This window comes from Heterocephalus glaber, unplaced genomic scaffold (genome assembly GCF_053883595.1).
Source record: "Heterocephalus glaber isolate CG9 unplaced genomic scaffold, H.glaber_assembly_v1.0 deba00001594, whole genome shotgun sequence".
NCBI classification, from domain to species: domain Eukaryota; kingdom Metazoa; phylum Chordata; class Mammalia; order Rodentia; family Bathyergidae; genus Heterocephalus; species Heterocephalus glaber.
Window position 1 is genome coordinate 16,382,398 of NW_028258369.1, and position 60,948 is coordinate 16,443,345.

The 60,948-nt window shown below is 45.9% G+C and overlaps 6 long non-coding RNA genes across 6 annotated transcripts; 3 read left to right on the top strand and 3 right to left on the bottom strand.

The window, feature by feature from the left end:
• Nucleotides 1-25,586: 25,586 nt before the first annotated feature.
• Nucleotides 25,587-26,455, bottom strand: LOC147823290 (uncharacterized). Its single transcript, XR_015444159.1, has 2 exons — nucleotides 26,208-26,455; nucleotides 25,587-26,047 (listed from the first exon to the last, which is right to left on the bottom strand). It is a non-coding gene; the product is annotated as an uncharacterized LOC147823290 (long non-coding RNA).
• Nucleotides 26,456-32,303: 5,848 nt separating this feature from the next.
• Nucleotides 32,304-34,949, top strand: LOC147823291 (uncharacterized). The gene is made up of 2 exons (XR_015444126.1): nucleotides 32,304-34,328; nucleotides 34,489-34,949. It is a non-coding gene; the product is annotated as an uncharacterized LOC147823291 (long non-coding RNA).
• Nucleotides 34,950-35,837: 888 nt separating this feature from the next.
• On the bottom strand, nucleotides 35,838-37,212 carry LOC147823292 (uncharacterized). Its single transcript, XR_015444127.1, has 2 exons — nucleotides 36,459-37,212; nucleotides 35,838-36,298 (listed from the first exon to the last, which is right to left on the bottom strand). It is a non-coding gene; the product is annotated as an uncharacterized LOC147823292 (long non-coding RNA).
• A 5,342-nt stretch (nucleotides 37,213-42,554) lies between these two features.
• LOC147823293 (uncharacterized) lies at nucleotides 42,555-45,200 on the top strand. Its single transcript, XR_015444128.1, has 2 exons — nucleotides 42,555-44,579; nucleotides 44,740-45,200. It is a non-coding gene; the product is annotated as an uncharacterized LOC147823293 (long non-coding RNA).
• An 891-nt stretch (nucleotides 45,201-46,091) lies between these two features.
• Nucleotides 46,092-48,151, bottom strand: LOC147823294 (uncharacterized). The gene is made up of 2 exons (XR_015444129.1): nucleotides 46,713-48,151; nucleotides 46,092-46,552 (listed from the first exon to the last, which is right to left on the bottom strand). It is a non-coding gene; the product is annotated as an uncharacterized LOC147823294 (long non-coding RNA).
• A 5,927-nt stretch (nucleotides 48,152-54,078) lies between these two features.
• On the top strand, nucleotides 54,079-55,453 carry LOC147823295 (uncharacterized). Its single transcript, XR_015444130.1, has 2 exons — nucleotides 54,079-54,832; nucleotides 54,993-55,453. It is a non-coding gene; the product is annotated as an uncharacterized LOC147823295 (long non-coding RNA).
• The last annotated feature ends 5,495 nt before the right edge of the window (nucleotides 55,454-60,948 follow it).

The following is a 60,948-nucleotide window of genomic DNA, read 5'->3' on the forward strand; positions in this document are numbered from 1 at the left end:
AAATCAGGCTTGGCAGTTGAAAACTTGGTGTTTATGTTGAGACTGAACTCAGAAGTATCACGATTGCTGCCTGGTATGTAGTTGAAGGCAATAGTCTACGTTAGAAAGAATAGGTGATGGTCAATGGGTTAATTTTCCTAGAAAATCATGTAAGAACTCTAGGAAAGCTGCCACAAAATAGATTTTCAGTGAATCAGTAATAAATACTGTTTTTGAAGGACAGAACTTAAAAAAATATGTGCTGTGCTCTCTGATATGCCTAAGAAAAATAATTGATAGCATGTAATTGATACTGTACATCTGAAGTTTCCCCCAGCAGGACTGTGGGGAAGTACTGGTATTCTGAACCAAGGAATTCAAGCCAATTGTGCTTAAATGATGCACTTGAGGCTTCCCTTTGAAAAGCTGAGTGCCATGATAGGTCATTCTCTGGCTGAATGGGCAAGTTGCCCCAAGGCATCTCCCAGACACTTTCTCCATTACTATTTTGAAGTTTAAAGGCAAGAGCTCTTTCTAACACATTGTATCAAGGATGCTGGACAAACACGGAAAAGAGAGGACAACAAAAAGGCTGTATTTATCTAGTTCTATCCCTAAAAGTGTCCCAGCCAATATTGATGGCGAAAGAATTTTAATAACTGGCTTAATTATACCAGCTCCTGGCTCCAGCAAAGCCTCCACCTCTCCAAATAGTAATAATAATGAAAAAATGAGCTAATAGCCATCGAAAGTTTAATATCCATGGGACATTATTCTAGGTAATTTGTGTATATTAACTCATAGTAATCATGGGATGTCAGTTACCAGTATAAATATCAGATGGGAAAATGAGGGCAGACAGGTGAAATAACTTGAACAAGATCATACAACTGGTAAATGACAGAGCTAGAAGTTGGACGCAGGCAGTATGGTTCTGGTGATATTTACACTGCCCTACATGGCCTTGCCACAGCACTTTGTTGCCTACCAGGAAATGATCCCAAATACATGCTTATCAAACTCCACTTCCTCCCACTTCTTTCTCCCTTTGTAGCAAACAAATGATTTTCTGGGAAGCTTTCTTGTAGGTTTTTAAAAAATAATTATATTTGTAAGTCAGTCACATCAATTAAAAACATGAGGTTGGCCACATTTTTCTCCTTGGGATGTCATGTACTTATCTTCCCATGCTAGACTTAAAAACTTTTGTCCTGGACTTACATAAATCTTATTGCTAGGCACTGCACTGGGCACTTAAGGAGAGAGAGTTAAAAACAAAGATGCATACAGTCTCTGCAAAGAGCCGACATTCTAATCACAGTATTTCTCAATGCTTCCTGCACATTAAAATCATGTGGAATACCTAGGCATAAACATTAGTGCCCCTTCTCCACCCTAGACCATTTGAATCAGAATCTTGGGTGGGAAGCCAAGACAGAGGGATTCTTTCCAGAGCTCCACAGGTGATTCTATGAAGCAGACCAAGTTCATCACTGCAGAGAGGCATACATGTAAACAACTAATTAGAAGACCCTGCAGTTATCATAATAGCAGAAGGATATAAATAACACGAAGACAGAGCCACAGCTTCTGCCCAGGGACCCTGCAGAGGCCTTTGCGAGGAGGAGACACTGAGTTGGTCAAATTGTAGGAACAAATGTTAGAGAGAAGGGAAAGGGATCTTGGATTGTTGGCGAAGCCCAACTGACCTCCAAGGCTGCTTGACAAAGTTCCAGCTTGGGGAAAAGAAGGGTGGAACACATTGTACCCTCATGTTTTATTTTTTTCATGCCATAATGTTTAAAATTGTTACTCTGGTCACAGGAGTCATTGTGTTTGTGACTAACAACAAACTCTCCATAAGGCAAATTGGCAATGATGTATTGAAATCCGATCTGGCTCAAAAGTCCCAAAATTCCAGTTTCTCTTAGTTCTATTGCCACATCCACTTCTAAAGAAACCTCTCCTGAAACTCCCTCTGTTTCCCCCACTACTATAACTCCCCCTCTTATTGCTGACCTTCTTATTACTAAAGGGGTCTTATGAAGAGGTTGAAAGGACAGAGTTTAGATGTAAGAAATAGTGGGAAATAAGAAATAGAGAGAAAGTTGGGACAGGTAAATGCATTAAGGAGGCGAGTTATTCAATATTTCTCACAGTGCTGAAAATATCTCCTGCTCATGAACTATGAACCCAAATGACAGTTAGTTAAGATAAATAGAGGTATAGAGAGGTAGAGAGCTAATAGCAAACTATATTAACTGTTGTGCAGTTTCTCAAGGGCTAGCTGGTGACCACAAGTTTGACATTTAATTAGTTAAATCTTGCTTGTACCCCCGCTGCTATAGAGATTTTAATTAAATTACCCTCTGGAGATTTTGATTAAGTTACATTTTGTTCTACTTAGGTTTGGGAAAATAAGGGGACAATTGTGATTTTTAAGAAATGTATTCATGATGTTCAATGAATTGAATCAGTTTAGAAAAATATATTGTTTAGTAAAAATAACCTTACCTCACTAGATGTTGCTAAGGCAACCTAAAATGCAAACATATTCTGCCCAATGCCTCTTAGCTATTGCTTAAAGATATAAAAATAAATCAGACCCTGAGACTTCTCAGAGGGAACCTGAACATTGCTTGTGAAGGTTCTTTTCTCACTCGCCAGCCCGGGACCTCTCCCCTTCCTACCCTGCATCGACTGCAGCTGGTCTGCTGCAGATTGTCCAGGCAGATTGAAGTGCAAGTGCAAAGACAGAAATAGAAAAAGGAAGATGAATTTTGAAAAGATATCCTTCCCCAGGGCTAAACAGTAGGTGGGTTTTGGAAGGGCTGAACCCTGATCATTAATGGCCTTGGGTGCCATGCTGGATGCTGTGCTCTAATCCTCCAAGTGAGGATCCTGGCTGCTATAGTCCAGGTGTAAATCAATACCTTTCTTCCCTTAGGTCATCTAAAAGCGAACTCAATATTTTTCCTATAGGAATTTTACTATAGAAACAAGGGAGCAAAAATAGAACTAAAGCCAGAGAAAATCAAAGATGTAGAAACTAAGTAATTTTTCTATACAATTAATGTACAAAAATTATTATTTATCATTCCCAAAGAACTCTGAGACAGGAGCCCTTACCAAGCCACAATCATCTTCCCATCTTTCCCATGAGCATCTGTTATTTAACTCCTATTAACCTCCGGAAGAAAGCTAAAGAAAATGTGTTCATCTGATTTAAAATCTCCTGCCTTCTAATGCTAATGGTAGAAGTCTCATATTTTTGGAACATGGGATGCTTCTAAATTTCATTTTATTTATCAAGGCCAGAAGATGATCAAAACCTTCTGCATGGATTGTGAGTGTCCTATTTTTCTTAGTTCCCCAAGTGCTTTAATAAATGTCCCCCCTGGAAGATATGGTCTTGCAAAGCCCTAATTCTTAGAGTAAAACAATATGATTATTTTGCACAAACAGTAGTAAAAAGAAACTGTATTAAAAATATTAATTGACTAGGTGCATGACTAAGTCAAAGACTTACTTCTTAGACTGTATTTCTCAATTACTAAATGAGAGGGTATGCTCAATTCATATCAGCTGAGATCTAGTGACTTCTACTAGTGCTTAATTTTTCCAGTCCTAAAGATTCGTGATCAAAATCCCTGCTGATGTTAATTCATAATGATTCCTCTGACAGTCCATAAAAGCTGGTTTACACCTTGACACCCCACTCCACACAAAAATCAACTTAAAATGTGTGTCTTTGACAAAAGTGTGGGCTTACTACTTAAAAATGCTGTCAGGTTGCATGCAGTTTGATGGAGCTGCTTAAGAAATCTGTCAACATCCTGGGTTAAATAATTGAGCATGCAAACTGATCCTGTACTAATGTAGGGGAATATTTTCTGACAGCATGCAATAGCTTCTTTAGCTCTTTATGTTCTGTCAACTACTAGAGATAACTTCTTAAAGAAGGGTAAGTCTTGGTGCATTAAGAATGTCAAATATGTTTCAGTCACTTGCACTTCAAGGGCATTCTATGCAAGGATACCTTAGGACTGTTGTAATGCCCAGAAAAGTTTTATTATGCTATCTTCCAAAGAAAAGTATTTGCAATAGTAAAGCTTAATTGTTAACTTGTTGACTTGGAAGACATCTCAGAGATTGGTGAAGCACATTCCTGGGTGTGTCTGGGTGGGCCATGGAAGTACAACCTGGGGATCTATGTCTAGTCTCTGCTCCCCCCCCCCCGACTCTTTTTCCTTGCTCTGCTTCCTTGGCCACAATGAACTGAAACATCATTGTTCCACCACACCCTTCCACTATGATGTTTCTGCCTTAGAACCAGTTAATCCTGTTTCCCTTGAAACCTAAACCAAATTAAACCTCTACTCCTTTAAGTTGTGGGAATCTAGTATTGTGGCCCAGCAACAGGAAAGCTGACTAATACAGAAAAGTCATACCAGAGAAGTGGAGTCAGTGTTGTGAATGTACCTGATAATGTGATTTAAGTTATTGGAGCTGGTTTGCATGAGTTTGAAAAGGTTTGGAAATGCAGTCTAGAGAAGCCCTAGAATGCTGTAAGCAGAGCTTGATGGGACACTCTGGTGGGAACTTAGAAGATCAGAATGCTGATAGGAATGCAGATAGTAAAGACCAGGCTCATGAGGATTCAGGTGGGAATGAAGACTCTGTTGGGAAATGGCATAAAGACCATGTGTGGTACATTCTGGCAAAAAAAAAATTTCTATCTTATGTCTATGTCTTAAGACTTTTCAAGAGGCTGAGATTAAGGGTTATTGATTAAGTGACCTGGCAGAGGAAATTTCAAGGCAGCCCAACATTCAAACTGTGGCATGGGCACTGCTGGCTTTTAATCAAAGGCAAAAACCAAAGCAAAATATTCAAACACTTAAACTTTTCTCCCAAGATGAATGATGTGCAAAGTTGATGGTCAAAGGAGATTTGGTTGTTGAAGAAACTAGTGTTATTAAGAGGAAACCAAGAATCTGAACAGGGACAAGCAGAAAGATAACTTGAAGACATCTCAGGAATCTCCAAGACCCCACCCACTGCAGGCTGACAGGTGGAAAAGTGCAAACCTTTCATTTGAGAAGAGAGCTCCTTCTTCCCCTGCTCTTCATTTCACCATGCTAAGTCATTGCAGCACTCAGAGGCCACTGGAACCATCGTCTAAGGGGGTCTGACTGCTGCTTGAGCTGGCAGCATAATTTAGTATTGTCTGTAAGATGCTGGTTGTTCAGGAATAGAGAATGCAAGAGTTGTGGGGTCATGGAAGCTTCCACCCAGATTTTAAAGAAAGGCTTGGGAAACCAAACAATATGCTCCTGAGAGGCAACCACATGAAGCTATGGAAAAGAAGGAAAAAGTGCAATGGAGACCCCAGGAAGTCAGAGAGGTCAGAAACATGGAACATCTGCCAAGGAAAACCATAGGTCAAGAGAGGAGACACCTCAAGAGAGATGCTATGTGGTCTACAACAGAAAGGCCATAGAAGTGGGGCCACCCAAACCTTTTGGAACTCACATCTCACCACCAGATGCCTTGAGTGCCAGACATTGAGCTACAGAACTTAATTTTTGCCTTGCTGGGTTTTGGTCTTACTTTGATCAGATTCTTTCTGCCCTTTATTCCTGCTTTTGGAATGGGGATATTTACACCATGCCATTCTATCTTGGAACAATAAAATTTTGTTTGTGATTATTAAAAGGGCTCACAGCAAATAGTTTGCCTTGAGTACCACAAGAAATTTTGGACATGAACTTTTGAGCAGTGCTGGAACTGTTGACACTTTGGGGGAGGAATTACTGCATTTTTAGTTGTATGCAAAATAGTTGTACCATATGGAATTATTAGCTTGTTATTGTGTTTATTTGAAGATTAAGCATGGTTTAAGAAAATGCATTTGGGCATCAAGTTGAGAAGGGATGAAATGTAACAGTAAAGCTTAATTGACAACTTGATTGGCTTTGAAGCCATGTACAGAATTAGTAATGTGCGATTCTGGGTTTGTCTGGGTGGGACATGGAGACACTTGGGATCTATATCTGGTCCCTGGCCCCTTCCTTTCTGGTGACATTCCTATGTTCTGCTTCTTGGCCACCATGAACTAAGCAGCTTTGCACGGCCACTCATTTCACCATGATGTTTCTGCCTTGGAGGCAGTGAATCATAGACTGAATCTCCTGAAACCATGAACCAAATTAAACCTGTCATCCTTTAAATTGTGGTCATCAGGTATTGTCTCTCAATGATAGGAAAGCTAACTACTACAATTTATATTGTGTTTTAGTCACTTTCCTCATCACTGAGATACAATAACTGCCACCGACAACTTAACAGAAGAGAGGTTTATTTTTACTCACATTTTCAAAAGTCTCAGTCCTTGCATGGTTGTCTAGTTCCAGAAAGAAACATCATGATGAAAGAGTCTGGGGAAAGAAAGCTGTTCACATGGTGGCCTGAAAAAAGAGAGGAAAAAGAGGAGCCAGGGAGGGAGACACACTCTTGCAGGCCACACACCCAGCCACCTGCCTTCTCTGACCAGGCCCCATCTCTTAAGAGTAAGTCATCTATAGCACCTCCCTTGGTCCAAACCTCTTCCCAAACTTTACCTATGAGTGTATGAGGCTTTTAGGAAACATCTGAACATAAACCACAATATACTGAATGTATCAGTGTATTTGGGAAGGACAAGAAATGTAACAGTATTCAGTCCTCTGAGTAATAAATAAGGTTTACATCTCAATTTATAAATAAGGTTTACATCTCCATTTATTTCATTTTCATTAATACACCTGTCCAATGATTTATAGTTTTCAATGTACAAATTTTATACCTATATTATCAGCTTTATCCATTTAAACCACATTTTATAATTCTATTTTAAGTTGTAGAGTTTTGTTTCAATTTCTCACTGCAGTATAACAAGATAACAATTTTTTGAGGTATCTTCTTGCTGATTTCCACAGTGGTTGCACCAGTCTACACTCCCACCAGCAGTGGAGCAGGGTTCTTCATTTCCCACAGCCCCACCAGCATTTGTTATTGATTGATTTCATCAGAGCAGCCATTCTTTCTGGGGTGAGGTGGAATGTCAGTGTTTGTTGTTTACATTTGCAATGACCAGTGCCGTTGAACATTTTTTCACATGTTTATTTACTATTTCTACTTCTTTATCTGAGAAATGTCTGTTCATTTCAGATGCCCATTTTTGGATTGGATCTTTAAATTTGGGAGGTCTGATTTTTTTTTTTTTTTTTTTTTTTTTTTTGGTACCAGGGATCGAACTCGGGACCTTGGGCTTGTGAGGCAGGCGGCGGAACCACTGAGCTAAATCTCCGGCCTGAGGTCTGATTTTTTAAAGTACTTTATAGATTCTAGATAGGAGACCTTTTTCTAACAGCTGGTAAAAAATTTTTCCCCCATTGTGGGTTGTCTCTTCACTCTGTTGGTGGTTTCTCTTGCTGTGGAGAAGCTGTTTAATAAGAAGAGATCTCACTTGTTGACCAGACTTCCAGATCACGTAAGGCAACCCCAAAGGCAATGATATGGAACAATCTGATACTTGACCACCTGGACTCCCTGAACTGGCAACAAAAGAGGATCTGGAAAAAATGAAATCAGAAATAATTTCTCAGATAAAAACAGATATTGTGTCCATAGTGAAAAACATGATTAAAAAATCTAGAGCAGACACAGATTTAAAAAAATAGAGGAGCTAAGGAACATGATGGAATACCAACATAGGAAACTAGACAAAAAATAAACAATAAAATACTAGAACTCAATCAAACTCTTGAACAAATGAACATAACAGATGTTTACAGAGTGTTCCAAGTCACAAAATCAGAATACACATTCTTTTCAGCTGCACACAGGTCATTCTCCATAATAGACCACATACATACTCATAGAACATATTTAAGTAAGTGCAAGGGAACTGAAGTTATCCCCTGTATATTAGCAGACCATAGTGCAGTGGAATTGGAGATGAATAGCAAAAGAAACTGGAAGAATTTCCTAAACATGTGGAAATTGAACAACACACATCTGAATGGATCACAGAGGAAATTAAAGAAGAAATTAGACAATTTCTACAATTAAATGACAATGCCAATACAACATATTGGAATCTATGAGACACAATGAAAGCAGTCTTATGAGGGAAATTCATAGCAGTGAATACTCATTTAGGAAAACAGAGCAAGTTCAGTTAAACAACCTGAAGCTGAACCATAAGCTTCTAGAAAAAGAAGAGCAGGACAAACCCAAACCTCATACAAGGGAGGAAATTATAAAGATTGGAGCAGAAATCAATGCACTGGAGACTAAGAGAATGATACAAAAAATCAATGAAGCCAAGCACTGGTTCTTCCAAAGAATAAACAAAATTGACAAACCCTTAGCCAACTTTATCAGAAAAAGAAAAGAAAAGGCCTAAATCCATGCAAATAAGAATGAAAAGTGTGAAATTACAATGAACCCAGCAGAAATTCAGAGGAACATCAATACCTATATTAAGAGAATATATATGCCAATAAGATGGAAAACACAGAAGAAATGGACAGATTCATAGATACCTATGAATTACCAAAGTTGAATGAAGATGACCTAAAAATTCTAAACAACACAATAAAAATCAATGAAATTGAAAATATAATAAAAAACTCACCAACTAAGAAAACCCAAGGCCCTGATGGCTTCACTGCTGAAGTCTACAAGACATTTAGAGAGGAACTATTGCCACTACTGTTTAAACTCTTCAATGAAATTGATAGGGAAGCAATACTCCCAAATTCATTCCTGAAAGCAAGCATCAACTTCAGCCCAAAAGCAAAGACCCAACCGAAAAAGAGAATCAATGTCACTAATGAAGAGAGATGCAAAAATCCTTAATAAGATTCTGGCAAATAGAATGCAGAAGATCAAGAAGATCATACACCCTGACCAAGTGAGATTCATCCTACAGAAGCAGGGATGGTTCCATATACACTAATCAATAAATGTAATACACTATATCAATAGAGCCAAGGACAAACACCATATCATCTCAATATATGTAGAAAAAGCATTTGACAAAATCCAACACACATTCATGATAAAAGCCCTATAGAAATTGGAATAAATGGTCTTTATATCATTTTGATAAAAAGCCATGTATGAAAACCAACAGACAATATCATACTAGTCAAAAACTGAAATCATTCACACTAAAATCAGGAACAAGACAAGGATGTCCACTATCACCACTCCTGTTCAATAGAGTTTTGGAAACATTAGCTATAGCAGGCCGCCGTACCACCACTCCCAGCACACAGGCAGGGGCTTCTGGGCCACCTTACCACCGTCCCAGTGCAGAGGAAGTGAGCTGTGCAGGTGCCAACAGCACACAAACACACTGCCCCCCCCACCCCGTCGAAAAGAGAAGACACATAAACAAGTCTCAAAACCAGACTTCCAGATCACCTACAGACCTACAGCAACTCCAAAGGGAAATGAGATGGAACACTCTGATATGCAGCCACTTGGACTCCCTGAACTGGCAACAAAAGAGGATCTAGAAAAAATGAAATCAGAAATAATTTCTCAGATAACAGCAGAGATTGCTCTCATAGTGCAAGACATGATTGATAAATCCAGAGCAGAGCTGAGGAACATGATGGAATCCCAACATAGGAAACAAATGGAATCCATAAAACAGATGCAAATAGATTTCCAGGAGATTTAAAACTCCACTGAAAGTCTATGCAGCAGAATGAGCCAATATGAAGACAGAATTTCAGATATAGAAGATAAGATTGCAATTAGTGACCAGGAAAAGAAAAATTGCTTCAAAATTGTAAGGGACCATGAGAAATCAATTCGGCAGCTGCTGGACAATGCAAAGAAGAATAACATAAGACTGATTGGAGTCAATGAAGAAAGAGGAGAGAGTGCAGATGACATAAAAAAACTGTTCACAGAAGTGATGGCAGAAAACTTCCCAAGCAGGGGAAAAGAACTTGACATATAGGTAAGTGAGGCATACAGGACTCCAAATAGCCTTGATCAAAAAAAAAAATCTACACATAGGAATATAACTTTTAAGATTCCACAAACCCAACAGAAGAAAAAGTTCTACAAGGAGTAAGAGAAAAGAAACGAATCACATACAAAGGAAAGCCCATCAGAATCACAGCAGACTTCTCAATGCAAACCCTCAAGGCAAGAAGAGCTTGGAGTGATGTATTTCAAGCCCTAAAGGAAAACAGCCTCCAACCCAGATTGATGTACCCTGCAAAACTATCTTTCAAAATTGATGGAGAAATAAGATACTTACATGACAAAGAGCACCTTAGGAATTTCATGAATACCAAACCAGCACTCCAAAAAATTTTAGACAATACCGTGGAAAGGACAATGAGGATCACAACCCCAGGAAGCACAGCAGAATGAATCCATCGGGCATGACAAGAAATTAAATGTGAAGGGGGAAAATACAAAAACAAAAGTCATGACAATGATGAGACAATAGTATCAGTTATAACCATCAATGTTAATGGTCTCAATTCACCAATCAAAAGAAATAGACTGCCAGAATGGGCCAAGAAGCAAGATCCAAAAATATGCTGTATATAAGACAAACACTTAAACAAAAACTCATAGACTGATAGCATGGTGAGGTCCCTGGAGCAGCTTGGAGCCCTGCCTTCATCCAGTGCTCCTCTCGGAGGGTCAGCCAAGCAGCAGAAGGCTCCTTGGCTGTGTTCAGTTCCTGTCCACAGTGCAGTGAGGTCCAGGGGGCAGCTTGGAGCCCCGCCTTCATCTGGTGCTCCGCTTAGCTGCACGGGCACCTGCAAGGCTCAATTCCATCCCCTACCCTCCACCTTCCAGCTATTCTTCTACCTGGTCCCACACTACAGAGGCACAGGGGATTATACTTCACATAGTTAAAAGTCATAGAATAATAACTACCACAAATTGTCATTTTCTAAGATGCGCTTGATGCTATGGTATTGCTGATTGTGACATTTGGCCTAACGTGTGATTGGTCTAATCAGTTTTCCTTCCTGGTATAAGGAAAATAAAACAGCCTCAGAGTCATTAGAGCCTCAAAACCTAAACACAAGCCATATCTGGAAGACACGTCTGAAAAGCAATCATTCCACAAGGGTTTTAAACACAAGCAACAAAGATACCTGCATTTAGCAATTTTGAAATAACAACCCAGGAATTAAACCAAGGACAGTACCAAAAACAATAATGAGAAGACATTTAAGCAAGGCACAAAAGCAGGCTTCCACACCACAAAAAGGAAATTCTGGGGGAAATGAGGTGGAAAAGTTGGATAATCAACCAACCTGGACACCCTGAACTGATAGCACAGGAAGTAACAAAGCAGATACATGAGGCTCTAGAAAAATTCAAAGCAGAAATAATCTCCCAGATAAATACAGAGATGGTGAGTAGAGTGAAAGACATGATGAGAGGCTCTAGAGCAGAAATAGATAAGAAAATAGATGAAATCAGAAATATGCTGGAAGCCATGAATGCCCAGCATAAGAAATGGACACCATGATCGCCCAACATAAGAAAGAAATGGAATCCATGAAACAAATTCAAACAGATATTCAGGAGATTAAAAAGTCCATTGAAAGCATGCAGAGCAGACTTAGAGAATCTGAAGACAGAATATCAGATATAGAAGACAGGATCGAAGTTAAGGACCATTAAAACAGAGATTTCTTAAAGATGGTAAGGGACTATGAGAAATCAATCCAACAACTGCTAGATGATGCAAAGAAGAATAACATGACTGATAGGATTCCATGAAAAAACAGGAGAAAGTACAATTGACATGAAAAAACTGTTCACAGAAGTAAGAGTAGAAAACATCCCAGACAGAGGTGGAGAATTGGACATACAGATAAGTGAGGCATATAGAACTCCACCCAGCCACGATCAAAAAAAATCTACAGCTAGACATATAATAGTCAAGATCCCAGAAACCCAACAGAAGAACAAAATTCTACAGGCAGTTAGAGAAAAGAAACAAATCAACTACAAAGGAAAGGCCATCAGAATCACGGCAGATTTCTCAACACAAACCCTCAAATCCAGGAGAGCCTGGAGTGAAGTATATCAAGCCCTAAAAGAAAATAACTTCCAACCTAAACTGTTGTATCCAGCAAAATTACCTTTCAAAATGGATGGGGAAATTAGATACTTCCATGACAAAGAACACCTGAAAAATTTCATGAACACCAAACCAGCACTCCAAACAATTTTATGCAATATCCTAGAAAAAGACAATGAAAGTCACAACTCCATGAGGGCCAACAGAGAGAAGACAGCATGCAAGGTAAGGCACTAAAGGGAAAGGGGGAAAATAAGAAATAAAACAGCCAACAACAATAAAACATCAGGGCAAGAATGAGTCAATATCTCTCAATTATAACTATCAATGTAAATGACCTCAATTCACCAATCAAAAGAAACAGACTGACAGAATGGATTAAGAAACAAAACCCAGCAATATGTTGTACACAAGAAACACACCTAACTCAGAAGAAAATTCATAGACTGAAAGTAAAAGGATGGAAAGCAGTTCTCCACGCCACAGAAACCCAGAAAAATGCAAGGTAGCAATCTTATTTGCAGACAAAGTAGATTTCAAACCAAAACTAATTAAGAGAGACAAAGATGGTCACTATATCCTTGTGAAGAGAACAATCCAAGAGGAAGAGATGACAATCCTAAATATGTATGCACCAAATATGAATGCCCCCAACTATACGAAACAAATATTAATGGACATGAAAAACCAAATAAACAATAACATAATTGTAGTGGGGGACCTCAACACCCCTCTGTCACAAATAGACAGATCATCCAGGAAAAAAATTAACAATGAAATTCTAGAACTGAACCAAGCTATTGAACAAATGGATTTAATAGATGTTTATACAGTGTTCCACCCCACAAAATCAGAATGCACATTCCTTTCAGCTGCACATGGATCATTCTCCAAAATAGATCACATGCTAGCTCATAGGGCAAATCTATGTAAATGTAAAAGAATTCAAGCTATCTCCTGTATATTATCAGACCATAGTGCAATAAAATTGGAGATCAATAACATAAGAAACTGCAAAACACCCACAAAAACATGGAAATTGAATAACACTGTCCTGAACAACCAATGGGTCACAGAGGAAATTAAAGAAGAAATTAGACAGTTTCTACAAGTAAATGATAGTTCCAGTACAACATACAGGAATCTGTGGGACACAATGAAAGCAGTTCTACATGGGAAATTTGTAGCAGAGAATGCCCATATTAGGACAACAGAGAGAACTCAGTTAAATAACATAATGCAGAACCTCAAGCTCCTAGAAAAAGAAGAGCATAACAAACCCAAAGCTCATACAAGAAAGGAAATTATAAAGATCCGAGCAGAAATCAATGCAATGGACACTAAGAGAATGATACAAAAAAAAAAAATCAATGAATCGAAGAGCTGGTTTTTTGAAAGAATAAATAAAATCAATAAACCTTTAGCCAACCTTATCAAAAAAAGGAAAGAAAAGGCTCAAATCCATGCAATTAAGAATGAAAAAGATGAAGCCACAACAGATCCAGCAGAAATTCAGAGGATCATCAATACCTAGTTTGAGAACCTGTACTCTAATAAAATGGAAAACACAGAAGAAATGAACAGATTCCTAGATACATACAAATTGCCAAAGTTAAATGAAGAAGATATAGAAATTCTAAACACCCCAATTACAATGAGTGAAATTGAAAATGTAATAAAAAATTTACCAACAAAGAAAAGCCCAGGTCCTGATGGGATCATTGTTGAATTCTACAAGACATTTAAAGAAGAACTATCACCATTACTCTTTAAACTCATCAAGGAAATTGCAAGGGAAGCAAGGCTTCCAAATTCTTTCCTGGAAGCAAGTGTTACTTTGATTCCAAAACCAGTGAAAGATCCAACCCAAAAAGAGAACTACAGACCAATCTCCCTAATTAACATAGATGCAAAAATCCTCAACAAGATACTGGCAAACAGAATACAGAGTGTCATCAAGAAGATCATACACCCTGACCAAGTCGGATTTATCCCAGGGATGCAAGGACAGTTCAACATCCATAAATCAATAAATTTAATACACTATATTAACAGAGTCAAGGACAAAATCATATGATCATCTCAATAGATGCAGAAAAGGCATTTGACAAAATCCAGCACCCATTCATGATAAAAAGGCTACAGAAAATTGGAATAGAAGGTCTTTTCTCAACCTGATTAAGGCTTTCTATGAAAAACCAACAGCCAACATCATACTAAATGGTCAAAAACTGAAAACTTTCACGCTAAAATCAGGAACAAGACAAGGTTGCCCACTATCACCACTCCTGTTCAATATTGTTCTGGAAACATTAGCCATAGCAATTAGACAAGAGAAAGAAATAAAGGGAATAAAGACAGGAACGGAAGAAGTGAAACTGTCATTATTTGCTGATGATATGATACTTTACATAGAAGACCCAAAAAACTAGGTCAAAAGTCTTCTGGACCTAATTGACAGATTCAGTAGAGTAGCTGGATATAAGGTCAACACTCAAAAAACAATAGCCTTCTTATACGCAAATACCAGACCCATTGAGAGAGAAATTTGGTAAATAATTTCTTTTACAATAGCATCTAAAAAAATAAAATATCTAGGAATCAACCTAACAAAGGAAGCAGATGACCTCTACACTGAAAAATACAGCACTCTGAAGAAGGAGATTGAAGAGGATATAAGAAAATGGAAAGATATCCCTTGTTCCTGGTTAGGAAGAATCAATATAGTGAAAATGGCCATACTTCAAAAACTACTATATAGATTTAATGCAATACTGATTGAAATTGCAACAATATACTTCACAGAACTAGAGAAAACAATCCAAACATTCATTTGGAAGTAGAAGAGACCTAGAATAGCAAAAGCAATTCTAGGCAATGGAGACAAGACTGAGGGTATCACAATCCCCAACTTGAAACTATCCTACAAAGCTACTGTGATTAAAACAGCATGGTACTGGCAAAGAAACAGACCCAAAGATCAGTGGAATAGATTAGAAGATGCAGAAATAACTCCAGACATACTCAGCCACCTCATCTTTGACAAAGGAGCCAATCACCCTCACTGGAGAAAAGATAGCCTGTTCAATAAATGGTGTTGAAAAACTGGATTTCAACCTGCCAAAGATTAAATCTAGACCCATACCTATCACCATGCACTAAACTAAGATTGAAGTGGATTAAAGAGCTAAATATCAAGACAGAAACAGTAAACTTCCTGAAAGATAAGTAAGGTAGCACTCTTGAAGACATTGGCATAGGAAAAGACTTTATGAACAAAACTTCAGTAGCATGGGAGCTAACACAAAGAATCAACAACTGGGATCTCATCTTATTAAAAAACTTCTGCACTGCAAGAGAAACTACCAACAGAGCTAAGAGACAACCTACAATATGGGAAGAAATTTTTAGCAGCTGTACCTCAGAAAAAAGTCTACTATCTAGAATATATAAAGAATTGAAAAAAATCAGACCCCCAAATTCAAAGACCCAATTCAAAAATGGGCATCTGAAATGAACAGACATTTCTCAGACAAAGAAGTGAAAACAGCAAATAAATACATGAAAAAATGTTCAACATCACTGGTTATTCGAGAGATGCAGATGAAAACAGCACTGAGATTCCACCTCACCCCAGAAAGAATGGCTATTATAAAGAAATCATCCAATAACAAATGCTGGTGGGGGTGTGGGGCAAAAGGAACCCTTCTCCATTGTTGGTAGGAGTGCAGACTGGTGCAAACACTGTGGAAATCAGTATAGAGATACCTCAAAGAACTTAGAGGTCCCATTCGACCCAGCTATTCCCCCTGCTGGGTATTTTCCCAAAAGAATTAAAATAATCATACCACAGCAACATATGTGCACCCATGTTTATAGCAACACAGTTTGTAATAGCTAAAGCTTGGAAACAACCCAAGTGCCTATCAACTGGAGACTGGATAAAGAACATGTGGGTTTTTTATAAAATGGAGTACTACTCAGCCATAAAGAATGAGGAACTAGAGTTATTTATAGCTAAATGGATGCATATTGAGGCCATACTCTTAAGTGAAATAAATAGGACACACATGTGTAAATACCAAATAGTTTCTCTGGTGTGAAAAACTAAAAGTGTAAATAAGGATGAAAATGATTAAAACGAATACTTGATAATTTGAAACAGGAAAAGTTCCAAAGTGGTAGGGGTGGCGGGAGGGGAAGGGGAAAGGGAAGAAGGGAAAGGAAAAATTATGAGAAAGGAAAAAATAATGGAAACAAAGTCTATGTAAATAGGGAAGGGTGGAGGGGGTCAAGGGTGCATAGGTAATGGGGGAAAAATAAGAACTAAGATATATCATGTTCAGGTACAAGCACCCAATGATAAATGTAAATGTACTGTATACCTAAAATGTACCGATTAATATATAAATTTAAAAAATAAAATAAAATAAAAGGCAGAGCTGGGTTCACTGTGAAGTGGGGGTGAGAAGAGGGATGAGGGCCCCCAGTCTGCTTCCAGATGGGGTGGAAAAGCCTGCCAGAGGGAGCAGAGGCGCCCTCTGCATCTGCCTGCTAACTTGAATCATGGGTTAGATTTGCTCGTGGGGGGACAGTGAATGATATCCTGAATTTGTTAAGCTCTTAGCCTAGTAAATTTCTTCTGATCCAATTTGAAGTTTTATTTTTAAAAAATCAAATTATTGCTCATTTGCAATAGTGTTTCAGCAAAGCTTATATCTATCTTGTAGTTTTAACATACATAGACTCTGACAGGTATTGTGCTGATTGATTGAGAGAATCTGACTCCTGCCTCAGCCTCCTGAGTACAGGGCTTATAGGCATGTGCCACCATGCCCAGCTGTACTTTCTATTTTTAGCTTACTATTATTGTACTTTTGATGTACTACCTTAGCTTTGGTTATTTATTTTTGATCCAGTTTGCTAAATAAAATTTTAAAAAATTTAAAATAAAAACAAAAAACTCATAGACTGAAAGTTAAAGGGTGGAAAACAATACTCCATGCAACAGGAACCCAAAGAAAAGCAGGAGTAGCTATCCTCTTTGCAGATCAAGTAGATTTCAAACCAACACTGATTAAAGAAGGACACTACATCCTTGTAAAGGAAAAAATTCAACAGGAAGAGATGACAATCATTAAGTATCTATTCACCAAACACTAGTACACCCAACTATATAAAACAAACACTGACATGAAAAGTCATATATGCACTAATACAATTGTAGTGGGGGACCTCAATACCCCACTGTTACAGTTAGATCAACTAGACAAAAAATAAGTAATGAAATACTACAACTCAATTGAACTCTTGAACAAATTAACTCAAAAGATGCTTAGAGAGTGTTCCACCCCACAAAATTGGAATGCACATTCGTTTCAGCTGCACATGGGTCATTCTCCAAAATAGACCACATACTCGCTCATAGAACATATTTAGGTAAGTACAAAGGAATTGAAGTTATCCCCTGTATATTATCAGACAATAGTGCAATGAAATTGGAGATCCATAGCAAAAGAAAACACAAAAATTTCATAGACACATGGAAACTGAACAACACACTTCTGAATACCAAGGGGTCACAGAAAAAATTAAAGAAGAAATCAGATAGTTCCTTCAATTAAATGACAAAAACAATACATGTCAGAATCTATGGGACACAATGAAAGTAGTCTTATGAGGGAAATTCATAGCACTGAATACTCATTTTAGGGAAACAGAGTGAGCCCAATTAAACAACCTGATGCTGAACCTCAAGCTTCTAGAATAAGAAGAGCAGGACAAATCCAAAGCTCATATAAGGGAGGAAATTATAAAGATCAGAGCAGAAATCAATTCAATGGAGATGAAGAGAATGATACAAAAAATTAATGAAGCCAAGAGTTGGTTCTTCGAAAGAATAAACAAAATTGACAAACCTTTAGCCAAACTTATCAGAAAAAGGAAAGGCCCAAATCCATCCAATTAGGATTGAAAAGGATGAAATTACAATGGACCCAGCAGAAATCCATAGGATTATCAATACCTACTTCGAGAACCTGGACACCAATAGCATGGAAAACACAAAAGAAATGGACAGATTCCTAGATACATATGAATTACCAAAGTTGAACGAAGAAGGCCTAAAAATGCTAAACAACCCAATATCAACCAATGAAATTGAAAATATAATTAAAACTTTACCAACTAAGAAAGCCCATGTCCTGATGGATTCACTGCTGAATTGTACAAGACATTTAGAGAGGAACTACTGCCACTACTCTTTAAACTCTTTAATGAAATTGAAAGGGAAGCAATACGCTCAAATTCATTCCTGGAAGCAAGCATCACCTTGATCCCCAAAGCAGAGAAAGACCCAACTGAAAAGTAGACCTATAGGCCAATCTCACTAATGAACATAGATGCAAAAATCCTTAATAAGATACAGACAAACAGAATGCAGAAGATCATGAAGAAGATCATACACCCTGACCGAGTGTGATTCATCCCAGGCATGCAGGGATGGTTTAACATATGCAAATCAATCAATGTAATGCATTATATCAATAGAGCCAAGGACAAAAACCATATGATTATCTCCATAGACACAGAAAAAGCATTTGACAAAACCCAACATGCATTTATGATAAAAACCCTACAAAAAAAATGGAATACATAGTCTCTACCTCAATCTGATCAAAGCCATCTATGAAAAACCAACAGCCAATATCATGCTAAATTGTGAAAAATGAAATCCCTCACACTAAAATCAGGAACAAGACAAGGATGTCCACTATCACTACTCTTGTTAAATATAGTTTTGGAAATATTAGCCACGGCAATTAGACAAGAGAAAGAAATAAAAGAAATAAAGATAGGAAATAAAGAAGTCAAATAGTCATTATTTGCCAATGACATGATACTCTATATAGAAGACCCCAAGAACTCCACCAAAAGTCTTCTAGACTTAATAACTAAATTCAGTAGAGCAGCTGGATAAAAGGTCAACACACAAAAATCAATAGCTTTCCTCTATATGAATAATAGACTCACTGAAACAGAAATAGGGGAAACAATTTCTTTCACAATAGCATTCAAAAAACGGAAATACCTAGGAATCAACCTAATGAAAGAAATCAAAGACCTCTTCTCTGTAAACTATAGCGTTCTGAAAAGAGAGATTGAAGATGATATCAGAAAATGGAAAGACATCCCATGCTCCTGGGTAGGAAGGATCAATATAGTGAAAATGGCCATACATCCAAACCTGCTATATAGATTCAATGCAATCCCAATTGAAGTCCCAGCAGCATACTTCATGGACCTAGAGAAAATAATCCAAAAATTCATTTGGAACAAGAAGAGACCCATAATAGCAAAAGCAATTCTAGGTAACAGAGACATGGCAGGCGGTATCACAATCCCCAACTTGAAACTATACTACAAAACTATTGTGATAAAAACAGCATGGTACTGGCAAAGAAACAGACCTGAGGACCAGTGGAACAGATTAGAAGATGCAGAAACAACGCCAGACACACTCAGCCATCTCATCTTCAATAAAGGAGCCAAACACCCTCACTGGAGGAAAGATAGCCTCTTTAATAAATGGTGCTGGAGAAATTGGGCTTCAATTTGCCAAAGATTAAAACTAGACCTATATCTCTCACCATGCACTAAAATAAAATTGAAATGGATTAAGGATCTAAATATTAAAACAGAAATGCTGAATTGGCTGGAAGACAGGTTAGGTAGCACTCTTAATGACATTGGTGTAGAGAACGATTTTATGAACAAAACCTCAGTTGCCCATGAACTAGCACAAACAACAAGTGAGATCTCTTCTGCTTCTGCACAGCAAGATAAACCACCAACAGTGTGAAGAGACAACCCACAATGTGGGAAAAAATTTTCACCAGCTGTCCCTCAGACAAAAGTCTACTATTTAAAATCTATAAAGAATTTTAAAAAATCAGACCTCTCAAATTTAAAGACCCAATCCAAAAATGGGCATATGAAATGAACAGACATTTCTCAGACAAAGAAGTAGAAATAGCAAACAAACATGAAAATATCTTTGACATCACTGGTCATTGGAGAGATGCAAATGAAAACAACAAGCACTGAGATTTCACCTCACCCCAGAAAGAATGACTGCTATCATGAAATCAACCAATAACAAATGCTGGCAGACCTGTGAGGAAAAAGGAACCCTGCTCCACTGCTGGTGGGAGTGTGGACTGGTGCAACCACTGTGGAAATCGGTATGAAGATCCCTCAAAGAAGTAGGTTTGTAAGTCCCATGTGACCTAGCTCTCCCCCTGCTGGGCATCTTCTCAAAGAATTAAAAGAATCATACTCCACTGATATATGTGAACCCATTTTCAGAGCAGCACAGGTTGTAACAGCTAAAATATGGAAACACCCCAGTTGCCCATCAACTGGTGACTGGATTAAGAAAATGTCGGGGTTTTTTCTTTAAATGGATAACTATTCAGCCTTAAAGAATGGGAAGTTAGAGACATTTATAGCTAAATGGATAAACATTAAGGGAATACTCTTAAGTGAAATAAATAGGACATACATGTGTAAATACTGAATAGTTTCTCTGGTGTGAGAAACTGAAAGTGTAAAAAAGGACTAAAAGGTATAATAGATAATGTGAAATAGGAAGAAACAGGGCAAAGGGGAAGGGGAAGTGGCAGGGGTAAGGATAGGGGAAAGGAAAGAAGGGAATGGAATTAATATGAGAAAATGAAAAAACTGGAAAGAAAGTCTTTGTAAATAGGGAGGGATGGAGGGGTTGAAAGGAGAACAGGTCAATGGGGAAAAAATGACAACCAAGATATATTATGTAAGGGTTCAAATTCCGTATTATGAATGCCTTCATGTTGTATATCTAAAATGTACCAATAAAAGTAATGAATGAAAAAGAAAACAATATAACAATCTTTTATCCAGTAACAATGTTAAACATGTTAGCTCCAAAAGCATTTTAATGAATTGAATTTTATGTATATGCTATATATTTTCTGTAAATAGTTTCATTTCTCCATTTTGAATCTGGAATAAACTTTGTAGAAAGACTTGTTGCACTAATCAGAACCTCAAAGGTAATGTTAAGCAATTGCCAGAAAATCCTACTCTGCTCCATGAGTCCATCAGTCTTAGATTGTAGTTCCATACATGCAATCATGCCCCATAACTTCTACAACATGAATACTTGCCTTATTTCTCATACACTACTAAAACCCAAGCCTGGGTAGAACACCTACTGAGATAAAAAGGTCCCTCTGATTTTAAACAAGACTAGGACACCTAGTGTTGCCAGTCCATTCACTGATGTCTGACAGCCTGAAGACAGCGATTTCAGACTGGGAAAGAAAAACTGAGGGAACCTCACTGAATACTGGAAAAAGGACTGGAAAGCCAGAGCACCTTGGCGGTACTCAAGAATTAAATAGTCTTCAAAGACTACAAGAGAAATTTGTAGGAGACAAGGATGGTGCACATCTCCACATAGTCCTAGATATGACCAGGTTAGCATGGATGAACTTCAGGTAAGACACACACTAGGTAATGGTGGAGGGATAGAAGGAAGAGAATGCACCACTGAAAGGGGTGTCCTTGGGAAGTATGTGGAGGAATCCTAGTCTACCTGCCTCAGAATCCACCACTGTTGGGGATAGGGAGATAAGAAAGGTGGAAGATAAATCTAGAAGCGCTTTTGGGGGTTGCTAAGCAAATGCCCTCCCTTCTCCACCATACATGTTGGACTCATCATACCCCCTCCCTTCCCTCTGTCCAGATGATGCTTTGTGATCTCTAATTCCCTCCCCCAATGGCCTTCCCAATGGTTGGTGGCTTGCAGACCAAACAAGACAAAGAGCATGGCCACCTTAGGACCAGTTATATAAAGGTCCACCCGGGGTAGACCACTGGGAGTAACTCACCTAGTAAAGATGGCCAGTCATATACCATGGGGTCATAAAGATACTGAAAATACATGCTCAAGAACCCAGCTGAGAAAGTAGGGCAATTTCACCTCCAAAGTTCATGAACAAGGTGAGGAGATGATGCATGGTCCTCCCCTTGTCCCCTTTGACAATGTTCCAAGACTCATACCTGTTCTTAGACTGTACCCCTTCTCCTGAAGGCCCTGTTCCCCCTCACTTCTCTCTTCCTTCTCCCAAACCATTGTGCTTCTGTGATCACACTGTGCCCTTCCAGGGGATTAAGAAATCAAGGAGGGCCCAGCGACCCTGTCAACATTATCGGAAAGAAAAAATCTCCTCCTGCACTCCCGATGGAGCTGGTAAATGGAAGAGAAAGAAAGCACCAACACGTTTTATCCCAAAGCACCATGAGGATGAGAAAATCTACCAAGATGCATTGGAGCAAGTATACCAAAGCATGTAGAGAGCCCCAGCCTCACCCCTACTGACTTTCGAGTCCCATGCCAAGAGAGGCCAGAAGAGGCACGTCTTCAAAATGAGCCAGAGCAGGTCCACCACAATCCGTGGGACTCCAGCCCCATGAGAGGTAATCCAGGAGTCCTGTGACGAGAGGCTAAAAGAGACACTCACTCAAAATTAGCCAGAGCAGACAAAGATAGGCCATGGAACTGCAGCCCCACATGTGATGATCTGAGACTCCTGTGCCATGAGAGGTCAGAGACATCAAGATTATTAGAGACATCGACAACAGTCTGCCCATCATCACTGAGGTACTCTGAAATTGTACACCAACACATTCCTGTGATGTGGAAATAAAATCTACCACTTCTCTCTGTGTGTGTGTGTGTGTGTGTGTGTGTGTGTGTGTGTGTGTGTACACTCTGGGGGTGGAGAGGGAGAAAGGAAAGAAGGGAACAGACAAGGGTGATGAGGGAGGAAGGTGGGATGTCCTCCAACTGACTGAAATTTACAGGGGGAAGAATGGAAGGAAGGAAGGAAGGAAGGAAGGACAGAAGGAAACAGAAGGAGGAGCTGAGAGATGAGGGGAAGGTGGGCTTCTCCTCCAAATGGCTGAATTTGTGGGAGAACATAAGTTAGGAAGGAATGGAGAAGGAGGAGTGACTATTGGAAGCAGGAAATTGGGATCTTCCCATGAGGGATTGAATTTTGAGGCAGGAAGAAAGGGAACAACAGCAGGACAGAGTGTGACAATAGAGGAAGTTGGGATCTTCCCCTAACTGACAGAACTTGGAGGGAGGATGAAAAAAAGGAAGGAATGGAGGGAGGGAGGGAGGGAACAACAGGAGGTGGTGTGGAAACAGCAGGAGATGTTGTGAGAAGGGAGGAAGGTGGGATCCTCTTTGGACTAATTGAAATTTAAGGGTGAAAGTTCAGGTAGGTATCATTTTTAATAGAACTATCAAGTTAAGGAAAGTTGCATTTAATGTTCATTCAATCCATTGAACTCATTTTCTTGAGCCCTCCTCTTTGACTCATTGATTCTTAATGGGCCTCCTTCAAATTTTCCAATATTTGGGCATTTTTTGGAGGGATAAGTGAGTACATCTCTACATAGACTTAGATATAACCAGGTTAGCAATGGAGGAATTTCAGATAAAACACACACAAGATAATGGTGGAAGCATGGAAGGTTAAGAATGTACCACTGGGGCCAGGGAATTAGCTCCGTGGTTTCTCTGCCTGCTGCACAAGCTCAAGGACCCGAGTTCGACCCCCGGTACCAAAAAAAAAATAGAATTAACCACTGAAAGGAGTGTGAAAGGGGTGTCCTGGGGAGAAGTGTGGAGCAGTCACACTCCCTGCCTTGTGATCCACCAGAATTGGAGATAGCATGATTGGAGGGGTGAAATATAAGTTTACGAGAGCTTTGTGGGGATGCTAGGCAGATGCCCTACCTTCTCTACCATACACATTGAACTGATCTGCCCCACTTTGCCCTTGTCTATATGGCTTTTGGTGGTGACTTAACCCTAGTGGCAACCATTTCCGGTAACCAAAAAAAGCCAAGGGTATGTCCCTCTTAGGGACAGGTGCATAAGGGAGGTCAGCCTTACCTGGAGTAGACCACTGGGAGGTAGTGAGTAAGGGAGATGGCCGGAAAACCACCAGTCAAAGGTACAGATACTGAACAAGCAGCCCCAAGTACCCTAATGAGGGCAAAGAGAAGGTCTCCTTCACCACCTAAATTCAACCCTCCATCACAAAGTTCAGACTTCAAGCTAGCAGGACCAGGCACACTAGTTAGGGAGAAGCTCCATCAGCCAAGTTCAAGGGCAAGCGGTATAGATCTGTCCATGCTCCTTGTCTTGTTTGCCTTGACACATCACAAAACTCCTTCCCTGTCCTCAGGCTGTACTCCTTCTCACAAAGCCGCTGTTTTCTTCATTTCTCCTTCTTCTTCCCCCAAACCAGGGCTCTTCAGTGATCTCCTTGTGTCCTTCCAGGTGTGACCCAAAAGAAGGTAAAAAGACCCTTCAAGGGGGTTCAAAGGAAAAAGCACCCACCAGAGCAGGTTCCCTTAAACTGAAGAAATGAAGAGGACCAACATAGTTTGGCCATTATCACTAGCTGGGTGAGAATCTCAAACAAGATGAGCCAGAGGAGGACAACAGAGCATTAGGAACTCTGCCACCTCTGACGATGATCAGGGAAGCCAGTGACCAGAGACCAGAAAACCCAAGACTGTCCACAAACTCTCCAGGGGCCTGGCTCATGTGAAATATCCATTGGTGTAGACAGAAATATTTACATGAACAGTTTGAAGTGATATTGGAAATAAATCAGGCTCTTGTGAAGAGTGTGTGTGTGTGCGGGATGGGGGAATAGAAGTCAGGGGAAGAGAGGGAGGGAGGCAGGAAAAGAGAGAGGGAGGGAGGGAGGAACTGTGGGAGGGTGGGAGGAAAAGGGGGAATATAGCGGGAGGGAGGGGACTGCACGATGGCACAGGGCATGAGAAGTCGGGGTATGGAGGGGGCAGAGGGAGGAAAAGCGTGAGGGAGGCAGGAAGAGAGGCAGGGAGCTGCCCGCGAGGGCTGGGAACTGTTCCTCCCTCCTTCTCTCCCTTTCCCCCTCTGGCTTTGCTTCCCTCTGGCCCTCTCTACCCCTGACTTCTATTCCCCCATGCCGCATTGCAGTTCCCTCCTTCCCTCCCTCCCTCCCTCCCTCCCTCCCTCCCTCTCTCTCTCCAGGCCTCCTCTCAGTCCCTCCCTCAGCTCTTCCTCACCCTCCCTCCTTCCATTCCCTCCTCCCTCCCTCCTCCCTCCCTCCCTGCTCCCCTCCCTCCCTCCCTCCCTTCCTCACTTCCTCTCTCCTCCCTCCCTCCCTCCCTTCCCCTGACTTCTATTCCCAACCCACCTTGCAGTTCCCTCCCTCCCCCTCCTCCTCTTCCCCTCCCTCCCTCCCCCTCTCCCTCCCCCTCCAATTTCAATCCCTGGGAACAGGATCCCACCTTCCTCCCTTCTCCTCCTGCCTTCCCTCCCTGCCTCCCTTGTCCCCTCCCCGCCCCCAGACAGCACACAGACACATTCTCAGGTCGCCAAGAGTTAGTTTATTGCCCCGTCACGGGGAAGCGTGGGTGGACACTTTCAGGTCTACCTCAGTGGAGGCAGAGGCAGGCAGACCTCTGGCCACCTCTCAGATGGTAGCGAGGTGTCTGGCCACCTCTCTTGGCCTAGCGCATTGGCATTGTCTTGCGCGAGGCTGGGGCTCTGCGGCCTCGGCTTCGGCCTCGGGTGGACCTGTTGCGCCCCAGCTTGGCAGGGCTTCTCTTTGGGCCTCTCCTGGTGCAGCGTTTCCGGGCGCCCAGGGCCCTGCTGCTGCCCTGGCGCATCTTGCTGGGGCTGCTCCCCCTGTTGGTGCTGAGGACCGCCAAACCCTGCTGGGGTTTCCTTCTTCTATCTCGAGGAGGACTTGGCGATGCTCGGGGAGAGAGCTTCTTCCCTGTCCGGGGACCGGGTCTTCTGGCCCTGCTTGACTTCTTGGCCACCTGGAAGCACACGGGGAGGTCACAGAAGAGCACTGGCTGGGGGACAGAGGGCGGAGCCATGGGAGCAGGGGCTTCATGAGAAGGGTACAGTCTGGGGACCTCAGGCCTCTTGGGAGGGCTGTCAAGGGGGACAAGGGGAGGAGCTTGGATGTCTACTCGCCTTTCCCTTCAGTTTAGGCCTTGAAATTGCTCTTCTCTTCTTTCTCGGCCTGGTCCTCTGGCCGCTGCTCTGCCCTGCTGGACACCTGGCCATGCTTCTCCCGGGAGCTCCTCCCAGCGGTCTGCCCCGTGTGGGCCTGACCCCCCTTTATATACCTGTCCCTGAGGTGGCCACGCCCTTGGGCTTTCTTTGGTCAGCAAGTCACCAGCCAATAAAAGCCCTGGCTGGGCACAGAGGCTCTGACGTGACAGAACACCCTGTGGACGGGTCCACGGGGGAGGGAGGGAAAGGCGAGTCCAACACGCTATGGTTAGAGAAGGGGGGAATTTACTTCACAGCCCTCCAAAGCTTTCCCATCCTCTTCTCCACCCCTTTTATCTGCCTATGCTCACTTGTCACAGGTCACATGCCAGGGAGAGGGTCTTTCCTCCACACTGCTCCCAAGGCCACCCCCACTCAGTGGTCCATGCTGTCCTGGCCCTCCCCCTGCCAGTGCCCAATCTGTGTCTTCCCTGACCCTTCCTTCCTGCTAACCCGGTCCTACCTAAGACCATGTGCAGATGTGCCCCATCTTTCCCTCCGACACATTTCTCTCATGCTCTGGCCGACTACTCACTTCTTGACACCACCAGGGCGCTCTTCCACCCCACTCCCACTCCCCACTGTCCACTGAGGTTCCCTCAGTTTTGTTTTCCAGTCTGCAATCACTGCCTTCAGGCCGTCTGTGAATAGACTGGCTCCACTAGGTGTCCCAGGCTCCTTTAAAATTGGAGGGGCCGCTTGGCTCAGGAGATGCACTACCCCTGTTCCATGCGCACAAATACAATCTGAGACTGAGGAATTCATAAGGCAGAGTGGGCTTGGGAGGGATTGTACATCATTGTCTTTGAGGCTCTCTTCAGTGTAGCAAGTTTTTGTTTTATTCTGTTTTGCTTTTTGCTTTTTGAGGCAGGGTCTTGTTATGAACTCATGGTGATCCTCCTGCCTCAGCTTCCAGAGAGCTGAGATTACAGGCGTGTACCACCACGACCAACAGTGTAACAAGTGTTTTACGACATTTTTCCAGCGTGGAAAGGGAGCAGTAAAACTATTTATTTCGAGAAAATGAGATAGCATATGCGTAAAATTCTACTAGGGTTTTCTTTTTTTACACAGCATGTCACTTGTAGCCCAGGCTGGCCTAGAACTTGTGGTGATTCTCCTCCCTCACGTCTTCTGAGTCCTAAGTTTACAGGCACTCTGGCTTGTGTCGAGATGTCCCCCCAGACCTCATGCGGTCGTGGGTGAGGCATTTCAGAGGTTGCTTTATCCAGGGTGTGTGCTGCTGTGATCAAGGATGTGAGGCTGGGATTGGTTCGTGGTGCGATGCTGGGATGAAAGGTGCCCCACCCCGGGGTGACTGCTGCCTCCTCCAGGGGTGGGTTGCCTGGATAGGACATAAGGAGCAAAAGAGGGCCACTGCTTGTCGCTTGTGACTTGCTGCTTCTTTGCTCCTTTGCTGCCCTGTGATGCCCGTCTTCCACCATCGACTTCTAGTTCTTTGTATATTCTAGATAGTAGTCCTTTGTCTGAGGAACAGCTGGTAAAAATTTTTTCCCACATTGTGGGTTGTCTCTTCACTCTGTTGTTGGTTTCTCTTGGTATGCAGAAGTTTTTTAACAAGATGGGATCCCAGTTGTTGACTCTTTGTGCTACTTCATGTGAAAATGAGGATTTGTTTTTAAAGTCTTTTCCTATGCCAATGTCTTCAAGAGTTCTACCTATACTATCTTCCAGCAGGTTCAGTGTTTCTGTTTTTATATTTAGATCTTTGATCCATTTCAATTCTAGTTTAGTGCATGGTGAGAGATAAGGATCTAGGTTTAATTTTTTGTTGCCCATAATTTCAATAAAAATTTTAGTCTCCAAGATTTCTGTTTGAAACATTTTTATGGACTCCAACTGTTTTTTATGCTGGGCATTCATGGTTTGTATCCTTTTCTTTAGCTCATCCAGTAAGCTAGCCTCATCTATTATTTGTTTTATTAGGATCATTATGCCTTTAATTATCTGTGCTTTGAATTTGTCAAACATATTATTGATCTGTTTAGTTATCTCCACTGTTGATGTTTCAAATATTTCAGCTGTGTGGCTTTTGATTACTTCTCCCTTGATGTTCACTGAATGTCCTTTGGAGGACTTGGAAGCTTTTGGAGGTATTTTGTTTCCTCGTTTCCTCATTTTCTTCTTTTCTTTGTTTGTTTGATTGTTTGTTTTCTGTGCTGAGACTTGCGGTTTGTTTATAGCGGATGGCTTTATTGCTAGTATTGAGACCTCTTTAAGTAACGACTCCTTTTCAGAAATGTCCTCTACATGTGCCTAGATATTGGCCTTTAGGCCTGTTTCAGGATCCAACCACTTCTGTTTCTTTGGGAGAGGAGAATGTAGCCTATTTATCCCAGTATCCAGTTCTTTGGGAATGGGCTGTGGTGTTGTTTATGACCCCAAGGCAATCCAGATATTGACAAACGAGAAAACCAATTGATAACAACATCTAAGCCAGCTTGGCTAAAGTAGTAAAATCAACAAACACAGTAGTATCAAATAAAACTGGATAGTGATGAACCCTAGGATCCAACCGTGTAGCACACTTAACTGTAGAAGTGAGATCTCTAGTTAATAGCACAAACTCTAGTAGAAACAGCATATTGATGTACAATAGGTATCTACTCAGTAGAGGAATTTTACCTCCGTTAACAATAGAACGGTGTTCAACTGTAGTAAGATATAGCTAACTGTCTACAGATTCATAGTAGTTAATGGCTAATGGTTATACTAGTAAGGATAGAGGTTGCAGGGAACGAGAGCTTGAAAAAAACAGAATTTGGAAAATTGCATAATAGAAAATGGAGAGAATGTAATAAATGTACAATAAAGAATCCTAATAAAAAGCCCATGGTAACAGTAACAGAAAAAACCAACAAGGAAAGGGATAAACCAGAAGCAGTAGAGATGAAATTAGGGGAGAAATGAAAAAAGAATAAAGAAAAAAGTAGAATGAGAGAAAAGTTGAATGAGAAAAGAAGAGAGAGATATGGAAGAAGGAAAGGGGGGAGAGAGAGAAAGAGAGAGAGAGAAAGACCTAATCAAACAAATAAAACAAAGCAATATCTTAATAGGGAGAACAAGAAAACGGGTGATAACACTCCAAACTCCCTCCCTCCCAAATAAAATATGACAAAAGTTAAAATAATACAAATGGAAAGAAAAACTTGGGGTCCAAAGACCTAAGGACACAATGTGAGAGACCATGGCACCGGATCTTAGTGTCATAAAAAGAAAAGATGCTCTGAAGAAGGCAGGAAGGGAAGAGTTGCTGATGTCGTCCCACTCCCTGCCCCGAGCAGTGTGAAGTGAGGGCCCTAGGGAGAGGGAGAGGGAATGAAGTCCAGGCCTCAGACATCAAAACAGTGCCAGCCCTGCTGAGGAGAAAGTGGGCGCCAGGTAGAGCCCCACCATCCCCGGCCCCCCGCCAGCGTCTGCAGACCGAACTGCTGGAAGCACATGAGCCAAGAAGCTCACTCCCTCGATCCTCCCCCTCCCAGCCTCAGGCAGCAGTGGGGGGAGCAAGACTCCTTCCGTTAAGTAGCAAGTCACCACGGCTAGCACAGGACTTTGTTTTGCAGCTCAGTGCTGGGCCAGCTGCAGCAAGACTCACACAGGCAGAAACCAGAGTCGCTGTGTGTAGGGCCGAGCTCAGAGATGGAGCCTCTAGGCCTGCACTGGCCCTCGGTGGAGGCCCACACACCATGGGCAGACTTGTTTCTGCCTAGAGCATTGCAAGTCCTGGAGCACTCCAGCCACCCACCCCTGACTGCTCAGGTGCCTGCAGCTGCTGGAGTTTCAGGTGGCACCCAGCTCAGCGTCAGCCTTGGCGGCCAAGGACATCTGCATTACCCTCAGGGACCACAGCGGTTCCCAGGCCAGGGCTCACACAGGGAGCCTCTGGACCTGATCCAGCACCAGGCACAGATGCTCCCCCGCCCGCCGGCAGTGGAAGGGACTTGTGCTGTGGCTGCTTCGCTGCCAGCTGTGCTGTTGGCCTGTGTGACCTGTACCTGTGAGACTCAGGAATGACCCAGCTCAGTGTCAGCAGTGGTGACAAGGACCGGCCTTCACCAACACTACCTCCCACTCCGGAAGCACAGCGTGCAGCAAGACGCCTTTCCTGAGGCGAAGCAAGGGCAGTTAGCACGGGACCCGTGCCTTAGACCTCGGTGCCAGGCTGGCAAAGCCTAACGCAGGGCAGATCCTAGAGCCTCTGTCTCCAGGCCAGCGCCCGCAGACACATCTCTGGAATAGCGCTGGTGTCAGGAGGAGTCGCGCTGCCCCAGGCTGTCACACTCTTCCAGCGGGCATCACCTGTGTCTGGCTGCAGCAGTCCTGGGCCCCAAGTGCCCTGCAGCAGTAGGCGGCCCTCAGCTGTGCAGGCCTTGGTCCTGCCACATGCTGTGCTAGTGTTGGCCGGCTCTGGGCTCCGGGTGTGCCTTAGTCAGCTCTCCTGTCTGGGAGACACCTCCCTCCCTCCATTGCAGAATTTCAGTCTGTTGTGGAATTCTGGCTCCTTCTCTACTATGCCAATGGACTCAGATAAGTCTTTAAATATAAGTCTTCAAACCTACAAGAGTCCATTTTATTGTGAGGATAAGAATAACAACTTCAGAAGGCTATTGTAAAGTTGCAGGAATAAATTATTAATAAAGTGCTTAACAGCCTGAATGAATTAATAGTCATCACTATGAATACTCTGAAGAAAGACTGTATTACGGGTCCTATATTAGGGACACCTATCCTGGTTGAGGTGACAGCGGTTGAGTGCTGCTCAGGAAGGTCTGGGGGCTAAAAGAAGAGAATCTGTTTAACTGTACTGAAAGGAGAGTTGGAGTGTGTCAGACATCTGCGAACACAGGTGATTCCAGGGAACAATGAGTTAATTGAGATGAGCATTGACCAGTTTGGCAACTGTGAAAATTGGAAGCAAAGTGTGATGAAAAAATATAAAACAAATACTTTACTGTAAATACTATTTAAAAACACTATCACACTCCCTTTTGTGCAAGTTTTCGTAACTCAGTTCCAATTCAAATGCTCAACTAATTAGGTAACATGTTTGAGTCACTATAAGACCAAGGCCACTCCTAAAGGAAACTAGCACTAGTCAGAAAATAGTGCCACCTCCTCAGAAGCAGAGAAAGTGGCAAGTAATTTTATAATTACTTTTATCTTAATCAGGGGTGATAAAAATGTATAAGAAGTCATGGGAGTCAGAGCCCAAGAATCAATTTGAAACAAAACTCAACTTTACCAGGTTCTCAATACTGCATAGACGTTATTATACATACCTCTGTAAGAGTACGTTTTCTAACAAAATTACAATAAGAGACATGGCTTTGTTATTTCAAATATTAAGCCAATGCTTCCTGTATCCATGCCTTAAATGAAAATAGAAGTAATGCTGATGGCATAGAATATATGGGAAACACTGAGGTGATGGATGATAATTGGTTATTCTTCAATTGCAATCAACTCAAAGAAATGCCATTTATTCATTTAATTTCAAACCCAGCTTGTCAGGTTTAAAAAATATTTAAAATTTCATTCCCCCCAATAAAAAAATGTACACTCTAAATGAACAGATGCTTCACAGAAGAAATACAAATGGGCAATAAATATATAAAAAATGTTCAGCACATTTAGCCATTAGAGAAATGTGAATGAAAACAACACTGGGATTTCACTTTACTCCAGTAAGAACGACCATTATCAAAGACTCAATATACAAATGCTGGTGGAGATATGGCGGAGAAGAAACTCTTCTAGATTGTTGGTGGGCATGGAGATGAGTACAACCACTGTGGAAAGCAATAGGGAGATTTCTCACCAAACTAAAAGTAGAAATTCCACTTGAAGCAGACATACTTCTCCTGGGTATCTTCCTAGAGGAACTAAAGTTATCCTACTACAGTGATACATGCACACCCATGTTTGTAGCAATATAAAACACAATAGTTAAATCATGGAAGTGGACTATATGCCCACCACAGATGCCTGAATAAAGAAAAGGTGAGATATAGATCTTTATAATGATATATAGACATATACCATAAAAGGATAATTTTGAGTCATCTGTAAGAAAATGGATGGATCTTGGGACCATAATGCTAAGTGAAATAAGTCAGTCTCAAAAGGTTAAACATCATATGACATGTCTAACTTGAGAGACCCAAAATATAAATGAAGAGCAAAATACAGATACATGTCAAGAGACAGGGAGGAACTCTTTGTTGGGATGGGATAGGGTCTTGGGGGAAGGAGAGGCAAGAAAAGGGGTAGAGGGGAATAAAAATGATCAAGAGGCACGTCTTAGTTACTTTTCTTATTGCTGAGACAAAGTACCCGATGCCCAAAGTTAGAGGAGGGAAGGTTTATTTGTGCACAATTTGTAGGGGTTTTAGGTGAGAGTTGGTTGGCTCCAAGGCGGGGTGGCATGGCAGAGGGGCATCACAGGGCAGCAAAGGAGCAAAGAAGCAGCAAGTCACAAGCGACAAGCAGTGGCCCTCTTTTGCTCCTTATGTCCTATCCAGGCAACCCACCCCTGGAGGAGGCAGCAGTCACCCCGGGGTGGGGCACCTTTCATCCCAGCATCGCACCACGAACCAATCCCAGCCTCACATCCTTGATCGCAGCAGCACACACCCTGGATAAAGCAACCTCTGCAATGCCTCACCCACGACCGCATGAGGTCTGGGGGGACATCTCGACACAAGCCAGAGTGCCTGTAAACTTAGGACTCAGAAGACGTGAGGGAGGAGAATCACCACAAGTTCTAGGCCAGCCTGGGCTACAAGTGACATGCTGTGTAAAAAAAGAAAACCCTAGTAGAATTTTACGCATATGCTATCTCATTTTCTCGAAATAAATAGTTTTACTGCTCCCTTTCCACGCTGGAAAAATGTCGTAAAACACTTGTTACACTGTTGGTCGTGGTGGTACACGCCTGTAATCTCAGCTCTCCGGAAGCTGAGGCAGGAGGATCACCATGAGTTCATAACGAGACCCTGCCTCAAAAAGCAAAAAGCAAAACAGAATAAAACAAAAACTTGCTACACTGAAGAGAGCCTCAAAGACAATGATGTATAATCCCTCCCAAGCCCACTCTGCCTTATGAATTCATCAGTCTCTGATTGTATTTGTGTGCATGGAACAGGTAAGCGTCCCTCGTGACTTCTGGAACATGAGTACCTGCCTCACATCTGGTTCACTGTTAAAACCCAAGCCCGGGGAGTGCATCTCCTGAGCCAAGCGGCCCCTCCAATTTTAAAGGAGCCTGGGACACCTAGTGGAGCCAGTCTATTCACAGACGGCCTGAAGGCAGTGATTGCAGACTGGAAAACAAAACTGAGGGAACCTCAGTGGACAGTGGGGAGTGGGAGTGGGGTGGAAGAGCGCCCTGGTGGTGTCAAGAAGTGAGTAGTCGGCCAGTGCATGAGAGAAATGTGTCGGAGGGAAAGATGGGGCACATCTGCACATGGTCTTAGGTAGGACCGGGTTAGCAGGAAGGAAGGGTCAGGGAAGACACAGATTGGGCACTGGCAGGGGGAGGGCCAGGACAGCATGGACCACTGAGTGGGGGTGGCCTTGGGAGCAGTGTGGAGGAAAGACCCTCTCCCTGGCGTGTGACCCGTGACAAGTGAGCATAGGCAGATAAAAGGGGTGGAGGAGAGGATGGGAAAGCTTTGGAGGGCTGTGAAGTAAATTCCCCCCTTCTCTAACCATAGCGTGTTGGACTCGCCTTTCCCTCCCTCCCCCGTGGACCCGTCCACGGGGTGTTCTGTCACGTCAGAGCCTCTGTGCCCAGCCAGGGCTTTTATTGGCTGGTGACTTGCTGACCAAAGAAAGCCCAAGGGCGTGGCCACCTCAGGGACAGGTATATAAAGGGGGGTCAGGCCCACACGGGGCAGACCGCTGGGAGGAGCTCCCGGGAGAAGCATGGCCAGGTGTCCCGCAGGGCAGAGCAGCGGCCAGAGGACCAGGCCGAGAAAGAAGAGAAGAGGAATTTCAGGGCCTAAACTGAAGGGAAAGGCGAGTAGACATCCAAGCTCCTCCCCTTGTCCCCCTTGACAGCCCTCCCAAGAGGCCTGAGGTCCCCAGACTGTACCCTTCTCATGAAGCCCCTGCTCCCATGGCTCCGCCCTCTGTCCCCCAGCCAGTGCTCTTCTGTGACCTCCCCGTGTGCTTCCAGGTGGCCAAGAAGTCAAGCAGGGCCAGAAGACCCGGTCCCCGGACAGGGAAGAAGCTCTCTCCCCGAGCATCGCCACGTCCTCCTCGAGATAGAAGAAGGAAACCCCAGCAGGGTTTGGCGGTCCTCAGCACCAACAGGGGGAGCAGCCCCAGCAAGATGCGCCAGGGCAGCAGCAGGGCCCTGGGCGCCCGGAAACGCTGCACCAGGAGAGGCCCAAAGAGAAGCCCTGCCAAGCTGGGGCGCAACAGGTCCACCCGAGGCCGAAGCCGAGGCCGCAGAGCCCCAGCCTCGCGCAAGACAATGCCAATGCGCTAGGCCAAGAGAGGTGGCCAGACACCTCGCTACCATCTGAGAGGTGGCCAGAGGTCTGCCTGCCTCTGCCTCCACTGAGGTAGACCTGAAAGTGTCCACCCACGCTTCCCCGTGACGGGGCAATAAACTAACTCTTGGCGACCTGAGAATGTGTCTGTGTGCTCTCTGGGGGCGGGGAGGGGACAAGGGAGGCAGGGAGGGAGGGCAGGGGGAGAAGGGAGGAAGGTGGGATCCTGTTCCCAGGGATTGAAATTCCAGGGGGAGGGAGAGGGGGAGGGAGGGAGGGGAAGGGGAGGAGGGGGAGGGAGGGAACTGCAATGCGGGATGGGGGAATAGAAGTCAGGGGAAGAGAGGGAGGGAGGGAGGAAAAGAGAGAGGGAGGGAGCGAGGAACTGTGGGAGGGTGGGAGGAAAAGGGGGAATATAGCGGGAGGGAGGGGACTGCACGATGGCGCAGGGCATGAGAAGTCGGGGTATGGAGGGGGCAGAGGGAGGAAAAGCGTGAGGGAGGCAGGAAGAGAGGCAGGGAGCTGCCCGCGAGGGCTGGGAACTGTTCCTCCCTCCTTCTCTCCCTTTCCCCCTCTGGCTTTGCTTCCCTCTGGCCCTCTCTACCCCTGACTTCTATTCCCCCATGCCGCATTGCAGTTCCCTCCTTCCCTCCCTCCCTCCCTCCCTCCCTCCCTCCCTCTCTCTCTCCAGGCCTCCTCTCAGTCCCTCCCTCAGCTCTTCCTCACCCTCCCTCCTTCCATTCCCTCCTCCCTCCCTCCTCCCTCCCTCCCTGCTCCCCTCCCTCCCTCCCTCCCTTCCTCACTTCCTCTCTCCTCCCTCCCTCCCTCCCTTCCCCTGACTTCTATTCCCGACCCACCTTGCAGTTCCCTCCCTCCCCCTCCTCCCCTTCCCCTCCCTCCCTCCCCCTCTCCCTCCCCCTCGAATTCCAATCCCTGGGAACAGGAGGATCCCACCTTCCTCCCTTCTCCCCCTGCCCTCCCTCCCTGCCTCCCTTGTCCCCTCCCCGCCCCCAGAGAGCACACAGACACATTCTCAGGTCGCCAAGAGTTAGTTTATTGCCCCGTCACGGGGAAGCGTGGGTGGACACTTTCAGGTCTACCTCAGTGGAGGCAGAGGCAGGCAGACCTCTGGCCACCTCTCAGATGGTAGCGAGGTGTCTGGCCACCTCTCTTGGCCTAGCGCATTGGCATTGTCTTGCGCGAGGCTGGGGCTCTGCGGCCTCGGCTTCGGCCTCGGGTGGACCTGTTGCGCCCCAGCTTGGCAGGGCTTCTCTTTGGGCCTCTCCTGGTGCAGCGTTTCCGGGCGCCCAGGGCCCTGCTGCTGCCCTGGCGCATCTTGCTGGGGCTGCTCCCCCTGTTGGTGCTGAGGACCGCCAAACCCTGCTGGGGTTTCCTTCTTCTATCTCGAGGAGGACGTGGCGATGCTCGGGGAGAGAGCTTCTTCCCTGTCCGGGGACCGGGTCTTCTGGCCCTGCTTGACTTCTTGGCCACCTGGAAGCACACGGGGAGGTCACAGAAGAGCACTGGCTGGGGGACAGAGGGCGGAGCCATGGGAGCAGGGGCTTCATGAGAAGGGTACAGTCTGGGGACCTCAGGCCTCTTGGGAGGGCTGTCAAGGGGGACAAGGGGAGGAGCTTGGATGTCTACTCGCCTTTCCCTTCAGTTTAGGCCCTGAAATTCCTCTTCTCTTCTTTCTCGGCCTGGTCCTCTGGCCGCTGCTCTGCCCTGCTGGACACCTGGCCATGCTTCTCCCGGGAGCTCCTCCCAGCGGTCTGCCCCGTGTGGGCCTGACCCCCCTTTATATACCTGTCCCTGAGGTGGCCACGCCCTTGGGCTTTCTTTGGTCAGCAAGTCACCAGCCAATAAAAGCCCTGGCTGGGCACAGAGGCTCTGACGTGACAGAACACCCCGTGGACGGGTCCACGGGGGAGGGAGGGAAAGGCGAGTCCAACACGCTATGGTTAGAGAAGGGGGCAATTTACTTCACAGCCCTCCAAAGCTTTCCCATCCTCTCCTCCACCCCTTTTATCTGCCTATGCTCACTTGTCACGGGTCACATGCCAGGGAGAGGGTCTCTCCTCCACACTGCTCCCAAGGCCACCCCCACTCAGTGGTCCATGCTGTCCTGGCCCTCCCCCTGCCAGTGCCCAATCTGTGTCTTCCCTGACCCTTCCTTCCTGCTAACCCGGTCCTACCTAAGACCATGTGCAGATGTGCCCCATCTTTCCCTCCGACACATTTCTCTCATGCACTGGCCGACTACTCACTTCTTGACACCACCAGGGCGCTCTTCCACCCCACTCCCACTCCCCACTGTCCACTGAGGTTCCCTCAGTTTTGTTTTCCAGTCTGCAATCACTGCCTTCAGGCCGTCTGTGAATAGACTGGCTCCACTAGGTGTCCCAGGCTCCTTTAAAATTGGAGGGGCCGCTTGGCTCAGGAGATGCACTACCCCTGTTCCATGCGCACAAATACAATCTGAGACTGAGGAATTCATAAGGCAGAGCGGGCTTGGGAGGGATTGTACATCATTGTCTTTGAGGCTCTCTTCAGTGTAGCAAGTTTTTGTTTTATTCTGTTTTGCTTTTTGCTTTTTGAGGCAGGGTCTTGTTATGAACTCATGGTGATCCTCCTGCCTCAGCTTCCAGAGAGCCGAGATTACAGGCGTGTACCACCACGACCAACAGTGTAACAAGTGTTTTACGACATTTTTCCAGCGTGGAAAGGGAGCAGTAAAACTATTTATTTCGAGAAAATGAGATAGCATATGCGTAAAATTCTACTAGGGTTTTCTTTTTTTACACAGCATGTCACTTGTAGCCCAGGCTGGCCTAGAACTTGTGGTGATTCTCCTCCCTCACGTCTTCTGAGTCCTAAGTTTACAGGCACTCTGGCTTGTGTCGAGATGTCCCCCCAGACCTCATGCGGTCGTGGGTGAGGCATTGCAGAGGTTGCTTTATCCAGGGTGTGTGCTGCTGCGATCAAGGATGTGAGGCTGGGATTGGTTCGTGGTGCGATGCTGGGATGAAAGGTGCCCCACCCCGGGGTGACTGCTGCCTCCTCCAGGGGTGGGTTGCCTGGATAGGACATAAGGAGCAAAAGAGGGCCACTGCTTGTCGCTTGTGACTTGCTGCTTCTTTGCTCCTTTGCTGCCCTGTGATGCCCGTCTTTCACCATTGACTTCTAGTTCTTTATATATTCTAGATAGTAGTCCTTTGTCTGAGGAACAGCTGGTAAAAATTTTTTCCCACATTGTGGGTTGTCTCTTCACTCTGTTGTTGGTTTCTCTTGGTATGCAGAAGTTTTTTAACAAGATGGGATCCCAGTTGTTGACTCTTTGTGCTACTTCATGTGAAAATGAGGATTTGTTTTTAAAGTCTTTTCCTATGCCAATGTCTTCAAGAGTTCTACCTATACTATCTTCCAGCAGGTTCAGTGTTTCTGTTTTTATATTTAGATCTTTGATCCATTTCAATTCTAGTTTAGTGCATGGTGAGAGATAAGGATCTAGGTTTAATTTTTTGTTGCCCATAATTTCAATAAAAATTTTAGTCTCCAAGATTTCTGTTTGAAACATTTTTATGGACTCCAACTGTTTTTTATGCTGGGCATTCATGGTTTGTATCCTTTTCTTTAGCTCATCCAGTAAGCTAGCCTCATCTATTATTTGTTTTATTAGGATCATTATGCCTTTAATTATCTGTGCTTTGAATTTGTCAAACATATTATTGATCTGTTTAGTTATCTCCACTGTTGATGTTTCAAATATTTCAGCTGTGTGGCTTTTGATTACTTCTCCCTTGATGTTCACTGAATGTCCTTTGGAGGACTTGGAAGCTTTTGGAGGTATTTTGTTTCCTCGTTTCCTCATTTTCTTCTTTTCTTTGTTTGTTTGATTGTTTGTTTTCTGTGCTGAGACTTGCGGTTTGTTTATAGCGGATGGCTTTATTGCTAGTATTGAGACCTCTTTAAGTAACGACTCCTTTTCAGAAATGTCCTCTACATGTGCCTAGATATTGGCCTTTAGGCCTGTTTCAGGATCCAACCACTTCTGTTTCTTTGGGAGAGGAGAATGTAGCCTATTTATCCCAGTATCCAGTTCTTTGGGAATGGGCTGTGGTGTTGTTTATGACCCCAAGGCAATCCAGATATTGACAAACGAGAAAACCAATTGATAACAACATCTAAGCCAGCTTGGCTAAAGTAGTAAAATCAACAAACACAGTAGTATCAAATAAAACTGGATAGTGATGAACCCTAGGATCCAACCGTGTAGCACACTTAACTGTAGAAGTGAGATCTCTAGTTAATAGCACAAACTCTAGTAGAAACAGCATATTGATGTACAATAGGTATCTACTCAGTAGAGGAATTTTACCTCCGTTAACAATAGAACGGTGTTCAACTGTAGTAAGATATAGCTAACTGTCTACAGATTCATAGTAGTTAATGGCTAATGGTTATACTAGTAAGGATAGAGGTTGCAGGGAACGAGAGCTTGAAAAAAACAGAATTTGGAAAATTGCATAATAGAAAATGGAGAGAATGTAATAAATGTACAATAAAGAATCCTAATAAAAAGCCCATGGTAACAGTAACAGAAAAAACCAACAAGGAAAGGGATAAACCAGAAGCAGTAGAGATGAAATTAGGGGAGAAATGAAAAAAGAATAAAGAAAAAAGTAGAATGAGAGAAAAGTTGAATGAGAAAAGAAGAGAGAGATATGGAAGAAGGAAAGGGGGGAGAGAGAGAAAGAGAGAGAGAGAAAGACCTAATCAAACAAATAAAACAAAGCAATATCTTAATAGGGAGAACAAGAAAACAGGTGATAACACTCCAAACTCCCTCCCTCCCAAATAAAATATGACAAAAGTTAAAATAATACAAATGGAAAGAAAAACTTGGGGTCCAAAGACCTAAGGACACAATGTGAGAGACCATGGCACCGGATCTTAGTGTCATAAAAAGAAAAGATGCTCTGAAGAAGGCAGGAAGGGAAGAGTTGCTGATGTCGTCCCACTCCCTGCCCCGAGCAGTGTGAAGTGAGGGCCCTAGGGAGAGGGAGAGGGAATGAAGTCCAGGCCTCAGACATCAAAACAGTGCCAGCCCTGCTGAGGAGAAAGTGGGCGCCAGGTAGAGCCCCACCATCCCCGGCCCCCCGCCAGCGTCTGCAGACCGAACTGCTGGAAGCACATGAGCCAAGAAGCTCACTCCCTCGATCCTCCCCCTCCCAGCCTCAGGCAGCAGTGGGGGGAGCAAGACTCCTTCCGTTAAGTAGCAAGTCACCACGGCTAGCACAGGACTTTGTTTTGCAGCTCAGTGCTGGGCCAGCTGCAGCAAGACTCACACAGGCAGAAACCAGAGTCGCTGTGTGTAGGGCCGAGCTCAGAGATGGAGCCTCTAGGCCTGCACTGGCCCTCGGTGGAGGCCCACACACCATGGGCAGACTTGTTTCTGCCTAGAGCATTGCAAGTCCTGGAGCACTCCAGCCACCCACCCCTGACTGCTCAGGTGCCTACAGCTGCTGGAGTTTCAGGTGGCACCCAGCTCAGCGTCAGCCTTGGCGGCCAAGGACATCTGCATTACCCTCAGGGACCACAGCGGTTCCCAGGCCAGGGCTCACACAGGGAGCCTCTGGACCTGATCCAGCACCAGGCACAGATGCTCCCCCGCCCGCCGGCAGTGGAAGGGACTTGTGCTGTGGCTGCTTCGCTGCCAGCTGTGCTGTTGGCCTGTGTGACCTGTACCTGTGAGACTCAGGAATGACCCAGCTCAGTGTCAGCAGTGGTGACAAGGACCGGCCTTCACCAACACTACCTCCCACTCCGGAAGCACAGCGTGCAGCAAGACGCCTTTCCTGAGGCGAAGCAAGGGCAGTTAGCACGGGACCCGTGCCTTAGACCTCGGTGCCAGGCTGGCAAAGCCTAACGCAGGGCAGATCCTAGAGCCTCTGTCTCCAGGCCAGCGCCCGCAGACACATCTCTGGAATAGCGCTGGTGTCAGGAGGAGTCGCGCTGCCCCAGGCTGTCACACTCTTCCAGCGGGCATCACCTGTGTCTGGCTGCAGCAGTCCTGGGCCCCAAGTGCCCTGCAGCAGTAGGCGGCCCTCAGCTGTGCAGGCCTTGGTCCTGCCACATGCTGTGCTAGTGTTGGCCGGCTCTGGGCTCCGGGTGTGCCTTAGTCAGCTCTCCTGTCTGGGAGACACCTCCCTCCCTCCATTGCAGAATTTCAGTCTGTTGTGGAATTCTGGCTCCTTCTCTACTATGCCAATGGACTCAGATAAGTCTTTAAATATAAGTCTTCAAACCTACAAGAGTCCATTTTATTGTGAGGATAAGAATAACAACTTCAGAAGGCTATTGTAAAGTTGCAGGAATAAATTATTAATAAAGTGCTTAACAGCCTGAATGAATTAATAGTCATCACTATGAATACTCTGAAGAAAGACTGTATTACGGGTCCTATATTAGGGACACCTATCCTGGTTGAGGTGACAGCGGTTGAGTGCTGCTCAGGAAGGTCTGGGGGCTAAAAGAAGAGAATCTGTTTAACTGTACTGAAAGGAGAGTTGGAGTGTGTCAGACATCTGCGAACACAGGTGATTCCAGGGAACAATGAGTTAATTGAGATGAGCATTGACCAGTTTGGCAACTGTGAAAATTGGAAGCAAAGTGTGATGAAAAAATATAAAACAAATACTTTACTGTAAATACTATTTAAAAACACTATCACACTCCCTTTTGTGCAAGTTTTCGTAACTCAGTTCCAATTCAAATGCTCAACTAATTAGGTAACATGTTTGAGTCACTATAAGACCAAGGCCACTCCTAAAGGAAACTAGCACTAGTCAGAAAATAGTGCCACCTCCTCAGAAGCAGAGAAAGTGGCAAGTAATTTTATAATTACTTTTATCTTAATCAGGGGTGATAAAAATGTATAAGAAGTCATGGGAGTCAGAGCCCAAGAATCAATTTGAAACAAAACTCAACTTTACCAGGTTCTCAATACTGCATAGACGTTATTATACATACCTCTGTAAGAGTACGTTTTCTAACAAAATTACAATAAGAGACATGGCTTTGTTATTTCAAATATTAAGCCAATGCTTCCTGTATCCATGCCTTAAATGAAAATAGAAGTAATGCTGATGGCATAGAATATATGGGAAACACTGAGGTGATGGATGATAATTGGTTATTCTTCAATTGCAATCAACTCAAAGAAATGCCATTTATTCATTTAATTTCAAACCCAGCTTGTCAGGTTTAAAAAATATTTAAAATTTCATTCCCCCCAATAAAAAAATGTACACTCTAAATGAACAGATGCTTCACAGAAGAAATACAAATGGGCAATAAATATATAAAAAATGTTCAGCACATTTAGCCATTAGAGAAATGTGAATGAAAACAACACTGGGATTTCACTTTACTCCAGTAAGAACGACCATTATCAAAGACTCAATATACAAATGCTGGTGGAGATATGGCGGAGAAGAAACTCTTCTAGATTGTTGGTGGGCATGGAGATGAGTACAACCACTGTGGAAAGCAATAGGGAGATTTCTCACCAAACTAAAAGTAGAAATTCCACTTGAAGCAGACATACTTCTCCTGGGTATCTTCCTAGAGGAACTAAAGTTATCCTACTACAGTGATACATGCACACCCATGTTTGTAGCAATATAAAACACAATAGTTAAATCATGGAAGTGGACTATATGCCCACCACAGATGCCTGAATAAAGAAAAGGTGAGATATAGATCTTTATAATGATATATAGACATATACCATAAAAGGATAATTTTGAGTCATCTGTAAGAAAATGGATGGATCTTGGGACCATAATGCTAAGTGAAATAAGTCAGTCTCAAAAGGTTAAACATCATATGACATGTCTAACTTGAGAGACCCAAAATATAAATGAAGAGCAAAATACAGATACATGTCAAGAGACAGGGAGGAACTCTTTGTTGGGATGGGATAGGGTCTTGGGGGAAGGAGAGGCAAGAAAAGGGGTAGAGGGGAATAAAAATGATCAAGAGGCACGTCTTAGTTACTTTTCTTATTGCTGAGACAAAGTACCCGATGCCCAAAGTTAGAGGAGGGAAGGTTTATTTGTGCACAATTTGTAGGGGTTTTAGGTGAGAGTTGGTTGGCTCCAAGGCGGGGTGGCATGGCAGAGGGGCATCACAGGGCAGCAAAGGAGCAAAGAAGCAGCAAGTCACAAGCGACAAGCAGTGGCCCTCTTTTGCTCCTTATGTCCTATCCAGGCAACCCACCCCTGGAGGAGGCAGCAGTCACCCCGGGGTGGGGCACCTTTCATCCCAGCATCGCACCACGAACCAATCCCAGCCTCACATCCTTGATCGCAGCAGCACACACCCTGGATAAAGCAACCTCTGCAATGCCTCACCCACGACCGCATGAGGTCTGGGGGGACATCTCGACACAAGCCAGAGTGCCTGTAAACTTAGGACTCAGAAGACGTGAGGGAGGAGAATCACCACAAGTTCTAGGCCAGCCTGGGCTACAAGTGACATGCTGTGTAAAAAAAGAAAACCCTAGTAGAATTTTACGCATATGCTATCTCATTTTCTCGAAATAAATAGTTTTACTGCTCCCTTTCCACGCTGGAAAAATGTCGTAAAACACTTGTTACACTGTTGGTCGTGGTGGTACACGCCTGTAATCTCAGCTCTCCGGAAGCTGAGGCAGGAGGATCACCATGAGTTCATAACGAGACCCTGCCTCAAAAAGCAAAAAGCAAAACAGAATAAAACAAAAACTTGCTACACTGAAGAGAGCCTCAAAGACAATGATGTATAATCCCTCCCAAGCCCACTCTGCCTTATGAATTCATCAGTCTCTGATTGTATTTGTGTGCATGGAACAGGTAAGCGTCCCTCGTGACTTCTGGAACATGAGTACCTGCCTCACATCTGGTTCACTGTTAAAACCCAAGCCCGGGGAGTGCATCTCCTGAGCCAAGCGGCCCCTCCAATTTTAAAGGAGCCTGGGACACCTAGTGGAGCCAGTCTATTCACAGACGGCCTGAAGGCAGTGATTGCAGACTGGAAAACAAAACTGAGGGAACCTCAGTGGACAGTGGGGAGTGGGAGTGGGGTGGAAGAGCGCCCTGGTGGTGTCAAGAAGTGAGTAGTCGGCCAGTGCATGAGAGAAATGTGTCGGAGGGAAAGATGGGGCACATCTGCACATGGTCTTAGGTAGGACCGGGTTAGCAGGAAGGAAGGGTCAGGGAAGACACAGATTGGGCACTGGCAGGGGGAGGGCCAGGACAGCATGGACCACTGAGTGGGGGTGGCCTTGGGAGCAGTGTGGAGGAAAGACCCTCTCCCTGGCGTGTGACCCGTGACAAGTGAGCATAGGCAGATAAAAGGGGTGGAGGAGAGGATGGGAAAGCTTTGGAGGGCTGTGAAGTAAATTCCCCCCTTCTCTAACCATAGCGTGTTGGACTCGCCTTTCCCTCCCTCCCCCGTGGACCCGTCCACGGGGTGTTCTGTCACGTCAGAGCCTCTGTGCCCAGCCAGGGCTTTTATTGGCTGGTGACTTGCTGACCAAAGAAAGCCCAAGGGCGTGGCCACCTCAGGGACAGGTATATAAAGGGGGGTCAGGCCCACACGGGGCAGACCGCTGGGAGGAGCTCCCGGGAGAAGCATGGCCAGGTGTCCAGCAGGGCAGAGCAGCGGCCAGAGGACCAGGCCGAGAAAGAAGAGAAGAGGAATTTCAGGGCCTAAACTGAAGGGAAAGGCGAGTAGACATCCAAGCTCCTCCCCTTGTCCCCCTTGACAGCCCTCCCAAGAGGCCTGAGGTCCCCAGACTGTACCCTTCTCATGAAGCCCCTGCTCCCATGGCTCCGCCCTCTGTCCCCCAGCCAGTGCTCTTCTGTGACCTCCCCGTGTGCTTCCAGGTGGCCAAGAAGTCAAGCAGGGCCAGAAGACCCGGTCCCCGGACAGGGAAGAAGCTCTCTCCCCGAGCATCGCCACGTCCTCCTCGAGATAGAAGAAGGAAACCCCAGCAGGGTTTGGCGGTCCTCAGCACCAACAGGGGGAGCAGCCCCAGCAAGATGCGCCAGGGCAGCAGCAGGGCCCTGGGCGCCCGGAAACGCTGCACCAGGAGAGGCCCAAAGAGAAGCCCTGCCAAGCTGGGGCGCAACAGGTCCACCCGAGGCCGAAGCCGAGGCCGCAGAGCCCCAGCCTCGCGCAAGACAATGCCAATGCGCTAGGCCAAGAGAGGTGGCCAGACACCTCGCTACCATCTGAGAGGTGGCCAGAGGTCTGCCTGCCTCTGCCTCCACTGAGGTAGACCTGAAAGTGTCCACCCACGCTTCCCCGTGACGGGGCAATAAACTAACTCTTGGCGACCTGAGAATGTGTCTGTGTGCTCTCTGGGGGCGGGGAGGGGACAAGGGAGGCAGGGAGGGAGGGCAGGGGGAGAAGGGAGGAAGGTGGGATCCTGTTCCCAGGGATTGAAATTCCAGGGGGAGGGAGAGGGGGAGGGAGGGAGGGGAAGGGGAGGAGGGGGAGGGAGGGAACTGCAATGCGGGATGGGGGAATAGAAGTCAGGGGAAGAGAGGGAGGGAGGGAGGAAAAGAGAGAGGGAGGGAGCGAGGAACTGTGGGAGGGTGGGAGGAAAAGGGGGAATATAGCGGGAGGGAGGGGACTGCACGATGGCGCAGGGCATGAGAAGTCGGGGTATGGAGGGGGCAGAGGGAGGAAAAGCGTGAGGGAGGCAGGAAGAGAGGCAGGGAGCTGCCCGCGAGGGCTGGGAACTGTTCCTCCCTCCTTCTCTCCCTTTCCCCCTCTGGCTTTGCTTCCCTCTGGCCCTCTCTACCCCTGACTTCTATTCCCCCATGCCGCATTGCAGTTCCCTCCCTCCCTCCCTCCCTCCCTCCCTCCCTCCCTCCTCTCCCTCTCTCCAGGCCTCCTCTCAGTCCCTCCCTCAGCTCTTCCTCACCCTCCCTCCTTCCATTCCCTCCTCCCTCCCTCCTCCCTCCCTCCCTGCTCCCCTCCCTCCCTCCCTCCCTTCCTCACTTCCTCTCTCCTCCCTCCCTCCCTCCCTTTCCCCTGACTTCTATTCCCGACCCACCTTGCAGTTCCCTCCCTCCCCCTCCTCCCCTTCCCCTCCCTCCCTCCCCCTCTCCCTCCCCCTCGAATTTCCAATCCCTGGGAACAGGAGGATCCCACCTTCCTCCCTTCTCCCCCTGCCCTCCCTCCCTGCCTCCCTTGTCCCCTCCCCGCCCCCAGAGAGCACACAGACACATTCTCAGGTCGCCAAGAGTTAGTTTATTGCCCCGTCACGGGGAAGCGTGGGTGGACACTTTCAGGTCTACCTCAGTGGAGGCAGAGGCAGGCAGACCTCTGGCCACCTCTCAGATGGTAGCGAGGTGTCTGGCCACCTCTCTTGGCCTAGCGCATTGGCATTGTCTTGCGCGAGGCTGGGGCTCTGCGGCCTCGGCTTCGGCCTCGGGTGGACCTGTTGCGCCCCAGCTTGGCAGGGCTTCTCTTTGGGCCTCTCCTGGTGCAGCGTTTCCGGGCGCCCAGGGCCCTGCTGCTGCCCTGGCGCATCTTGCTGGGGCTGCTCCCCCTGTTGGTGCTGAGGACCGCCAAACCCTGCTGGGGTTTCCTTCTTCTATCTCGAGGAGGACGTGGCGATGCTCGGGGAGAGAGCTTCTTCCCTGTCCGGGGACCGGGTCTTCTGGCCCTGCTTGACTTCTTGGCCACCTGGAAGCACACGGGGAGGTCACAGAAGAGCACTGGCTGGGGGACAGAGGGCGGAGCCATGGGAGCAGGGGCTTCATGAGAAGGGTACAGTCTGGGGACCTCAGGCCTCTTGGGAGGGCTGTCAAGGGGGACAAGGGGAGGAGCTTGGATGTCTACTCGCCTTTCCCTTCAGTTTAGGCCCTGAAATTCCTCTTCTCTTCTTTCTCGGCCTGGTCCTCTGGCCGCTGCTCTGCCCTGCTGGACACCTGGCCATGCTTCTCCCGGGAGCTCCTCCCAGCGGTCTGCCCCGTGTGGGCCTGACCCCCCTTTATATACCTGTCCCTGAGGTGGCCACGCCCTTGGGCTTTCTTTGGTCAGCAAGTCACCAGCCAATAAAAGCCCTGGCTGGGCACAGAGGCTCTGACGTGACAGAACACCCCGTGGACGGGTCCACGGGGGAGGGAGGGAAAGGCGAGTCCAACACGCTATGGTTAGAGAAGGGGGGAATTTACTTCACAGCCCTCCAAAGCTTTCCCATCCTCTCCTCCACCCCTTTTATCTGCCTATGCTCACTTGTCACGGGTCACACGCCAGGGAGAGGGTCTTTCCTCCACACTGCTCCCAAGGCCACCCCCACTCAGTGGTCCATGCTGTCCTGGCCCTCCCCCTGCCAGTGCCCAATCTGTGTCTTCCCTGACCCTTCCTTCCTGCTAACCCGGTCCTACCTAAGACCATGTGCAGATGTGCCCCATCTTTCCCTCCGACACATTTCTCTCATGCACTGGCCGACTACTCACTTCTTGACACCACCAGGGCGCTCTTCCACCCCACTCCCACTCCCCACTGTCCACTGAGGTTCCCTCAGTTTTGTTTTCCAGTCTGCAATCACTGCCTTCAGGCCGTCTGTGAATAGACTGGCTCCACTAGGTGTCCCAGGCTCCTTTAAAATTGGAGGGGCCGCTTGGCTCAGGAGATGCACTCCCCGGGCTTGGGTTTTAACAGTGAACCAGATGTGAGGCAGGTACTCATGTTCCAGAAGTCACGAGGGACGCTTACCTGTTCCATGCACACAAATACAATCAGAGACTGATGAATTCATAAGGCAGAGTGGGCTTGGGAGGGATTATACATCATTGTCTTTGAGGCTCTCTTCAGTGTAGCAAGTTTTTGTTTTATTCTGTTTTGCTTTTTGCTTTTTGAGGCAGGGTCTCGTTATGAACTCATGGTGATCCTCCTGCCTCAGCTTCCGGAGAGCTGAGATTACAGGCGTGTACCACCACGACCAACAGTGTAACAAGTGTTTTACGACATTTTTCCAGCGTGGAAAGGGAGCAGTAAAACTATTTATTTCGAGAAAATGAGATAGCATATGCGTAAAATTCTACTAGGGTTTTCTTTTTTTACACAGCATGTCACTTGTAGCCCAGGCTGGCCTAGAACTTGTGGTGATTCTCCTCCCTCACGTCTTCTGAGTCCTAAGTTTACAGGCACTCTGGCTTGTGTCGAGATGTCCCCCCAGACCTCATGCGGTCGTGGGTGAGGCATTGCAGAGGTTGCTTTATCCAGGGTGTGTGCTGCTGCGATCAAGGATGTGAGGCTGGGATTGGTTCGTGGTGCGATGCTGGGATGAAAGGTGCCCCACCCCGGGGTGACTGCTGCCTCCTCCAGGGTGGGTTGCCTGGATAGGACATAAGGAGCAAAAGAGGGCCACTGCTTGTCGCTTGTGACTTGCTGCTTCTTTGCTCCTTTGCTGCCCTGTGATGCCCCTCTGCCATGCCACCCTGCCTTGGAGCCAACCAACTCTCACCTAAAACCCCTACAAATTGTGCACAAATAAACCTTCCCTCCTCTAACTTTGGGCATCGGGTACTTTGTCTCAGCAATAAGAAAAGTAACTAAGACGTGCCTCTTGATCATTTTTATTCCCCTCTACCCCTTTTCTTGCCTCTCCTTCCCCCAAGACCCTATCCCATCCCAACAAAGAGTTCCTCCCTGTCTCTTGACATGTATCTGTATTTTGCTCTTCATTTATATTTTGGGTCTCTCAAGTTAGACATGTCATATGATGTTTAACCTTTTGAGACTGACTTATTTCACTTAGCATTATGGTCCCAAGATCCATCCATTTTCTTACAGATGACTCAAAATTATCCTTTTATGGTATATGTCTATATATCATTATAAAGATCTATATCTCACCTTTTCTTTATTCAGGCATCTGTGGTGGGCATATAGTCCACTTCCATGATTTAACTATTGTGTTTTATATTGCTACAAACATGGGTGTGCATGTATCACTGTAGTAGGATAACTTTAGTTCCTCTAGGAAGATACCCAGGAGAAGTATGTCTGCTTCAAGTGGAATTTCTACTTTTAGTTTGGTGAGAAATCTCCCTATTGCTTTCCACAGTGGTTGTACTCATCTCCATGCCCACCAACAATCTAGAAGAGTTTCTTCTCCGCCATATCTCCACCAGCATTTGTATATTGAGTCTTTGATAATGGTCGTTCTTACTGGAGTAAAGTGAAATCCCAGTGTTGTTTTCATTCACATTTCTCTAATGGCTAAATGTGCTGAACATTTTTTATATATTTATTGCCCATTTGTATTTCTTCTGTGAAGCATCTGTTCATTTAGAGTGTACATTTTTTTATTGGGGGGAATGAAATTTTAAATATTTTTTAAACCTGACAAGCTGGGTTTGAAATTAAATGAATAAATGGCATTTCTTTGAGTTGATTGCAATTGAAGAATAACCAATTATCATCCATCACCTCAGTGTTTCCCATATATTCTATGCCATCAGCATTACTTCTATTTTCATTTAAGGCATGGATACAGGAAGCATTGGCTTAATATTTGAAATAACAAAGCCATGTCTCTTATTGTAATTTTGTTAGAAAACGTACTCTTACAGAGGTATGTATAATAACGTCTATGCAGTATTGAGAACCTGGTAAAGTTGAGTTTTGTTTCAAATTGATTCTTGGGCTCTGACTCCCATGACTTCTTATACATTTTTATCACCCCTGATTAAGATAAAAGTAATTATAAAATTACTTGCCACTTTCTCTGCTTCTGAGGAGGTGGCACTATTTTCTGACTAGTGCTAGTTTCCTTTAGGAGTGGCCTTGGTCTTATAGTGACTCAAACATGTTACCTAATTAGTTGAGCATTTGAATTGGAACTGAGTTACGAAAACTTGCACAAAAGGGAGTGTGATAGTGTTTTTAAATAGTATTTACAGTAAAGTATTTGTTTTATATTTTTTCATCACACTTTGCTTCCAATTTTCACAGTTGCCAAACTGGTCAATGCTCATCTCAATTAACTCATTGTTCCCTGGAATCACCTGTGTTCGCAGATGTCTGACACACTCCAACTCTCCTTTCAGTACAGTTAAACAGATTCTCTTCTTTTAGCCCCCAGACCTTCCTGAGCAGCACTCAACCGCTGTCACCTCAACCAGGATAGGTGTCCCTAATATAGGACCCGTAATACAGTCTTTCTTCAGAGTATTCATAGTGATGACTATTAATTCATTCAGGCTGTTAAGCACTTTATTAATAATTTATTCCTGCAACTTTACAATAGCCTTCTGAAGTTGTTATTCTTATCCTCACAATAAAATGGACTCTTGTAGGTTTGAAGACTTATATTTAAAGACTTATCTGAGTCCATTGGCATAGTAGAGAAGGAGCCAGAATTCCACAACAGACTGAAATTCTGCAATGGAGGGAGGGAGGTGTCTCCCAGACAGGAGAGCTGACTAAGGCACACCCGGAGCCCAGAGCCGGCCAACACTAGCACAGCATGTGGCAGGACCAAGGCCTGCACAGCTGAGGGCCGCCTACTGCTGCAGGGCACTTGGGGCCCAGGACTGCTGCAGCCAGACACAGGTGATGCCCGCTGGAAGAGTGTGACAGCCTGGGGCAGCGCGACTCCTCCTGACACCAGCGCTATTCCAGAGATGTGTCTGCGGGCGCTGGCCTGGAGACAGAGGCTCTAGGATCTGCCCTGCGTTAGGCTTTGCCAGCCTGGCACCGAGGTCTAAGGCACGGGTCCCGTGCTAACTGCCCTTGCTTCGCCTCAGGAAAGGCGTCTTGCTGCACGCTGTGCTTCCGGAGTGGGAGGTAGTGTTGGTGAAGGCCGGTCCTTGTCACCACTGCTGACACTGAGCTGGGTCATTCCTGAGTCTCACAGGTACAGGTCACACAGGCCAACAGCACAGCTGGCAGCGAAGCAGCCACAGCACAAGTCCCTTCCACTGCCGGCGGGCGGGGGAGCATCTGTGCCTGGTGCTGGATCAGGTCCAGAGGCTCCCTGTGTGAGCCCTGGCCTGGGAACCGCTGTGGTCCCTGAGGGTAATGCAGATGTCCTTGGCCGCCAAGGCTGACGCTGAGCTGGGTGCCACCTGAAACTCCAGCAGCTGTAGGCACCTGAGCAGTCAGGGGTGGGTGGCTGGAGTGCTCCAGGACTTGCAATGCTCTAGGCAGAAACAAGTCTGCCCATGGTGTGTGGGCCTCCACCGAGGGCCAGTGCAGGCCTAGAGGCTCCATCTCTGAGCTCGGCCCTACACACAGCGACTCTGGTTTCTGCCTGTGTGAGTCTTGCTGCAGCTGGCCCAGCACTGAGCTGCAAAACAAAGTCCTGTGCTAGCCGTGGTGACTTGCTACTTAACGGAAGGAGTCTTGCTCCCCCCACTGCTGCCTGAGGCTGGGAGGGGGAGGATCGAGGGAGTGAGCTTCTTGGCTCATGTGCTTCCAGCAGTTCGGTCTGCAGACGCTGGCGGGGGGCCGGGGATGGTGGGGCTCTACCTGGCGCCCACTTTCTCCTCAGCAGGGCTGGCACTGTTTTGATGTCTGAGGCCTGGACTTCATTCCCTCTCCCTCTCCCTAGGGCCCTCACTTCACACTGCTCGGGGCAGGGAGTGGGACGACATCAGCAACTCTTCCCTTCCTGCCTTCTTCAGAGCATCTTTTCTTTTTATGACACTAAGATCCGGTGCCATGGTCTCTCACATTGTGTCCTTAGGTCTTTGGACCCCAAGTTTTTCTTTCCATTTGTATTATTTTAACTTTTGTCATATTTTATTTGGGAGGGAGGGAGTTTGGAGTGTTATCACCTGTTTTCTTGTTCTCCCTATTAAGATATTGCTTTGTTTTATTTGTTTGATTAGGTCTTTCTCTCTCTCTCTTTCTCTCTCTCCCCCCTTTCCTTCTTCCATATCTCTCTCTTCTTTTCTCATTCAACTTTTCTCTCATTCTACTTTTTTCTTTATTCTTTTTTCATTTCTCCCCTAATTTCATCTCTACTGCTTCTGGTTTATCCCTTTCCTTGTTGGTTTTTTCTGTTACTGTTACCATGGGCTTTTTATTAGGATTCTTTATTGTACATTTATTACATTCTCTCCATTTTCTATTATGCAATTTTCCAAATTCTGTTTTTTTCAAGCTCTCGTTCCCTGCAACCTCTATCCTTACTAGTATAACCATTAGCCATTAACTACTATGAATCTGTAGACAGTTAGCTATATCTTACTACAGTTGAACACCGTTCTATTGTTAACGGAGGTAAAATTCCTCTACTGAGTAGATACCTATTGTACATCAATATGCTGTTTCTACTAGAGTTTGTGCTATTAACTAGAGATCTCACTTCTACAGTTAAGTGTGCTACACGGTTGGATCCTAGGGTTCATCACTATCCAGTTTTATTTGATACTACTGTGTTTGTTGATTTTACTACTTTAGTCAAGCTGGCTTAGATGTTGTTATCAATTGGTTTTCTCGTTTGTCAATATCTGGATTGCCTTGGGGTCATAAACAACACCACAGCCCATTCCCAAAGAACTGGATACTGGGATAAATAGGCTACATTCTCCTCTCCCAAAGAAACAGAAGTGGTTGGATCCTGAAACAGGCCTAAAGGCCAATATCTAGGCACATGTAGAGGACATTTCTGAAAAGGAGTCGTTACTTAAAGAGGTCTCAATACTAGCAATAAAGCCATCCGCTATAAACAAACCGCAAGTCTCAGCACAGAAAACAAACAATCAAACAAACAAAGAAAAGAAGAAAATGAGGAAACGAGGAAACAAAATACCTCCAAAAGCTTCCAAGTCCTCCAAAGGACATTCAGTGAACATCAAGGGAGAAGTAATCAAAAGCCACACAGCTGAAATATTTGAAACATCAACAGTGGAGATAACTAAACAGATCAATAATATGTTTGACAAATTCAAAGCACAGATAATTAAAGGCATAATGATCCTAATAAAACAAATAATAGATGAGGCTAGCTTACTGGATGAGCTAAAGAAAAGGATACAAACCATGAATGCCCAGCATAAAAAACAGTTGGAGTCCATAAAAATGTTTCAAACAGAAATCTTGGAGACTAAAATTTTTATTGAAATTATGGGCAACAAAAAATTAAACCTAGATCCTTATCTCTCACCATGCACTAAACTAGAATTGAAATGGATCAAAGATCTAAATATAAAAACAGAAACACTGAACCTGCTGGAAGATAGTATAGGTAGAACTCTTGAAGACATTGGCATAGGAAAAGACTTTAAAAACAAATCCTCATTTTCACATGAAGTAGCACAAAGAGTCAACAACTGGGATCCCATCTTGTTAAAAAACTTCTGCATACCAAGAGAAACCAACAACAGAGTGAAGAGACAACCCACAATGTGGGAAAAAATTTTTACCAGCTGTTCCTCAGACAAAGGACTACTATCTAGAATATATAAAGAACTAGAAGTCAATGGTGAAAGACGGGCATCACAGGGCAGCAAAGGAGCAAAGAAGCAGCAAGTCACAAGCGACAAGCAGTGGCCCTCTTTTGCTCCTTATGTCCTATCCAGGCAACCCACCCCTGGAGGAGGCAGCAGTCACCCCGGGGTGGGGCACCTTTCATCCCAGCATCGCACCACGAACCAATCCCAGCCTCACATCCTTGATCGCAGCAGCACACACCCTGGATAAAGCAACCTCTGCAATGCCTCACCCACGACCGCATGAGGTCTGGGGGGACATCTCGACACAAGCCAGAGTGCCTGTAAACTTAGGACTCAGAAGACGTGAGGGAGGAGAATCACCACAAGTTCTAGGCCAGCCTGGGCTACAAGTGACATGCTGTGTAAAAAAAGAAAACCCTAGTAGAATTTTACGCATATGCTATCTCATTTTCTCGAAATAAATAGTTTTACTGCTCCCTTTCCACGCTGGAAAAATGTCGTAAAACACTTGTTACACTGTTGGTCGTGGTGGTACACGCCTGTAATCTCGGCTCTCTGGAAGCTGAGGCAGGAGGATCACCATGAGTTCATAACAAGACCCTGCCTCAAAAAGCAAAAAGCAAAACAGAATAAAACAAAAACTTGCTACACTGAAGAGAGCCTCAAAGACAATGATGTACAATCCCTCCCAAGCCCGCTCTGCCTTATGAATTCCTCAGTCTCAGATTGTATTTGTGCGCATGGAACAGGGGTAGTGCATCTCCTGAGCCAAGCGGCCCCTCCAATTTTAAAGGAGCCTGGGACACCTAGTGGAGCCAGTCTATTCACAGACGGCCTGAAGGCAGTGATTGCAGACTGGAAAACAAAACTGAGGGAACCTCAGTGGACAGTGGGGAGTGGGAGTGGGGTGGAAGAGCGCCCTGGTGGTGTCAAGAAGTGAGTAGTCGGCCAGTGCATGAGAGAAATGTGTCGGAGGGAAAGATGGGGCACATCTGCACATGGTCTTAGGTAGGACCGGGTTAGCAGGAAGGAAGGGTCAGGGAAGACACAGATTGGGCACTGGCAGGGGGAGGGCCAGGACAGCATGGACCACTGAGTGGGGGTGGCCTTGGGAGCAGTGTGGAGGAGAGACCCTCTCCCTGGCATGTGACCCGTGACAAGTGAGCATAGGCAGATAAAAGGGGTGGAGGAGAGGATGGGAAAGCTTTGGAGGGCTGTGAAGTAAATTGCCCCCTTCTCTAACCATAGCGTGTTGGACTCGCCTTTCCCTCCCTCCCCCGTGGACCCGTCCACGGGGTGTTCTGTCACGTCAGAGCCTCTGTGCCCAGCCAGGGCTTTTATTGGCTGGTGACTTGCTGACCAAAGAAAGCCCAAGGGCGTGGCCACCTCAGGGACAGGTATATAAAGGGGGGTCAGGCCCACACGGGGCAGACCGCTGGGAGGAGCTCCCGGGAGAAGCATGGCCAGGTGTCCAGCAGGGCAGAGCAGCGGCCAGAGGACCAGGCCGAGAAAGAAGAGAAGAGGAATTTCAGGGCCTAAACTGAAGGGAAAGGCGAGTAGACATCCAAGCTCCTCCCCTTGTCCCCCTTGACAGCCCTCCCAAGAGGCCTGAGGTCCCCAGACTGTACCCTTCTCATGAAGCCCCTGCTCCCATGGCTCCGCCCTCTGTCCCCCAGCCAGTGCTCTTCTGTGACCTCCCCGTGTGCTTCCAGGTGGCCAAGAAGTCAAGCAGGGCCAGAAGACCCGGTCCCCGGACAGGGAAGAAGCTCTCTCCCCGAGCATCGCCACGTCCTCCTCGAGATAGAAGAAGGAAACCCCAGCAGGGTTTGGCGGTCCTCAGCACCAACAGGGGGAGCAGCCCCAGCAAGATGCGCCAGGGCAGCAGCAGGGCCCTGGGCGCCCGGAAACGCTGCACCAGGAGAGGCCCAAAGAGAAGCCCTGCCAAGCTGGGGCGCAACAGGTCCACCCGAGGCCGAAGCCGAGGCCGCAGAGCCCCAGCCTCGCGCAAGACAATGCCAATGCGCTAGGCCAAGAGAGGTGGCCAGACACCTCGCTACCATCTGAGAGGTGGCCAGAGGTCTGCCTGCCTCTGCCTCCACTGAGGTAGACCTGAAAGTGTCCACCCACGCTTCCCCGTGACGGGGCAATAAACTAACTCTTGGCGACCTGAGAATGTGTCTGTGTGCTCTCTGGGGGCGGGGAGGGGACAAGGGAGGCAGGGAGGGAGGGCAGGGGGAGAAGGGAGGAAGGTGGGATCCTCCTGTTCCCAGGGATTGGAATTCGAGGGGGAGGGAGAGGGGGAGGGAGGGAGGGGAAGGGGAGGAGGGGGAGGGAGGGAACTGCAAGGTGGGTCGGGAATAGAAGTCAGGGGAAGGGAGGGAGGGAGGGAGGAGAGAGGAAGTGAGGAAGGGAGGGAGGGAGGGAGGGGAGCAGGGAGGGAGGGAGGAGGGAGGGAGGAGGGAATGGAAGGAGGGAGGGTGAGGAAGAGCTGAGGGAGGGACTGAGAGGAGGCCTGGAGAGAGAGAGGGAGGGAGGGAGGGAGGGAGGGAGGGAGGGAAGGAGGGAACTGCAATGCGGCATGGGGGAATAGAAGTCAGGGGTAGAGAGGGCCAGAGGGAAGCAAAGCCAGAGGGGGAAAGGGAGAGAAGGAGGGAGGAACAGTTCCCAGCCCTCGCGGGCAGCTCCCTGCCTCTCTTCCTGCCTCCCTCACGCTTTTCCTCCCTCTGCCCCCTCCATACCCCGACTTCTCATGCCCTGCGCCATCGTGCAGTCCCCTCCCTCCCGCTATATTCCCCCTTTTCCTCCCACCCTCCCACAGTTCCTCGCTCCCTCCCTCTCTCTTTTCCTCCCTCCCTCCCTCTCTTCCCCTGACTTCTATTCCCCCATCCCGCATTGCAGTTCCCTCCCTCCCCCTCCTCCCCTTCCCCTCCCTCCCTCCCCCTCTCCCTCCCCCTGGAATTTCAATCCCTGGGAACAGGATCCCACCTTCCTCCCTTCTCCCCCTGCCCTCCCTCCCTGCCTCCCTTGTCCCCTCCCCGCCCCCAGAGAGCACACAGACACATTCTCAGGTCGCCAAGAGTTAGTTTATTGCCCCGTCACGGGGAAGCGTGGGTGGACACTTTCAGGTCTACCTCAGTGGAGGCAGAGGCAGGCAGACCTCTGGCCACCTCTCAGATGGTAGCGAGGTGTCTGGCCACCTCTCTTGGCCTAGCGCATTGGCATTGTCTTGCGCGAGGCTGGGGCTCTGCGGCCTCGGCTTCGGCCTCGGGTGGACCTGTTGCGCCCCAGCTTGGCAGGGCTTCTCTTTGGGCCTCTCCTGGTGCAGCGTTTCCGGGCGCCCAGGGCCCTGCTGCTGCCCTGGCGCATCTTGCTGGGGCTGCTCCCCCTGTTGGTGCTGAGGACCGCCAAACCCTGCTGGGGTTTCCTTCTTCTATCTCGAGGAGGACGTGGCGATGCTCGGGGAGAGAGCTTCTTCCCTGTCCGGGGACCGGTCTTCTGGCCCTGCTTGACTTCTTGGCCACCTGGAAGCACACGGGGAGGTCACAGAAGAGCACTGGCTGGGGGACAGAGGGCGGAGCCATGGGAGCAGGGGCTTCATGAGAAGGGTACAGTCTGGGGACCTCAGGCCTCTTGGGAGGGCTGTCAAGGGGGACAAGGGGAGGAGCTTGGATGTCTACTCGCCTTTCCCTTCAGTTTAGGCCCTGAAATTCCTCTTCTCTTCTTTCTCGGCCTGGTCCTCTGGCCGCTGCTCTGCCCTGCGGGACACCTGGCCATGCTTCTCCCGGGAGCTCCTCCCAGCGGTCTGCCCCGTGTGGGCCTGACCCCCCTTTATATACCTGTCCCTGAGGTGGCCACGCCCTTGGGCTTTCTTTGGTCAGCAAGTCACCAGCCAATAAAAGCCCTGGCTGGGCACAGAGGCTCTGACGTGACAGAACACCCCGTGGACGGGTCCACGGGGGAGGGAGGGAAAGGCGAGTCCAACACGCTATGGTTAGAGAAGGGGGGAATTTACTTCACAGCCCTCCAAAGCTTTCCCATCCTCTCCTCCACCCCTTTTATCTGCCTATGCTCACTTGTCACGGGTCACACGCCAGGGAGAGGGTCTTTCCTCCACACTGCTCCCAAGGCCACCCCCACTCAGTGGTCCATGCTGTCCTGGCCCTCCCCCTGCCAGTGCCCAATCTGTGTCTTCCCTGACCCTTCCTTCCTGCTAACCCGGTCCTACCTAAGACCATGTGCAGATGTGCCCCATCTTTCCCTCCGACACATTTCTCTCATGCACTGGCCGACTACTCACTTCTTGACACCACCAGGGCGCTCTTCCACCCCACTCCCACTCCCCACTGTCCACTGAGGTTCCCTCAGTTTTGTTTTCCAGTCTGCAATCACTGCCTTCAGGCCGTCTGTGAATAGACTGGCTCCACTAGGTGTCCCAGGCTCCTTTAAAATTGGAGGGGCCGCTTGGCTCAGGAGATGCACTCCCCGGGCTTGGGTTTTAACAGTGAACCAGATGTGAGGCAGGTACTCATGTTCCAGAAGTCACGAGGGACGCTTACCTGTTCCATGCACACAAATACAATCAGAGACTGATGAATTCATAAGGCAGAGTGGGCTTGGGAGGGATTATACATCATTGTCTTTGAGGCTCTCTTCAGTGTAGCAAGTTTTTGTTTTATTCTGTTTTGCTTTTTGCTTTTTGAGGCAGGGTCTCGTTATGAACTCATGGTGATCCTCCTGCCTCAGCTTCCGGAGAGCTGAGATTACAGGCGTGTACCACCACGACCAACAGTGTAACAAGTGTTTTACGACATTTTTCCAGCGTGGAAAGGGAGCAGTAAAACTATTTATTTCGAGAAAATGAGATAGCATATGCGTAAAATTCTACTAGGGTTTTCTTTTTTTACACAGCATGTCACTTGTAGCCCAGGCTGGCCTAGAACTTGTGGTGATTCTCCTCCCTCACGTCTTCTGAGTCCTAAGTTTACAGGCACTCTGGCTTGTGTCGAGATGTCCCCCCAGACCTCATGCGGTCGTGGGTGAGGCATTGCAGAGGTTGCTTTATCCAGGGTGTGTGCTGCTGCGATCAAGGATGTGAGGCTGGGATTGGTTCGTGGTGCGATGCTGGGATGAAAGGTGCCCCACCCCGGGGTGACTGCTGCCTCCTCCAGGGGTGGGTTGCCTGGATAGGACATAAGGAGCAAAAGAGGGCCACTGCTTGTCGCTTGTGACTTGCTGCTTCTTTGCTCCTTTGCTGCCCTGTGATGCCCCTCTGCCATGCCACCCCGCCTTGGAGCCAACCAACTCTCACCTAAAACCCCTACAAATTGTGCACAAATAAACCTTCCCTCCTCTAACTTTGGGCATCGGGTACTTTGTCTCAGCAATAAGAAAAGTAACTAAGACGTGCCTCTTGATCATTTTTATTCCCCTCTACCCCTTTTCTTGCCTCTCCTTCCCCCAAGACCCTATCCCATCCCAACAAAGAGTTCCTCCCTGTCTCTTGACATGTATCTGTATTTTGCTCTTCATTTATATTTTGGGTCTCTCAAGTTAGACATGTCATATGATGTTTAACCTTTTGAGACTGACTTATTTCACTTAGCATTATGGTCCCAAGATCCATCCATTTTCTTACAGATGACTCAAAATTATCCTTTTATGGTATATGTCTATATATCATTATAAAGATCTATATCTCACCTTTTCTTTATTCAGGCATCTGTGGTGGGCATATAGTCCACTTCCATGATTTAACTATTGTGTTTTATATTGCTACAAACATGGGTGTGCATGTATCACTGTAGTAGGATAACTTTAGTTCCTCTAGGAAGATACCCAGGAGAAGTATGTCTGCTTCAAGTGGAATTTCTACTTTTAGTTTGGTGAGAAATCTCCCTATTGCTTTCCACAGTGGTTGTACTCATCTCCATGCCCACCAACAATCTAGAAGAGTTTCTTCTCCGCCATATCTCCACCAGCATTTGTATATTGAGTCTTTGATAATGGTCGTTCTTACTGGAGTAAAGTGAAATCCCAGTGTTGTTTTCATTCACATTTCTCTAATGGCTAAATGTGCTGAACATTTTTTATATATTTATTGCCCATTTGTATTTCTTCTGTGAAGCATCTGTTCATTTAGAGTGTACATTTTTTTATTGGGGGGAATGAAATTTTAAATATTTTTTAAACCTGACAAGCTGGGTTTGAAATTAAATGAATAAATGGCATTTCTTTGAGTTGATTGCAATTGAAGAATAACCAATTATCATCCATCACCTCAGTGTTTCCCATATATTCTATGCCATCAGCATTACTTCTATTTTCATTTAAGGCATGGATACAGGAAGCATTGGCTTAATATTTGAAATAACAAAGCCATGTCTCTTATTGTAATTTTGTTAGAAAACGTACTCTTACAGAGGTATGTATAATAACGTCTATGCAGTATTGAGAACCTGGTAAAGTTGAGTTTTGTTTCAAATTGATTCTTGGGCTCTGACTCCCATGACTTCTTATACATTTTTATCACCCCTGATTAAGATAAAAGTAATTATAAAATTACTTGCCACTTTCTCTGCTTCTGAGGAGGTGGCACTATTTTCTGACTAGTGCTAGTTTCCTTTAGGAGTGGCCTTGGTCTTATAGTGACTCAAACATGTTACCTAATTAGTTGAGCATTTGAATTGGAACTGAGTTACGAAAACTTGCACAAAAGGGAGTGTGATAGTGTTTTTAAATAGTATTTACAGTAAAGTATTTGTTTTATATTTTTTCATCACACTTTGCTTCCAATTTTCACAGTTGCCAAACTGGTCAATGCTCATCTCAATTAACTCATTGTTCCCTGGAATCACCTGTGTTCGCAGATGTCTGACACACTCCAACTCTCCTTTCAGTACAGTTAAACAGATTCTCTTCTTTTAGCCCCCAGACCTTCCTGAGCAGCACTCAACCGCTGTCACCTCAACCAGGATAGGTGTCCCTAATATAGGACCCGTAATACAGTCTTTCTTCAGAGTATTCATAGTGATGACTATTAATTCATTCAGGCTGTTAAGCACTTTATTAATAATTTATTCCTGCAACTTTACAATAGCCTTCTGAAGTTGTTATTCTTATCCTCACAATAAAATGGACTCTTGTAGGTTTGAAGACTTATATTTAAAGACTTATCTGAGTCCATTGGCATAGTAGAGAAGGAGCCAGAATTCCACAACAGACTGAAATTCTGCAATGGAGGGAGGGAGGTGTCTCCCAGACAGGAGAGCTGACTAAGGCACACCCGGAGCCCAGAGCCGGCCAACACTAGCACAGCATGTGGCAGGACCAAGGCCTGCACAGCTGAGGGCCGCCTACTGCTGCAGGGCACTTGGGGCCCAGGACTGCTGCAGCCAGACACAGGTGATGCCCGCTGGAAGAGTGTGACAGCCTGGGGCAGCGCGACTCCTCCTGACACCAGCGCTATTCCAGAGATGTGTCTGCGGGCGCTGGCCTGGAGACAGAGGCTCTAGGATCTGCCCTGCGTTAGGCTTTGCCAGCCTGGCACCGAGGTCTAAGGCACGGGTCCCGTGCTAACTGCCCTTGCTTCGCCTCAGGAAAGGCGTCTTGCTGCACGCTGTGCTTCCGGAGTGGGAGGTAGTGTTGGTGAAGGCCGGTCCTTGTCACCAC